Genomic DNA, 60,948 nt, shown 5'->3' with positions numbered 1-60,948 from the left:
CAAGGAATGCGTTGAGCCAAACACTTAGTATTCTCAACAGTCTTACAAAAGAAAGAAGATGAGTGTCATGAAAAGTACCATGGTATTTTATGTTACTGTTTGTTTTCTTCAGGTAAGAGCAAAAGTGTTATGCTCAACGTTGTATCTTTAAAGGTGGAACAGATGACTGACCCAGTACGTTCTTTGGGAAGAAGTTACCAACCAGTCAGTAGTGATACTATAATTCATCTTGAAAGAAAGTTTTTAGGATGTTTTTGCATTTGAGGCTATATTGCAACATTCGTGACATTTCAGTGCTGGATGTACACCGTGAGCTGTTCACTATAATCCTCTTAACCAACAACTGAATGGACAGGTAGATGAAAGCTACAGTATAGACTCCGTACACCAGTCCGTGTCGAGAGGAGTTGAGGTCTATCAGCAAAGGACTAAGTATGCAAAATACCTCTACTTCTGTATTTTCTTCTTGCGATTTAAATAGTTGTCTCTATTGGTGTTAACCTAGCAGATACTCTAACGACCTTAAAAATGAAGTAGTCCTAAGTGCTATGACTTAAAACATTTTACCAATATGCGGATGAATCATGATTTCTTAAAAACAAGTGTATTTTATTGATGTAACGAAAACAAACTGTACACATTTTAAAAATATTTATTAATATTACCATGTTAAAATACATAAGAGCTATTGCAAGAGTGCAAATCCTTCACCCGTTAGCACTTTGTTGCTCCATATATCAAACTGCTGTCACACCGAAGACAGTGAATTCCATTGCTAGGATTGTATGATCCTGGGCTGCATACAACTATGGACAAAAAAACAAAGGAAAAAATATGGAATTTAAGTGATATTAATAAAAAAATATTTACATTTGAAATGTTTAGAATGCATCTTTGTTTGGAAAAAGATCAGATTTTTTCCAGCATTCTGCTAGTTGACGATGAAAAAATTGGGTATATTTTATACGTCATCTATTTGTTACACCATATTTTTCTCTTCATCACTTTTCACTCCATCTACTTATAGGGGATATGTCCATCATTTAACATTTTAATATGGCCTATATCCAATAATGTTTTAAATAAACTGGTATAGCTGCTTGTATAAGTAATACAAGACAAAGTAAAGCTGAAATCTAAGCTCTAATAATTATTAAGTAGTGCAAAAATATTACATCAAACCAGAAGTCTGTGTATGATGCAGAACAAGTGTTCTGAATGAAACATTTTTTTCCTGTTGCATCATGATATGCCATTTGATGAAGTCTGTACAGTCATCTGCAGAATGACTTCATCACAAAAGACTAACAGCATTGTGCTCTTGGCGGAAGAAAGCAGAATTTGAGGTATTTGGTTATGACTATCCTGTATCATACTTCAGTTTGGCAATGGTAGCCTTTCTTTAGGATAGATCTTTAATTAACAGCATTAGTATTCAGTATGCAAAGGTAATTAAGACCTTCCTTCCTTTTGCAGAGTCGGCACTTACCTGGTTATTGGGTTTTGCCTGGCTTAATAATGACTTCTTAGTCACTACTGCACAAACCTTCAGCAGGATTTTCAGTATTTGGTTTGGTTTATCTTCGTTTGTTGAGGCTGGCAGGATTCACTTGATCCCCAGTGGCTGTTATTAGCTTGCCTAGCATTTTTTGCCACTGCTATTGACTGAAGAAGGTTTTAGAGGTCTTATGAAATGTAAGAGAGAAGGAGTCCTCTGCAGATGATGTCAAAACCTTGCCTTTTTTGTACATTAGTACAGGCAGACTAAGATGGCTTTATGGGAAAGAGAAAGCTTTACAAATACATGTAACTAAAGGCATTTCCAGCCTTTCTGTCTGGAAAATCAATCATCTTGTGTACCAGAGGAATAATTCTACTCTTTTTATTGAAGATTATAGGCACACTTCTAGCAAATCCTTCAAAAAATTCAGTTTATTTAATTGGAGCAAGGTAGACTTCTCTGACAGTGGGATGAAAAGTTTCTCAGAAGCATCATCTGTTTGCTATCTAGCAGAAAGCATGAAAAAGAGAAAGGAATCTGAAGCAGGGACCTGTAGCTTGTTTAGCCAGCTGCTGGAAGGTGTCTTTAACTGGTAAACTTAACTTGTTCCAATCTTGTCAGTAAGGGAAAACTCCTATTGGTATACCTTCACTTTGAAAGTATAAACATCTTAGCAAAATATTCTGTCTTTACAGCGTATTTTATATACTTGCCACTTCATACCTCACAAACTGAAATCTACACATCTTAATTTGTTCTTGTATCCTATAAGCTAACTAGTATTTTGCATTCTCTTCTGATTTTTAGGACTATTTCAATATTCTCTTGAATAATGTATTTCCTTTTGAACTTCCAAGTTACTATGTTTCAGTAATATAAATAATCACCATACTGTGAGAAAGAACTGAAGAAAACCAAATTAGAACTGACTATTCAGTATCTAGTCTACTAAAAATACCACAGAAATCAAGCTCTGCAGAACAGTAATACAGGACAAAAAATATTTCATAAAGCTAGTACAGGGTATGATGTCAAATTGTCTCTCCAGAGAAGCCCTAAGAAACATATGACATTTTGTACTGTATTAATCTCACAGCTGCATCTGATTTAAAAAAAACTCACAACAACCTAAAACAAACAAACAAAAGATTTATAAAGCAGAAAAATTATATTTAGAAATTCTGATGATGTGAAAGTGACTCAATTGCCTATGTTAAGTAAAATTTAATGGTGGATCATACCTCATGTAGCTTTCACCAAAATATTTAATTAACTTATCCTGGAATAATGTGCTTTATTTAACATAAACCAGGGCTTTAAAGGCAGAAAAACATTAAAATTAAATCATATGAAAATTTCTAAGATGTTTGTACTCATCAATTCTGTTTATTCAAGACTGCTTTACAGAGGCAGAAGACTAAATTGAATTATTAATCAGCAGTAACTCCAGGTCTTTAAGTCATCGCCTCTACAAAATCACTCAGTAAAAGGTTCTGCCTGAGGCTTATCTGGTACCTGATGAACAAAATTTTGATATGTTTTACCACCAGTGTTTTCTGCCAAAAAGATTTCTCTAAAGATGATAGATACATCACACAGTGACTAATCAGGTTAACATGTTTAATTGACTAATTCAGAAAGAGATTTAGACTAGAAAACGGGAGTAGAAGGTGAGACAATAGCTCAATATTTAATGCCATTTTAATATAAAAGCAGAGGGGGGAAAAATGAGGGTATAGTATGATATAAAAGAACATGAGACTGAAGCATGGGGAAGAAAATAAATGCAAGTTCTAATACAGGAGATTTAGATTGGTAGATGATGCAGTAAGTGAAAGGGTTATGCTTAGTGCACAAATTAGTGTGAAATAAATGATGCATTGTTCACAGAGCACTGCACAAGAGCATGGAGGAACCAGAACTACTAGAACACTACATGAAACTAGATATTCTAAAAATAATAGAGGAAGGAGAACAGGTGTAACTGAACATCCAGCTATTTTGCTGTACGAGAAGTAAAAATAGAGTAGGTTTGCTTATGAAACCTGCAGAGGATATGCATAGGTTTTTTTTATTTCTCCATGTTCTTGGGCCTACTCCATAACCTCTTCCATTCTGTCATATCCTTATCAAGACCCGGAGACTAGAAACAGTTGCACCATTCAAAGTTTAATGTACTTAAATTAGAAAGTCTGAGTAACATCTGTTTCCATGTTCCAAAATAGAATTGGCCCATGAAAGGGTAACACAGATGATAATCTGAGGTTTGCAATGTATCTGCGGTGATACCCTATGACTGGTGCTAACCTATGACTGGTAAGAAATAATGTATTATAAATTTTTCAGAAAAGGAAAAAAGAATCCAAGAAACCACAGAACAGCTGAACAGACTTCTACACTATGTAAAGATTTCATGAATGAATGCTGAAACATGCAGGTAAGTGGAAAGTAATACAATTTGATATTGTTTTACAATGAAAATAAACACGTAAGTAATTTGAAAGTACCTGATATGGCAGCACTTTTACAAATGTAATGAACTACAGAAGACTACGATTAGAATGAAATTTAAAAAAGAATGATGCTTAAAAGGGAAGTTGGAGAGAAATTGCTAAAGGGATTACTCACGAGCTTGCTCTTAGACAGACTTTACTAAATATTTCCACTAACAAGATTATCAGAAAAAGTCCCAACGAAGTATGCTGACCACAAAACTGGGAGAAGCTGTGAATAAGGACAAGATTTAAATAGGCAGGAAGAAATAAAAGAATGAGAAAGGCCTGTATATTTGTTTGATTAAAGAGGACCGTGAGCATGAGCAGTCACAATGAAAAGGGCAAACATGGTACTGTTACATCATTTGAGAGAGAGGTTCTTAGGACCGGAAGAAAAGCACTAATGATGTAAAAGGCACTGGTAAGAGCTCATCTGAAATACCACGTTAAATTCTAGTCACCCCCGTGCAAGAATATTGAACTCAAAAAGGACATGTGAGATATAGGTTTGCTGATTGCAAACTCTTACAAAAGCAGATAGAAGGTAGTTGACTTGTTCTGACTATAAAATAGGAGACAAAAAAAATCTACTTAAGATAAAGGGCATTCTCTCCATCAGGGCAAATGAGTATGAACTTCCCATGAATTAATTTAGATTGAAAGCTTGATCTTCTAACTACAAAACAAGAGTACCTAAAGAGACCAAAACTCCCAAATAGTTCTAAAAAGGACCTTAAAAGTGTTTTAACTGGATTACAGGACCTGGTTCCTGCAACTACAAGGGAAACTACTGGACAACCCAAGAAACTGAACTGTGCTGTACTTCCATGGAAATGTGTTTATCAAAATGTTTCCAGGAGTAAGTGCATGTTTCAGAAAAAGCCCCTCCACTAACAAAGATATAGGGAAAAAATTTTACTTTCTATTTAAGTAACAGATCTAGGGATTTTAGCAAATCACAACTAATTCTCCCATGTTAGCATGGTCTCCTGAGAACTACTGCACAAAGTTTGAGGCAGTGAAAACAAATGTAGAGAACCTACAGTGGACAGTAATCAAGCTGAATAGAGGTCTTTCAAACACAACTAAAAAGACTGAACTTAAGGTGGTTTAGTTCAATGAAGACAATATCAGAAAAAGAAAATGGTCAGAGCCTTCTACGAATTACAAAAGCTATTTCAAAGACAAAGTTAGCAGAATCGTTTCCAGATTTCCTGAGACAGAACAAGAAGTAACAGGTATAAACTACATCACGGGAAATTACACACGTATCTTAGAAAAAAGCTGTCCAATGGTGAGGATGTGCAGTACTGAGTTATATTTCCTTGGGAGTCTATGTAGTCTTCTGAGGTTTTAAAGATTATGTGGGATACATCTGTCAGGAATAACTGAAGCTCATATCTTGCCTTAAGGTAGAATGATAAGTAGAGGATCCTTTGAATTTTACTACGTATGATACGGTGGTTTGGATTCTGAGAAAGGAAATTACTAATTTTACCAAGAGGTCAACTAAGGAAAAGAGTGTATGTTTGAGCATGCTGACAGAATGACATCCTCAACTATGGGAAGCAGTAATCAGTCAAGTTTCAGGGCTGACTTTCAGATTCTTGGATACCTCAGACGTGAAAGTTTGCCCCTGGATCTGCCAAAGAGGTGTCTGTTACGATCCCAGCTGAACAGGGATCAGCTTCTTGGGTTGACACTGGTGTAGGGCTATGTAGTGTTTCTGTCTAGTGCAGGAGGTAAAGGAGCATGGCAGCTAAGAAAACAGTAGTATTTTTTACTGCTTATGTTAAACAGCCACCAGAGCTAAGATGAAAGTTGTGTTTTGAAGGAAAAAAGAATACAAATTAGTTTAGAATGGAGTAAGATATTCTGGGGAAAAGCCCAGAACAAAACTGCAGTCCGTACAAAACAAATCATCCTAAAGAAGACGTGCTTTTCCTTGAAATCATGTGCAACGATATTCTGTATTACAATAAATGTAATAAATTTGATATTTATATATATCCCTTCCAGATATTTGTCACTTTTTGCTGGAAGACATGGACCAAAAAATTTAAGCTCCTTCTGATGAAGACAAAAAATTAGGAAAAACGATCACATATGGAAACATTTTGCATGTCCTGCAATTTTAGAGTTGTCTCTGTTTTCTTCCATATTTTTGTTATTTCTTTTCAAAGTGTATTGCATTCTGTAAACTGTAATTCAATATGTAATTCAGTGTTTTCTTTCACCATTTCTAGGTCTGTAGGGAATCATCTCTGTCAAAAGCTTGACTACAGATTTATTCTCTATGTGTCTTGTCTTCCATTATTCCCTTTAGACTTCAGGCTCAATATTTGGGAATCATATGAATAACCTTTTATTGGGCAAAATGCAGTCTGGCAAAGCCACTCTTTAAAACACCGATCCACTCCTTAGCATCTAAGGAGAGTAATATCACTCGTCTGAATATGAGGATTGACAAAAATAAAATTACCAGAATTCATTCTCCCCATTTCCTTATTCTTCCAAATGGGTCACAAATATTTACAAATTCAACTTTATTTTACAAAGCTACACAGAGTGATTATTTTATCTATTATTCTTACTTTACTCAGATCTGGAATATAGCATTTAAGTTTGTAATTAGATGAAAGCATTGCATTATTATGCCCCCTTTTATAAATTTAAGAACAAAAATAATTGTCTTGTTTGTCTTACCTTAAAACAGCACTTGAAACATACCTTGTCAGATTACAGATTTTCTATGCTAATTGCAAAAAAACCCACTGCTCTCTAGAGGTCTGAACTTAATCTGATTGATTTTAATTTAAATCAGTCCATAGAAATTGTGGGTCTGGCTTAAAATCTACAAGGTCTTACGAAAGTTCTACCCAAGTACTAACCTGATCTAGTACTGGTTACCTTGACAGACTTGACAGCCCAAAAGCCCAAATCACAGCCCAAAACAGTATGGCATAACAATTTTATAAAGTTAAATAGCAAAGTACTGAGTTCAATCAGAGCAAAAAACATTGTAACAGTATTTAATACTTTGTACGATAAATGAATTTGTCACTTACCACAACACTTTGGACAGTCTGGATGTAGTAGAGCATTCATTCCGTACCCTGGATAGCAGCGATCAACCCATACCATTTGCAGAGTACCTTCAATGTAGTATATTTCAGGCAACGGTTCAGAACTTTTCCTGCTAACTTCCACTTGTTGCTTAAAAAATCTCTCTATAAGGTGTTTTGCCTAAATTGAAACAAATAATATTTTTTCAGAATCTTTGATGGAAAGAGATCAGACTACAAGAAAAGACAAAAGAATGTGAGTATGAGTTAGGATTAAGATTTAAAGGATGTACCACTAAATCTTTTGATTGTAGCTGAATGGAAACAGGAGGACAACCTGATATTCTTGGATATGTTGGTTTTAATTTAGATAATTATGCAATGTCTTTGAAAGTGTTCACGATTATACAAATAGAACTTAAAAAGCTAATCCATGGCAATTTTGCCTACATAAGACATCTGTAGCCCAACATCAATAGACTTGCAGCTTTCCCATCTACATAGGTACTATTATTTAGGCCCACTTGTATTTCAGACATACTTTCCATCTTAATTAGCTATTTCTGTTCAATAAAAAGAAAACGCCAAAGCTCTCCTGAAACCAAGTTAAATAAGGGGATTGTTATTATTATTATTATATGAATCAAATATAATCATGGAAGACTAATTCCCTTACTCAAAAAGATTTGCACAAATACAATCCTAGATAGAAAAAACATTCCTTTCAATCAGTGCAGAACCAGCAGCACAGAATCACAGAAATGTTAGGATACAAGGGAGCTCTATTCCATCTCATCTACTCCATCTCCCTAGCCAAAGAAGAGAGATATTTTTTTTTTTTAAAATCCTTTGTTTTCTCTGGAATTTTGGACCATTTTTTATGAAGTGTCTTCCACTGGAATATTAAAGATTTTAAGTCATAGTAGTTAAAATTTAAAATGTGACTTCTAACTGGCTAAAATATATAAAATATGTAACAAAAAATAGACCCATCAGCAATCTGACAAAGTCTAACAGTAAAAAGTATGAATGCTTCATATCCAGACAGTGCTTCATTTGTATATAGGGATTACTTATATATATATATAAAGCTAAAAAGAAAAAGCAAAAAAAATCCTTTAATAGTCTTGCAAGGTTCAGTACACACACAGATTGGCAAAACCAAATTTATTCATGCTCTCTTAATTTGATCCTCTTGTCTGTATGAAAAAGATGAACTTCGATCATGAGCTTTCCCTACAAATTTAGGATTTTTTTCAGTGGACAGGATGGAAGCTGCTTAATGAGTACAATGTTATTTTAGACTCCCTCACCCTTCCGCTGGAAACCCAAAGCACGATTTGCATACCTGCTATTTCTTGGTATTCCTCCTATACTTCCCTTCCCCTTTCTCCTTTCCCCTTTAAGAACCTCTGAATTAACAGTTAACCTAGTAAGCAAGACTCTGGCTTCTAGTTCGCTACTGTAAAAGCCAATCACCTTCAAGCAGCTAAAATTCTGCCAGATCAATAATAAAATCACTTTGAAGTGATGGAAAGGCACTGTTATATGCAATATTACAAGACTGTAATATGCAATATGCATTGATATTTATAAGATAGCACATGTTCAAAGTTTCCCAATTGTCTTCCCACTTTTCATACTCTTAATATACTCTCTTTAATATAGACTGATAGTGTGATCTGCCTTATCCATAATGGCAATAGAATATTAGCAATTTTAACTGATACAAATTTTATATCCACTAAAACTTTTATATTGATTTATTAATTTACTAAACCAAGTATGTTTCATTTTTTATGTTGTTATACTTTATTGTGAGCTTATTATGTTAGTTGCCTTTTTATTCTTCCATCTACTGTACCTTGTTTAGTCTATGAAATGCATCACAAGCACTTTGCTGACATAGTCTGTTGTGGTTTTCTCTGTCTAAGGAAGCAACTGTAACAAAACACAATCTGTTTATAGAAGAACAAAGTCAATGAAATCAATATTATTTTTTTTATTTACTGGTTTAAGATTCTAGTCAGTTCTGATGCAAGTATTTAGGACTTTTTTTACCATATTTCAGATGTCTAACTTGCAATGTTTTAAAGAAATCACAGAGCTTGTCTTCTTATAGGTATTACACGTCTATGCCTAATTTTCAGTATACTTAAATAATTTATGGGAACTGTCTTTTATTTGTAAATTCTAATGGCAAGGAAATATATAATTCTGGACTCTTCCCAGATTTATAAATATCTGAATCCTTTCAAAAGAAATAAGCTACTCCCTCTCTAATTACCTGCCTGCCGTTGTGGTTTTATGAAGACTCAGGTTTTAAAACAGTCGTCCAGGAACCCTAACAGTGCAAGCTTCTGACTGTTTCTGCAGTGGACTCAAGTTTTCTCTCAAGAACAATCAATCAATCAGGGCAATATCTAGTGCTTTTAAAGACTTTTCCCTGCTCCCCACCCTGCACAAACACATCAGTTTCTGAGCCTCACCCACTCAACCCTTTAGATTCTCATAGGAATGCCTATGACACATAGAACCAAAGGAAGACTTCAAGTACAGACTGAAGAAAAAGAAGTGTAGTTACATTTTAGTAATCCGTTTGCATGGGTCCACATTCCTTATCAACTGACTAGTAGTAATGAGTTTTGGTGAAGGCCTGGGAAATAGTAACTAAACTGCTGGACTGCTCTCCAGAACTGACATTAGAGTAAGCTACCATATTAACAACAAAATTATCTGTTAACATGTGAATTTAATTCCCTATATTGTAAGCTTTACCTCCCTCTGTCATGGAAGTAATTCTGAAACACCAAATGCTACTTAGAAATCAAAAAGTACTTTCTAGACTTCAAGCTACTTAAGAACGTGTGGTTTACCACTGGGTCCTATCGAAGTTTACATCCACCTAAATCTCTAACTGGAGAATTTCTCCTCCTAATGCTCAAATATTCTATAAAGCCTGCACATTGGCTAAATCTCATTTTTGTAGTCTCAATAACCTTAGAATTAACCTTAACTAACTATACTATCAGTAATGAGACTCTTCAGATACGTCAGTGCTATCAACTACAAATACAGTTTTCAGAGAAACACAACTGACTAATAGTTTAATTGTTTTTATAAGCAACTATATTTAATTTCCAAGAAAATTAAAATTGGAAAGTGGAAAATGAAGCATAACAGGTATACTTAGGAAGGAATATTCTGAGAACAAGTCTCAAGAAAAGAAAATCTCCTTTGGATTGACATGACACTGAGATTTCCACAGTTAATGCCTTTAGTGAAAAGCTGGTAATGGAAACATTTTATGAAAACAAATTCATGTTAAAGTGAAAATGTATTTTTAATAACTAAACTTTATCAAAGGAGGATAACTAAGAGACTGTGAGATCTTCATTTATGTATAAACATAAACTCATTTATGTATAAACACCCCCAAATATCAGATATAAGGTTTTATAATTATTACAATACATAATCACACTCAGTAAGAATCCTTACATATCCCCTAATTTGGTGACATCTTCCCAAGCCACCTAATGGTTTGCTTTAAATCAAGCTAGCTCAATATTTCTGGCAACTCAGTTTTAGCCAGGTCTTCTTTAGGCTCCTTTTGTTTTAAAGAAATGGAAAATTATGAGATCTCCCTCTTTTATTGTTGCCACTTAAAGAAGGAAAAGTACTGGGGTTCATCTCATTTAACTTTAGTTCTTGAAAATTAGACATCCAGCCTTAGTTTGTCATTTGGAAGCTGTTTATAAAGACCAAGGCACATCCATGGAGTGATTTATACACCTGTTCTAGGTGGCTAGATGAAGGTAAACTGGGGAGTTACAGAATGCACTGTATCACTTTCCTTCCTATGTTAGTGTGCAACAAGGGACATGATAATGTTTTATGATTCAAAATTAAAAACATATTGATCTATCCACAGCTATAAAATGTTCTAAAGCTCTTCTGAAATAATGTAAAACATGCACTTTTGAGTAGATCAACTATCTTTTTGCTATTGACATGAATTTCACATGCAATACTTTGAAGCATTTTTCCAGTCAAGAAACCTTATTATTAAACCCTTACAATACTTTCTGCATATAAGCACTAAATACATTCCATTAACTACAAAAATTCTAACCATTCTTTAAAAGCAAGGCAGATTTTTACCTGAAAATGTAAAGAAGATTTCATTCTGTAGACCTCCTCTCTGCATTTTTACATGATGGCATTCTGACTTAATTAATGTAACCTCACAAGAAAGTTCACCAACGAGTTTGTTTAGTATCTGAAACAATGTTTTCTCAAAAGAAGTGTTATGAGAACTGTTGCAGGGAGCTGTGTGATACCGGGCTGTGAACTCATAGTAATTTTTAGGATCAGAATAAGCTGCAGGAAAAATGTGGAAGATGATGAGGAACATATATGAAGTAAAAATAAGAAAAGTAATTCGTGTATTTGAAAATAAAATTGTGAATTTAAATCCTTAATTTATAAACAAAACCTATTTTGTACCCCCAGAGAATTTTTAATGATAAAATAGTGTATGCTGGGCCAGTTGGAAACACTTAAGAGATTTTTACAAGTCAACATTCTTATTTATCTCCATAGGTAAGTCTTACTCTTTATTATTGTAATTTTTTAATTTTTAAACCAACAGGAGATTACAGTAAAGGGATCAGGAATATGAACGCTAAGGTTAAGAAGCATACAAAATACCCTTTAATATGTGGCACAGTATTTCATCTCACACATTATGGCAAGTTATAGTAGTATGTTACATATTTTTTAGTCAACTATCACAGAAGTATTTTAAAGCACTTAAAAACTGAATCCTCTTCCCCAGAGATCAATAGAAGATTAACTAATATGATGAACAGGAATTCCTCCTCTGTGAGCAGGAGTAACTGAAAAATCTTCCATATAGGTATGAAATTTACTTTTATGGATGGATCAGCTATTTCACCTTTACTGCGAAGCTAAATGCATACCTGGGCATCTTTTACAAATAAGCCAATGTACCATAAAATGTGTGTTTCCAGTTATTTCATGATAACCACTCTACCTACCCAAAGCTGAAGACCAACAGAGCACAATGTTAAATAGAAAACAGGAGTAAAAGAATGAAGAACAGGGGTCATGGTGTGGGTATAATCACAGAAATGAGAAGGGGGTGGCGGGAAAGAAAGAACGAAGGAATAGAAACCAAACCAGCTGAAAGTAGCAGCAGAACATCCAAAATACGGTACCCAATTAAGATAGCTCATTAGATCCTCTACCTTGCTTTTGCCTCCTCCATTTCCTTTCCCTTGCTGCTGCATATTCAGATTTTTTTGTATATATGTATGAAACTTGAATTTTGTATGCTAACATTCAGATTTGATCCTTACTGAAGGATGTAAGTCTGCATTACTGATGACTTTTTAACTTTTTCCATCAAAACTGTCTCAAAGAAACTTTTTCCTTTCCAGTTCTGTCAAGCAAGCTAGCTGCTAAAGGTCATGGTTATTCTGTATGAAGGCTACTGTGCCAAAGTAAAATTAATTTACATCAAAGGTTAATTTAGGTTATTGTGCTCTACCATGTTTCTAAATGAGCACTGGTACGCATTTTAAATTCAAGATCAGACATAGTTCCTGCTGAAGGCAATAGGAGCTCTTGCCTACATCTCCACAAGAATAAAATATCCTTTAAAGAAGAAAAAGAGAGCTAGTAATGAATAAATGATGTTGCCTTTACAATCTTTTACTTTATCAAAGACTTTTTACCTGCTGACAGAAGGAAATGTAATCAGAACAGGAAAGAATAAGCTACAAATATTACATCATTAAATGATATGTACTTAAAAAACACAATCAGGTAATAATTAAGGCATTAACGTGTGAAATAAATCCGTATGGCTGTGCTAAAATTAATCTCATAAAGAATAATTCAGTTTAAAATTATACTATTTTAATGTTATTAAGGATTACTGCCTATTCAATTTGTTACATTTCATTACGTTTTATGTTTCTTTTTTAAAAAGAACTGTATTCATAAGTTTCTCAGTCAGCCACTGAGCTTCATTTAAGGCTCTGTGAATGACATTAAATGAACTGCCTGGTAGTAACTAATATTAAAAACAATTTCCCAGAGAAACAGAATGTCTTTATCTCTGCAAATTAAATTCTAAATAAGCCTACTTATTTAAAAATAGCAACACATATTTTAAAAAATAAAACTTTTTCAAGGCAACAACACACTTACCTGGATTGATAACTTACCATAAATAAGATATTTTATTACAAGGTTTTTATCAGGTTGCATTGCTGTTAGCTTATAAACAATGGAACAAGTGTAAACTCCACTCAGGTTGAAGTGTTTCAATATTAAAGTTCCTGTTGGTGATATTTGCACACTGCTATTTTCTAGTAAACACAATAATGAAATAAATTTAGTTGTCATCATGAGAAAATGCAGAAAGTAAGGGTCCAAATGGTTATTTACTGTTAAGCTGTGCACAAAATAATAATATTATGGATTCAGCTGAAGGCACAGGACTCAGAAACTGAAGATGATAGGGTGTCACTCAGTTCAGCGTTACACAAGTACGCCTTATTGCTGCTGTGTTTTTAAGAATTGGTTGACAAAGCAGTCCTAGAAACCTGTTTTTATTTGATCTCAGACATCTATTCTCTCCAATAACCACTTCCAATAGCAAAAAACTCCCAGAAAAAAAGGACAAAGTGGGAAAATAATCTCTTTTTATACCTCTGTATAGTCAGACTACTAACCTTCCAGTCTTCAGGAATTGCCTCATGAATTAACTGCTGGTGGTGTTTAACATGCAGTAAACTTCAAAGTAGGCAAGACAGGAAGTTCAAGTTAAGCAAGTACTGTATAACAGACCTTCCAAAAAAATTATATGTATATGCCAAAATGAGAATCATGTATGTTTAAGACTGTAAAATAATCCTTCTGTATGGAAAGATATGCATTGTTATGGTGGCCAAAGTCTTAACACAACTCCTTAGTTCAAGGCAGAGAGGAAGTAGGATCTTACTTCAAAGGACAAATCATGAGCATGGCTCTTTAACTAGGCTTTTAAAGAGAAAGGAAAGCACTGCTTAAGGTCAGATTTGGGCACTGATAATGAGCCATACACTTGTCCCATGTAGCCTGCATGTGGGTTACATGATGACAGTTGATGAGTCCTTTCCTGACTTGAAAAGTCCTCAGGCAGTAACAATATAGATACGGGTTTCTCAAATAGTAATATGCAGCCCATCTTGCTGTCAAAGAAGACCTTGGGAACCACGAGATTAGAGTCGACTATAATACATTTCAAGGTAAAATACTCACTTTGATAAGATATTTTGAGAATGGATTTTTGTTTCCATTTTCAGATGCCAAAAAAAAAAAAAAAACTTTTTAACATCCTAAATAATTTAGACCTTTTATGTAGATGAGGGAAGCTTAGACAATTAGTGTGGTGTGAAAGCAGCATATTTTTAGACTGAAAAAATCAATGCTAAGGACTTGAGATCTATACTACACACATCTTAGGGCTTTTACTTCAGACCAGTCCTAATCTGGTTTTACAAATTGAGCACGCATTATTTCTCAAAGCAAACCTTTCCAGTTAGCTTCATCCAAAATGAATCCAGTTTGTGCACTCAAAGACCAGACCACGATCCAAGCAAAATGTGGTAAGTGGGTACAATCAAGCAATTCACTTCAAAGCTACACTCCTATTCAAACTAACATGTTACTGTAGATGCACACTGATTTTCCTGGTATGCAATTTTAAGAAAGATATTGGGGAAAAATAGCCTGATTGAAGTGCATCTTTTGCCATACTTGGCAGGAGGGTGTAGGACAACTTTGTTCCTCAAGAAGCCATGTAAGCTTTTAATTAACTTGATTTTGTCATATATATCACTGTGTTTAAAAAAAATTCAAGTGCTGGTAAAAAAGAGTACTATTAAAAAGACTGAAAGTGCAAATTCTTTGACAAGAATGGTTTGGGATTCCATATGAGCCTAGGCTCTCACATTAATGGCACACTGTCTTTCATTTTTGCATGATGAAGAGGTTTTTAATCTAATGATGAACTACTCAGGATGCTAAGTCTATAAACTAGGATGTCATTTGCTACTGTATGCTGGAATAGCTATCAGATTAATATTGTCAGAAAAACAGCACAGATTTAAGAACTATAGTTCTGATCTTTGACATATGCAACTGCCCTGTGTGGGCCAAAAGCAACACCGTTAGCTGACTGGATAGCTGGAGCACCTTTAAGATATATCACAGACAGCTTTGCTATACTTATAAAATGCATTACTGAACTGCAAAGATGACAAGAAGTCTGCAAAAGACAAAGCTTGGAAATCCAGTGAAGAGATCTGGTGACAAATATTTTTTGAAAGTACATTAGCAGAAATGGAAAAGTGAAGTAAATTCTGATGGATTGAGTCACTGACTTTTTATTATAGAATTTTATCCTACCTTGAACAATGAATGCTTCATATACCAGAAAAGATCAGAATTTTTACGTAGTCACCATTAATTATTTTAATGGTATGTCTGTGTGTAAAGAATCTCCTTTTGGATCATGAAATCAAGAGCCTGTTGTGTTGTTGTTTGTTTCGTTTTTTTCCCTAGTGTTATAAAAGAAAACATACTTAAAATGCCTTGCTCCTTGGGATTATCTGGATGAATACTGCCTACTCAGATGAGTTTGGGTTCACAAAATAGACTGTTAGCTTTAAAACAAAATTTTAGAAGTGATTAAGCTATCCACCCTTTTCTTAAACCTAATATTTTTTCCATGTTATTCCTCTGCAGCAGGTTCAGTAACACAGGTGAGTACGATTTCACATCACATTTTGTGCTGTGAATTACATCATATGATTTAATATGCCTCTGTTACATAGGAGGCATTTCACACGTATGATGGACAAAAAGCAATGTGATCAAGTTCAGTGGTTCCCTGGAGTCAGTGAAAACTGGCATGATTTAAAACAGAAGAGAAGTTCTTTTTTAACTCATGCTAAGAGAGGAAGCTAGACCATTTTCCAGGATCCTCAGGAATTAGAAGGATGCAAAACAGAGCTATTCCTGTGAGAATTATGTTACGGACACTAAATCCCTTAACTTTCCATACCCTTGTATAATTATATTTAAAACTAAGTGTTCCTATATTTTAGTTTCTCTGTTTACTAAACTTAAAGCCAACAGATTGATTCTCCTTCCAGTTCTTTCAGTGCAAAAAATAAAGTTACTCCCCATTTAGCTGTTCAGAACACCATAAAAAATGCTGGTTTATGCAGTAAAACTTTAAGATCCAGAACATAAGAAGCAATTATTTTGAAGGTTTTTTTTCCTCCACTTAAAGTATATTTTTAAAACCTCTTATTCTCAACCAGCCCAACAGCTGTTTAAAAACTTCAAAGTACAATTTCCAGATCTTAGTACAAGAGAGTCACTATGCTAAGGGAAGAAAAATGACTTGCTAATTTTAAAGTTGTAATGATTTTAAATTACATTTTGTGCAGTATTTAATTTTTCATTACTCTTTCAACTGCACATAAGTGGACTGGAACTATCTGTGAACAAAGCTGCTTCTTCAGAAAACAGAACTGTTTTTTAATGGCTACAGAAAGAAAAGTGCTTACCGCTCTTTGTGAGCTTTTACTGTAGTCATGATGTTTGATGTATATAGCTAGATAAACTTTTGGGGCACAAAACACCTTCTTAGGGTGTGTGTCAAGGGCTGGTGTGCCTGAAAGAGAATCTGATTTTTCTAACTATATCAGATAGTACAATGAAAGGCCCTCTTCCTACAGATTTTATGCTTAAATAATTGCATTTATTCTGAAGCATTCCAAGCAACAGTATTTTGTTAGTCTTTCCTAAAACTCAATTCACAATTCTACATTTCAACTGAAAGGATTCTTTTCTTTCCTACAACCACACTGAAAAAGTATGAAATAATGTATCAAGCAAGGTTTATGAATCCTAATTTCCCACTGTTATGGAGATTTGCTATGATAGATATTAGAAGACTAACTAGTCACACCAAAACCCAGATAATTTTTACCACTTAGAGAGGATTACGCCCATTCTAAAAGGAGGCCAAGTGATCAAATTCTTTTACACAGCAAACATTTCATGAGCTAGAAACTTTAAATAGCTTTTTGTCTGTTTATACTTTCTGTCAGTCAAAAAAAAGAAAAAGAATGTGACAACAGCCCTAGGAAACTAAGAAGTATCTTTGTGGTATTTACCCAAAATTGTGGTGGCTGAAGCTGAAGTCCTCTCATTACTGCTTTTTAAAAATAATTTTTCTAAAACCTCTCTCATCTCTGTAGAAAGTCATGTCAGGAAAACACAAGTTTTCTTCTCTTACTGAAATGTTTTTTGCCTGCCTGCTGCTGATTCTAGTACACCTGAAGTTGCCACAGAGCCAAGGACCCCTGCCACCATAGCTTTTTTGCTAGTGAACCAAGGTTGGCATAGCAACTTGGGATACTACTGAAGCACTCTGCCTGAAGAGATTTAAACCCATCAACTGGAAGAAGTCTGAGGTCTCCATGGTTTTCTGTTCTACACCGTTGAAACTGCAGTTTGAGTAAACAGAAGCCAGAGAAGTGAAACGGGCAATTTTTGTTAATTGTGAATCAGGAGGTTGTCTTCTGTCTGATCAGATTAAGCTCAGTACTTAAACACATGACAATATACCCGATACTGTGTCTGTCATGCATCACAGACTGGGCATCAAAATGTATCAGTTACAATGCAGGACACTCAGCTAACCAGAATATACCCATTCCAAGGGAGATCAGCAGTTTCACGTAAAATGACATAGCCCACAGGCTTAAGTACAAGCAAAACCACCTATACCACTGAGGCAAAGAACGCTAAAAATTCTGAGGGCGAAGTCTGTTACCAGATTCAGAGCAAAAACACAGGGTAGTGTTAGATATCATATAAATGTGAAATGCTCTACTATGAAGGTTGGTGTGTAGAGGATTAAGAATGAAGGATCACTGTAGTGTAAATGGTTATTTCAGATTGTGTAACAGGAAAATATAAGACCAAGGACAGAGTTCTGATAGACGCTAGTATAGACTAAGAGGAGAGGAAATAGGATGTGGAAACACTGCCATTGTAAAAGGATGAATGGTTCATAACCTAAATTGTAAACTAAAATAAGAGATTAAACAGGTTTATAAATTCATCACAATGCTTAATGTTCTTTTTAAAAATGAAATTACACTAAAGGGTAAATGAGACATATATGGAAGGAAACAAAAAATAGAACTCGGGTTCCCTGCTCAGACTTGGAAAGATATTGCTGATGAGCCAGTCATGATCTCTAAGCAATCCTTACGATATGAGAAAAATAACATATGTACAAGTAGCCCAACATACTCCATGAAGAAACAATGATTTGGGGTTTTCATGCCATACTAGCAGATTAGGACAATGATTTCATTAGAGGCATCTTTCTGAAAAAGAATGTGTTGTGGTTTAACCCCAGCCAGCCACTAAGCACCATGCAGCTGCTTCCCCCTCCCCCCTCCTAGTGGGGTGGGGAGGAGGAGAAAAAAAAAAAGTAAAACTCGTGGGTTGAGATAAGAACAGTTTAATAACTAAAGTAAAATAAAATACTCTAATAATAATAATAATTGTAATGAAAAGGAATATAACAAAAAAAAAAAGAAAAACCAAGAAAAGACAAGTGATGCACAATGCAATTGTTCACCACCCGCTGACCGATGCCAGAGCCGTGATCCGCCCCTCCTGGCCAACTCCCCCCTGTTTATATACTGGGCATGATGTTCTATGGTATGGAATATCCCTTTGGCTAGTTTGGGTCAGCTGCCCCGGCTCTGCTCCCTCCCAGCTTCTTGCACACCTGCTTGCTGGCAGAGCACGGGAAACTGAAAAGTCCTTGGCTTAAGATAAGCGCTACTTAGCAACAACTAAAACATCAGCGTGTTATCAACATTATTCTCACCCTAAATCCAAAACACAGCACTGTATCAGCTACTAAGAAGAAAATTAACTCTATCCCAGCCGAAACCAGGACAGAATGTTTAAATTCTCCATGAGCAGACTAACCAGAAGTTGAAACTGGCAAGGGATGTGAAGGGCCAACAGAAACACATGCAATTGAGGAAGGGCAATAGAAATGTTGGCCCCAGGCTGAATGGGGCTGAATGAGCTAGTGACAAATGACATGGAAAACTCTGAGGTACGCAGTGCCGCGTTTGTTTCACTCATTCCTAGCAAGGGCTGCTTTCCAGCCCTGTCCCAGGCTCTACCAGAGTTTAGGGGAGATGCTACATGGAGAGAGAAGTGTGGTGTTAGGGCCTTACTTAAGTGAGCTGCACTTACATAAGTTCATAGACCAGAATGAGATATAGCTGAGGATGCTGAGTGAGCTAATTAATGACTGTTGTCTATTTTTATGGTGATGAGGTCCCCAATGACCAGAAAGACCCAAAAAATACATCCATCATAAAAATAGGCCAGGAAGAAGACCCAGGAAATCACAGTTCATCCATCCTCACCTCAGGCCCTGCAAAGATGCCAGAACTGCTGGAAGTCATTTCCAGATGCTTGAATGACAAGACAGTGATTGAGATCAGGCAGCATCAATTTGCCATTGGCAAATCATGGCTGACCAGCCTGAGTGTCTTCTGGAATTAAATGACTGCCTCTGAGGATGAAGAGAAAGCAGCAGATGTCATATACACTGTAAGCCTTTAGCAAGGATTTCAATATGGTCCTCCGTCACATCCTTGTAGCCCAACTATGGACATACGGACTAGATGAGTGGAATACAAGATGGATGAAAAACTGTCTGCATCATCATTTTGAAGATTGGTCTACCTAGCAGCCAGTTACGAAGGCCTTTCCTCAGGGCTGATAAAAGCACCAGAACTGCTTAACGTCTTTACCGGTGACCTACACCACAGGACTGAATGCCTTCTTGTCCAGTATGCAAAAGACATCAAATTGGTGGGAGGGGTGATACACTACAGGACGTTGCTGCCATTCAGTGGGACCTTGCACGACTAGAGAGGTAGTCTGCCAGAAACCTCATGAAGCTCAACAGTGACAAATGCAAAGTCCTGCACCTGGGACAGAATAAGAGCCGCAACGTATGCTGCTGGGGACCAGATGACTTGGGAGCAGTCCTGAAAAAAAGTACCTGGGAGTCCTTGTGGATTTTAAACTGAATATGAACCAGAAGCACACTTTTGCAGCAGTGAAGGCTAACTGTATACTGGGCTGCATTAGCAACAGTATATCCAGCAGGTCAAACAAAGTGATTATTCTCTCCCTACCCGGCACTCATTTGGGCACTCTGGAACACCGTGCCCAGTTTTGACTCCTCAGTACAAGACAGATACTAACAAACTGGAACAAGTCAACAAGAAGGTTTCTGAGATGATTAGGGAGTTGGAGCATAAGACAAGAGGCAAAGAAAACTTGGATTTTTACCCTAGAAAAGTCTAAGGAGGGAACTGCAGTCCTTCACTACCTAAGGGGAGATACAGGGAAGAATAACCCATACTTTTTAAGAGGTGCACCACAAAAGAACAAGCAGCAACGATGACAAGTTGCAATAAGGGAAATTATAATTGAAAATAAGAAAAAAAGAGGAACAGGTTGCAGAGAAAAGACAGAAAATCTCCAAGGACAGAGATTCCCCAAACTCAAGTGGTCAAGGCCCTGAACAACTTCATATCTGAAGGTAGCCTGGCACTGAGTAGGCAGTTGGGCTAGATCACATCACCCATCATCCTATTATTCTGTCCTTGCAGAATGCTCCCAGCTGTGTCTCAGTGCCGCAAAGAATGTCATCCTCAGCCTCTGTTGCATCCAACACGCCGTGTTCCATCTAGCACTCTTCAGAGATGGCACCGTTCTCTACAGAGACTTGCAAATGTGTTTTAGTTTGGTTATCCCACCCCTTCCTTTCTGAAAAGTGAAAGTTAATTTACATGATATACATACAAACACTCACAATGTATCCTCAGTTACTTCTCCATTTACATTCCCACCTTTATAACCTTCATGCTTCCTTGGGGGGGAGCAGGGGAGAAGGGGAGAGGGTGCGGGGGGACATGTAAGAAAATAAATCCTTACCTGAAGAAAGACCACCACCTGGTCCACTCCACTGGAATATTGGATCAATCAGTTCTAAGTTTCGCAGATGATTTGTCAGACATAAAATACGTGGACTGTTGTGATTCAGCTTGACATAAACTTTGACTGAAAAAAAATTATCATTAGCATCAAGTATTTATCAATAGTATCCTAACAGTGAGCTATTTAAATTTCAAGACAGTGGTTCAACAATGATCACGAATGGAGTTCTAATTTTGGGACTGGTTCTGTTATCTCTACCATCAAAATAAAATACCAAATAGACAGCAGGTTTGTTTTCTCCAGAAAATAAAATTAAGATAATTCTTTCTAGTTCTAGGCTTATCTGGTTGTGTAAACAAGAACCACAGTGCACTGTAACATCCTCCTGAATGGATTATGTCACTTAGTAGGTTCTCACAAGCACGGGCTTCTGCAGCGTTCTGTCTCAATTGATGTCCAACACACACATGGAGGAGTGAAGTTGCATTATGTTGGTCCAGGATACTCAGATTTGAAAGCTTGCTGTTTCCATTCTATTAGCAATTGCCTTTTACCAGTGCACTATGTATTTGCTTAAAAAGGGTTTAGTGTTGTAGCTCACTAAATGGTGAGCTGCCTCTTGTTTAATTCAGAAATAATGAGATAGGAAGCAAACTGAGTAAGGTAAGGATTTACTTAGTCTTTTCCCACAGTAAAGCAGGTGTGCATTTCTTGTATGTGATTTGTAGCATATAGGTGCTTCTACATCTTCAATTGTTTCTAAAAACTACAATTGGTGTAGTCATAATCACTTTCATAATATGTAGGATTTCAGTGTGTACAATTTGTTTTATTTTCCTTCCCACTGACATTCTGCAAAGCATTTGTCCTCTTCAGAAGTATGAGATGCTAGATATTTACGCTCTAGTGACGTCTAAACTTGAATATACCATGCTCTGTATCGGGCTACCCTAATGCCACTGAAAAGCTACAACCAGTATAAAACATTACAGCTACTACAACATTTGTGATTTGGAGAATCTGACTAATAATGAAAACTAAATCAAATAAGCAAATTACCACAATGTTATCTTACCATTGACTATTTCAGATTCCCTGCAAGTGGAAAAAAATTTAAGTATTTGTTGCAGGAAAGGATTAATGCTCAGAAAAAGTTTTCACTTTTCCATTACAGCAACTGGCAGTAATGCCACCACAGTTTTCTCTCCTCTCCAAGTATGATTGTTTGCTTTCATTAAAAAATGAAAAGCCACTTACATTCAGATTACAGTATTAAGTTGTTTAAACAGAATAAAGACTTAGATATAACATTTAATACATGAGAATAATTTCAGAATTTTGATAGTCTTAAGATCAGTAGGTATGTCCCACCCAGCTAATAATCAGTTTTTTACAGTAGCTTATCCTACAGAAAACAGCAAAGTATGTATTTTCAATTGTACAGTAGTATATCATGGAAATAAATGTCATTTACAGGTGGTGTTTCAGTTTTTAACCCTGAAGCATGAAAATTAATATGAATTCTACATGTTAATGCAATTGCCAATATGATTAGTCTTCTTCCATTGCAAATCCTTAATACTTTTTCTCAAAATTTACTAACTAACTGGCTTTAGAGTAGTCTATTGGGGCAAAATTGTGTACATTGCATATCTCTCCCACTTCACATTTTGTTTTTTATTTCCTCAAGGTCGCTTTTTTCTGTCTTATAGCAATATGAAAAAAAATTACATATCCATAATAAAAAGTAACAAAATGACGGTGTCTTTATTATCATAACCTGCCAAGATGGTAAATTCTGTCCCACTACTGTAAATTTCCATGACAGTTTTGTAAGCATGTATCTGTCAGAAGGGCATCTGACAGACAATAATGGCTGACAAAATATCTATCAGGTATAACCTTATTCTTCTTGCTTTCAAAATAAAGTCTTACTCTTTTAATTAAAGTTGTTTGCTGTTTTTCTTATTTGTTCATATTCTCTCCATTACAAAAATATTTACCGTAGTGATCCAAAAAAGAACATTTATGTCAGGTATTTTAAAACAGCAGGATTTTAAAAGCGCAGGATTGTATTTAACCAAATTTTGGTGAAAAAAAACCTCAAAATAGAGATGTTGCCCAGCATCTCAAAAGAACACTGGAGTCAAATCTAGTATACTCACAATGGTCTGTCCCAGAGAAGGTGGAAACATTCTTTATTAATACTAAATTGTTTAGAAACAGAGTTGGGATAAAACATTTTAATCATGCCTTCTAACTTTCAAATTACCCCGTGCCATTCAAGTAGTAGCCATGTTTACAGACATGAGTCAGAATCAGAAGAGAGAAAAAGTACACTAATAGGATGAACCTTCAGGCCACTGAGAGCCGTCATTTAACATTAAATAATATTATAAGATAAACTACTAAGAGAAATCTTTAAAAACAAATTATTTCCCAGAATTGTTTCACCTCTGGACAAAAATTGGTATGTCTAAGAATTTGTACCAAAAAAAGGTCAAAAAATGTTGTCTTTTAGCTTTCCCCCAAACAACAGAAGTATCACTTCTAGATATGCTACTAGTAAAGCTGTTACTAGAAAACACACATGGAGAAAACTATGGGGAAGAGTATTACCAAAACCAAGCCGGCAATGTGCATTTAGAGAAAAAGCAACACGAGTAAATATATGGCAATGAGGAACAGCCTAGTCTTTAATTTAATTTTCAGATTTTCCAATAATTGTTTTGTTTAATGAGAAACAAAAGTGATAATATTATATTCTGGAGTTAGATGGATTTAACTTAGAAAGCAATTAATTCTTAACTCTTCTTAATTTTTGTTGTAGAATATAACATAAACTTCAAGCTTCAGGTTGTGTGTACATAACAAGTAAGATGAAGTCAGAATACCTACAGTGGAAGAAAGCAGTATTTTGGAGCAAGAGTCCTACAGCCAGGTGTAAGAATACACAGAACGTTGTTATTGTTATAACAATTACAGAAAATAATTATCTCGGTTTCATAAAAATTATGAGTAAGAATAAAAAAAACTATAAAAAATAAATTCCAATGAGAGAAATACATTCTGTGTGATGGCCTATTAAGTATACACAAGTCAGTACAGAACTGTAATTAATTAAACCACATAAAACCATTTAAAACAATTCAACAACAAGGGATATGATAAAGAAGGGCCTTTTCTTGGTAAAACCAATATTTTCACTAAAATTTGTACATTATGTTTAAAGAAAAATACCTGGAAATATGACAGATCCCACTATTTTTAAGCTATTGTGTCTTGGCCCTGCACTTCTTAAAAATCTCTTTGAGGGTTGAACTGTTAAAAGATAAAACAATGACATTAATACAACTATTTAATTTATCTGAAAAAGCAAGCAGCATACTTTAGGTTAATCTACACCCTTTAATAGACTTGTTCTTCAATGGATATTAAGTTAACATCTGCCTAATGTCTTACACAATGCATGACTCATTAAGGCAAGAAAAACAATGGCAAAGGCCTGCTACCAGAAAAACCATCCTCATTTTGAACAGCACTTAAGTTTACATTTAGTTTTAAATATATTCATGTTTTACAAAAGAACTGTCACATTTTAAATTAAGATTGTCCATAATGGGGAAAATGGGGATAGGCACTGTCCAAAATGAGGATAAAATTAGCTGCATTGTTATGATACCCTCAGTCGGGATGTCAATCAATGTGTACACTGACCGTTAATGAAGTAATGAACTTGAGTTCTGTCAGGATTGTGATTTTCTTAATTTCCACATGAAATGAAATATAAGGTTTTTTATGGCTATTTTAATGTGCATTTCTTCTATTTTAAATAGAAATTAAAAACATGTTCATAAAGATTGCAAAGCTTTGCAAGACATACAAGGCTTCTGAAAGAAAACTGAAGCTTCTTTTACAGAGTTTCCAGAGATACAGCACTGAAGCCAGCAGAAGGATAACAATGGCTATTAGACCTCTCAGCATTTTGTGTTCTTTGTCTCCACCTCCTGCTTTGAAAGAACATGGGTTACTGGGATGCTTGTGATTTCTAATTCTTTTGGGGAATCTGGGGAAGAAAGTAAATAACAAACGAATAGAAAGTCCTGAATACAAAAGACAGCAATAAAATACTGAACATATCATCAGTAGCAATTATTTTATGAAGATGGGCTAAATAATTATGTGGCACCAGATCAGTACTTGTTGCTAACTTAGGTTCAATGTTCAAAAACTAAAAGCAACAATAAATACTCTGGTAAACTGGTTATACGTTAAGACATTTGTTGGGGGCAATGAGAGAGATGGGGTCGAGTCCCAGTTTTGTTTTGTTTTATCTTGATTTAAGCAATAACAGGAAATCATCAATTCACCCCATCTATATACAAATGGTAATTGTACTTCTCTACAGTGTTGTTATGGAAAACAGAAGCAAGGCAGATTCTCCAGCTATCAGGAAAAGATAATCAAGGTAAGTTAAACGAACTGCCTGTACCTGTCACTTCAGAATGTAAGCAGAATACGCCATTGAAAATACCTAGAAAGTAGGAAGAAATAAAACCTTGCTTGAGGAAAAAAAAAACAACTGAGAGAAGATAAGAGTAGTCTTGTATATGATGGATTTCTGTGATTAACAATTTAATTTACTTCACAATATTTCCTGACTATGTACCACTTCCACCACTTTGTTTGAGGAGCAAAATTTTTCAAATAACTTCATTTTCCCCAAAGACCTCCTAGAAGGATTGGAGGGTTTTTATTGAAAAACAAAATGGATTAAAATTTTCTCACTGGAATATTTATGTTAAGTCTTTTAGAATTCTGCTGCACTGGCAGAAACAAAACTAATTTTTCACTAAAATTCAGCTCCCAAAAGAACATGATCATATTCTCCATCGACAAAAATCAGCATATGCTTTGATTTTAATAAAAGCATACTAACTTATAGCAAATTATAAATCCTACCTGACAAACAGCCTGTTTTAAAATTCCTTCTGTCACTATTATCTGTCCACATGGTCCATAAGTATTTTATGAACTGTCAAGTTGATTTAGGTATCATAATTGGAAAGGAAAAACATAATCCACCAAAACCAAATAAATTAATGAGAGAAAAACAGAAAACAACAATCATCTTATACAGAAAGTATTCAAAGTTTATCAAAAGGCAACGGAACAAATGCATCTAGGAAAGGTAAGCACTACAAACTGACAAGGTATGAGAAGATATACATATCTTTATAGGATGTTTAGGCACTACTTAATCAATGCAAAAGGAGAGTAATATTTTTTTTAAATAATAACTTAAACCCGAAGATGGAGCTCTTGAACTGTGTATTTAAAAAGAACTAGAAAAAGTGGAAGCAATATAGTTACTGAAGGAAAATAATGTAAAACTCCTGGAATTACTTTTTTGGTATCTTCAATGACATTGCATGCTAGATTTTGAGAAAGTCAGCTTAAATGCTCTTTCATGTGTATACACATTTCACTTGCATAGCAGCCATTTCAGTCAGTAAATGTTTCTGTCTGCATATGAATCCCAACTCTCACACACTCTTTCCCACACTTTCTACACTGCCTTTTAAATTTTTTTTAAACCTTTTTTCAGGTTTCCTACTTGAATTCCTTTGCTCTCCTCCTAATCACCTGGAATTTAAATGGCACTTCCTGCAGCAGCCTCTAGCACAAATGATCTTCCCATTCTCACTCTCTATTTTAAGAGTGCATGTGATCAGGTTAAAAAGACGCTTTTCATAGAAAAAAAAAGTATCAAGAGGTCTTTAAGTCCCACAGAAAGAGCAACAAAAAACAATAAAGGACAAGGGAACTGCTTAAACTGCATTTTAAAGTCATTAAAATATTATTGTATCCCTTCAATCTGAACCTGCACTTAAGCAGCGGGAAAAACTGTTGCACTCATTTTTGAGAAAAATAAATGAGATTTCTGAGTTAATTCCCCAAATTAAGTTTTTAAGCAGCCCAATGCACTAGAAATATATAGGGTCTGATTCCTCATTCACTTGTACTTCTTACAGGCATAATACAAGGTGTGAGCACCAGTTCCTTTTTCAGAAGAACACAGATGAAGAAAAATAGTTTTACATCACTATCAGACATATGGAAGTTTGGGGTAATTCACCCCCAAGTCCAGGGTGATTGAAACTTCCCAGCTGCCTGAAGAGCCATTCCCGAAGACTGGAATTCAAGTGTACATTTGGTATGTAAAGTATCTATGTTACTTGAGCATTCATCGGGTGACTTTAAAATCTGATAGAGTTAAATTCAACAGCTTTACTAATTTATGCCACCGAAACAGGCCAAAGATCCTGCAGTAAGTTAAATTTAAGTGTAAAATGCTAACACCCTGTTTGATGCATTTAAAATCTACTTGGCAGATGTATAAATTCTACCCAAACACAGAGAAATTGAGTTCACATATTTCTAAGGGGTTCTGCCTATAGGGGGAAGAGTCTCAGCTGGAGATCAGAAGTAGCAGGTGGACTGTACCTGCACAGACAAACAACCCCTCCTGCTCCTCCCTGGTCGGAGGGAGTTACAACAGTGCCAGGTAAAGAGGGGTCCCTTCCCACTTGCTACCCAAAGGAGGAATCCGGGTAGGTTAGTACTGACCGAATAAGGATTCGTTCCTATGCCCATTGAGTTGAAAGGGAATGCTATTCACCCACTTAAAGTTTCACATCAAGTATATTCTACTATTTTATAAAATATTTTATTCCAAATCGTTTCATCTTAAAATGAGCATTACAGTTGCAAAATTAATCATCTTCACAATAATTCATCAGAAAATTAAATTTGGGCTGAAAATTGCAGTGGCAGGAAACAGAGTTTAAAATGAGCCTTAAATAATTAAACAATCAATTTATTAATTAATAAAATACTGTATTACTAGAATGTTCAATTGGCATAGTTTCAATTCATTTATTTAGAAATGAAAATTCTATGAAGTGATAGGAAAAGACTTATTTAAGTTATGGTAATTGCTAAAAGTTTTTTCAAAGTAATTATGTTTTGAGATAATTTTTGTAGAGAGATTTCTGCACCAAAAGAGTATATAAATAGCAACGCTACTTAAGTTATTTTTGCTCAATCATGCTAATAGTCAAGTGTTTTTCTATATCCAAGTATTTTAATTACAGCTGGCATTTCTAAGCTGCCTACTGATGGTAAGTGTTGTGCAGAAATATTACCATTTCTATTACTAGTCATATGAAAGTCATATAGGAGAAAGCGAACTTCAGTTTCTAATGTCTCAGTTTAAGTTTAACCCTTTTGACAAAAAGCCTGCAAGATATGAACAATATTATGTTTTTCAAGTAGGCCTTCACATTTCCTTTCTGATAATTACACCACTAACACATTTCATAAGTTAAAAAGGAGACTTTTTTCCCTTATCATATAGCAAGCTAAAGTTAAAAATGTATCTTTTCAGTAAGATGGAAACTTCCTTCAGGTGGCTCAGAAAGGTCAAATGTAATTAAGACATTTTAAGAAACATGTTCCACGTTGTCCTCAAAAAGTTTAATTGTTCACTTAAGGAAAAAACACATAAGCCAAAACTGTCAGCATTAGTAAACAAAAAACAAAACGAAAAATCCTTAGAGAAAAAGGTTCATATTCTTTACATCAGTCTGAACTCAGACTATATTGATAAACACCCCAGTGCAATAAAATTGAGGTTAAGTGTCTTTTTGGAGTTGATGATGTCTACTATGCCTACTAAAACCAAAGACAGAAGAAATACTATGACATTTCAGTGAATATATACTGAAATACTGCACATGATTTTCCCTTTTTTGTCAGAGTAGAAGAACTTTGAACTTCACCTCTGATCTTGCTCCTGGAAAAGGCCTTGACTTTCTAAAGGAATTAGTAAAACTCAATCATAACCAGATCATGGAATAAGAAGATCTGGTACGTATGCACACTAATGTACAAATTAAATAATCTAATTTAATACTATCAAAAAGCCTAAGTGATTTACTACATTCAAATTTCAAAACCTCACTAGGAAGCAGAGACTGTCATTTCAGGCCATTCCCAGTCTTGGAGTTGAGAGGCCGTACAACTGAATGTCCCAATCAGTGACAGCTGACAGCTGCAATTATGCGCACAGTGGGTACACCAGAAATGTACAGTCTTGGTATCCTACCACATAACTATTTCTGTACCTCAAAGCCTTCAACAACATGATGCAGCTCTTTTAGCTGAGTACCAACATTACCAGCTACTCACTGCCCATGCAACTCGCCTGTGGTGTTACAATCCCTCAGGCATGCAGCTTCGTTGGTACATAGGAAGGAGAAACACCCCTCTGCCCAGCACTCACTGTTCATTTTTGAGGAAAAAAAAGATTTCTTAGATAATCCTTTAGCTTTCCTGCATTCATCTCCACCTCCACATGTGGAAAGGAAGTTTAATCCCACTGGTGGATATGGTGGGTGAAGACAGGAAAAGTGCTAGCAGGTGTAAAACAAAACCAAGAGGGGAAAGCTGGATGTTAAAGGGCACAGTTCCTGTATTATGGAACAGCATGCCCCAGACAGCAACACAAACTTAAAACTACCAGGCTGCAAAGAGGGTCACATACATAGCGACACATGCACCTGCTTTGGTAGAACAGTGTAAATAAATGCACGAGGGCAAGGACAAAGGCATAGGCAGGGAATGAACTCAGGAAAACCTGTAAAATTCACACCCGATGCTCCAGGCAGGGCAGGGACGGGAGACAGCGAGGTTTCGGAGCTGCCACCACCGCCTTCCCCGAGCTGCGTGTCCAGGCCCTGCCGGGAAGGGGCAGCCCGTGACTCGACCCCGCCGTCCCGGGACCTGCCCGAGGCCCCGGGTGTCGCCGGCCTGAGGCGAGAGGCATCCCGGTGACTGCCGCCGGGCGGCGCCACCCCACCGCCCGGGACGGTACCTGCGGGGGGTGCCTGCAGCAGGACGAGCAGCAGGAGGAGGAGGAGGCGGCGGGCCGGGAGGCCGCCGGTGGCGGCCGTTGCCCGGCGGCAGCCCCGCGCCCTGCCATGCGCCGCACGCCACATCGCCAAAGCCCCCAGCGCCTCTTCCCGACCGCTCGGGCGCGCGGCAGCCGTTAGCCGCTCCAAACGGCCGCCTGGCGAGGCGCGCGGGGCAGGCGCGGCCGGGCGCGGTGAGGCGAGTCCTGGGGGTGGAGGTGGCTTCGCCGCCTCCGGCCTTCCCTGCCGTGACCTGCCCGGGGGGGAAGTCAGCGGCGGGGCTTTCCCAGCCGCAGCGCCAAGCCCTGCGCTTGCATCTCTGGCGAAGGAGGGGAGGGGGGGGAGGCTTTCACATCCTCAAACCCTAGGGAAGCATCTGCAGCTCCATCCTTAATCGTCCAGCCGCCGGGTTATACATAATTAATCCCAATCCATTCACGCACCAGTACGCCCGCACCTCCGCTCCAAGGGCAGCTCCTTTGAAACAGCCAGGCCTGCGGTGGTGCAGAGTTCACCTGGGGGTGGCCAAAGGTACAGTGAACTGGCTTCGTGCTCAGTGCAGTCGTTCCTAAAAAATAGAGAGCAAGGAAGATTCCACTGCAAAACCAAAGAACTGTGCTGATCTAGTCACTGTCATGAGCATTTACAGCTGTGCTGCTCAGTCTTTATTGCGCTGCTACAAAAAGGCAATTAAGAAAGTGTCTGGAATCCCTGGACATTTGCATGTTCCTGTGGCGTAAGAGTATTTAATTTGTAGTAGGGTAGAGAAAGGATTTTTTGAAAGAAGGGGGGGGGGGGGGGGGGGTGGTGAGTTATCTGGGAAGCAAATAGAGTCCCGCAGGAAAATTTCACTGTATTGGAAGATTTGGTATGTTGTTACTGTACCAGAGAAGAAAAATAGCTGTTTACATCAAAGAATCAAAAAGACTGCTCCACGGGAATCCTGAAGCAAAGTAAAAGGCAGACATCTGGTAAAGAGGACTGGCTTAGACATATGACCAGCTCATCCATGTTCTTCTTTAAAGCACAGATCACTTCTGAAAATTGACAGCAGAAATAATTCAGCCTTACTTGGCAAATTTACTTCCCAGTATAATCTGAACAGAATCCCTGTCAACAAAATCCAAGATAAAGCTTTAATTGCATTTCACTCTGCAAAATGAATGCAACAAAACGTGAGTCATCCTTGCAATGTCTTCCATCCTGTGCCTTGCCTGGGTCCCATGTCTTTGCCTCTCCTGCCATCTCTTTCTAAAGCTTTCCAGGAGAAGGTAAGCAGTGGGGGAAAAGGTCGGTCTGCAACACTGGATGTTATTTCTACTGTAAAACTGATTATATCTGGTATGGAGATTACTGAGTGTCAGTAAATATAGACACCAGTATGGCATTTTAAAGGCTTGTTACTGGCAGAAGTCAAATTTTGGAAGTATCTTTTCACTAACTTGAATGTACGAGTGTGATAGGAAGTGGACACAAGATGTGTCAGACAAAAGAGTTCTGTATTTTCATGGTGTTGTCTTAGCCTTACAATGCCGCTACTGCATATACAATGTTCTCAACTGTCACTTTTTACCCATTTTAGTTCTTGTGACCTATATATGAAAGCTGTCTTAATAAAGAGGGAAGCTTTATTTATTTTTTTTTCTGCTCCATCAGCAAACTACTCCAAAAAACCCCCACCATGATTCTGCATTATGGAACACAACTTTTTATTACTATAAACCTGTACAGTAATAAATGTTAGGTCCATCTCTGATTTCGTGTTAATCAAGAGCAAGTTAGGAATTGAGGGAAGTTACATCTGTGTGAGACGACTAACATAAATGAATGATCAGACTCAGTGCCCTAATTTTTCTGACAACGCCACAAAATAAAAGTCCCCATAGTGTGAGTTGAGCTGTCCGAATAAATGTAGTTTGATTTTTCTGAAGTGCCAGACCTTTGCAGATGGCACTGAATTCATGCAGAGAGGACCTCTGTAAATCAGACTGCTTTTGTGTTGATTGCTAAATGAATACCATTGAGCTTGGGATTAGGAAATGAGTGCTGCATACTCTGAGCTGAGACATTAATGGATTTGTCAACCTGATAGAACAAATGGCAAAACTCTGGAGGTAATTAAGCTGAATGGAGAACTCTGATGTCAATGTGATTTACTTATTCCAAGTAATAATTGTAAGTTTTCTGGATTTGCATTTATCTGTGGTTGTGTTTGATAAATTTTGTTTGTGTTGAATCTGGGTTTCAATTTAATTCATATTTGTGATCTAGATACCAACAGAATAGCTTATTTTAAAATACTTCAATGAAAATACTGTATAATTCTTAGTAAGATTGAAAACTCCTTAATTTTGTCTCTACTAGATGAATAAGTAATTTGTAGTGCCATTTCAAATTGCTATGTGTGTCCTCTTGAAGGACTAGATTACTGTGGTATGCATGAACCATGCTTCACACCAGGAGACATTTCATTGTGAGGTGGTTTCCATCGTTACCAAGCAACAAAAAAACTCTCTACTTATTCAATGGCTCTGTTCTTTTTGTACTATATTTGATAAATCTCTTTTCAGGAAAGAATTCACTACTTAAACCACTGCCTTGCTCTTCATGGTTTCTATGCACTGATCTTCTGGAGGATGACCTCTGGTTTTACTGTGGTTTGTTGGCTAGGACTTCAGAAACTTGGAGAAACAGGAGCAAGTGGAGTCTTCTAAGTTTACTGCCACAAAAGGACGATAGGAGAGAATGATTGTGGTTTCCCATGGAGCTGAAAGGCAAGTGCCTTTAAAAAGTCCACCTTGTCAGTTGAACCAGTTCACAAGATGAATCGCCAACAGTATCGAAGTCTGTTAAAGAAGATGTGCATGCCTGTTGTGAGAGGTCCTGAGAACAGACATAGCTTTTCCAGCTTTGAAGAGAAAAACAGTAATTCTTTCCTTAAATTCAATCCATTCACCCCTCCAGTAGGGCCAAATTACCCTTTATTCCCACACTGGGATAATGTGCCTTTAGTAGATCCCTGCTCAGGTTTTGTGAGTCCAGGAGCAGATGCTGACTGCAGCCCAATGTTGGAAGAGCTATTGAATCTCTGGTAGACTACAGTGATGTGAAACCTCACCAGCGGGTCCCTATCACAGGAAAGAGAGGCCAGCCTGCCCACAGGAGGCAGATGATCCTCCTGGAGGAAACCAGCTAGGACAGAAGGTGGAACTCCAGGGCTGTGTCAGCTGCTTCTGTAAGGGCACAACTCAAAGGTAAAGCAAACTACTATTTTTATTTCTTAATCACCAAAGAAATTGGTCATGCTTAACAATAAATAAAATTAGTTTCTGAAGTCCATCCCCCAAGGTCCTGAAAGAACAACCTTATAAAATATATTTGCACTTGGTATTTGAACTGAATATAACAACTGCAGTAGAGTGTTTGTATGATTCGTTGTCCCTGCTGTAGCAAAGAGGTACCAGTCAGCAAATTCTAATGAGCATTCTAATACTAAAACAAAAATAAAAATCTTTTAAGGTAAATAATGTTTTAAAAAATCTATTTATGTAAATTGTGAAGTTATATACAATAGTTCTAATGAGCACTGGTTTTAATGTAACTCAAAATAACAAATCACTCCAGAGTCGGGAAATCCCCTGGATATTTCTGTGTCTTTTAGTATTTCCTGACAAGTTGCAGTGCAGCGCATTTAAAGACCTATTCCAGTGTCTAGTTGATCAGAGAACAGAAGTTCTTTAGGACTGCCATCACATGTTGGTCAAAGTACATATTACCCTCTTACTTTATATCAGTGTGTTACACATGAAGTTGGGTCTGATCATTTTGTATTGATTACAGCATCAAAATGGAAATTCACTCTTTTGAACATGAAGCAAAATTGGGTTGGTGGTTACTATTCAGAATTTTCTGATGAAAATTCTGGAAAGCAGAAGTATCTACCCAGGGCTTCTGAAGGCAGACATAATTAGCAGTAAGCAATATGGTTGAATTGTTATAAAGGTTAAGCCAATTCCAACGGTTTTCATAGAGAAATGCTCCTTACAGCTAGAACAAAATTTCTGTGAACTCAGGCAACGTGCACGTAGATGAGGGGAGGCATTTCTTAGAACATTGTAAAGAAATGTAAATAAGCTCCTTGTTCCATTTTACTATACAGAGATAACACTCTTACTTCACGGTTAGCTATACTTTGTCCGTGTTACTGTCACCATAAAGTCTCTACGTGCTATAAATTCAGGCAGTGTTTTTGGTTCCTTGTTTCTGTCCTCGAACTTTGCATTTTAAATCACTTTAAGCTTACTGCAGTCATATAACAGAACCCAAAAGACCCCAAGCAACCACAAGGGATAAAAAAATAGACTCCATAACTTTCCTTTTTTTTCTTGCTCACCCCATATAATTTTCACTCTGATTTCTCAGTTACTGTGTTCTCCATTTACATATGAAATTAGACCTCAGACATCAATCAGAACTGATCAGCTGTTTTTTTCTGCAAGCCTCTGGAAAAGTGAAGGGGAAGGAAGATTTGAGATATGCAATTCTATTTGACCATTAATTTTTCCAACGCAGAGAAAAGCAGACAGAGACAGAGACAGAGATACTCTGGCAGATAGAGACACACCTGAAATGAACACAGACAAAATCTGAAACTGAATGTCATCAAGTCAGTAACCCAGGTTACAGTCAAGAAAGTGGTCTGAAATGGAGAGTAGTTCCAGAAAGCAGATAGAAACTGGTGGCTTTCTGGTGATTTTTCGTTGGGTAAAGTTCACTATTAGAGTGAAATACTGACTCCACTGAAGCTGTCAGTAAAAGTAAAACTTAACTCAGGGACAAACCTTGAAACAGATATAGTCCAGCATAAATTTCTTAAGGAAAGCTGTGCAAATGTTCTTCCAAACCTAGTATTCATTTACAAGTTTTCCTGTGATGCTGAGGTATTAACTACAAATATGTAAATATAGATATAAAAAGTAGTTGAGTTTTAAGCTACTATTTTTAATGAGACTGCATAAACAAATTCCAGATTTCAGCTATATGATTCAGAGCCCAACTACCAACCCCCGGGCACATGATGTGATGAAAGTTGCTAATCTTTCTAGATATCAGTCTGAAGACATTCCACAGCTAAGTTGTTTGGGGAAGTTGTGCTTGAAAGAGAGATCAGTCAGGCATTTTGCAAGCAAATTCTACAGTCACTTTCTCCACTGTGTCAGGGATGAATGGAAAAAAAACAGACAGAAGCAGCCTTTGAGACAGATGAGCTGAGGTATATAAAACATCTGCAGTAGACAGGAGGTTCTCTGTTGTGAGATGTAGTGCTATGGCTTTGGCAGTCAACAGTGTTGCTTTGAACTTCCCCAGCAGTCTTTTGCATCTACTGAGCAAAGCAAGTTTATTGAACAGTGGGGCTCTGTGATAGCAAAGCAAAGGTGAGAAGCTGACAAAGAAGTTTGTTCTACGACTGGAGAATCAGAGCCTGCCAGAGAAGAGAGACAGCTGAAGAGCTATTCTTCATGTATTCTTGCTTGGTATAGGGAAGGTGCTCAGTGCTAGAAGACAAGGTTTTTAGGAAGTTGACAGTGTTTGCTTGTAGAGTCCCCTTCTCTCACTCATATGACAACAGAATTTTGTAACCTTTTCTCAGTGGTCTCAAGTTTCTTTGCACTGTTTAGGAGGACCTCAGAATTTGACCGTGCAGGTATATTTGTACCTGGAAACCTGGTGACGAAGCCCTCATATCCAGTTTGTAATTATTATTCTATTTTGCATGTCTTAAGACAGAGACGGGCATGGGGATTGCAGAAGGAACCAGGGTATTTGATAAGTCTGATAAGAAGCAGAGATGACTTCTTTCCCCTACTGGAAGCTGACACATCTGTAGGCACAGTTTTCTTCAAAAGCTGGGAAATGGGAAACACTGTAGAGTTTACCTATAGACTTGATAGTAACCCTTTTCTGTAAGAAATAAGCACTTAACTCATGCCACTACTAGAGTGGCCGTATTTGGATTTGTCCAAAAGCCCAGCTAGCCCAGTATTCCATCCAAGACTGTGGATAATTAACAAAGAATGTCATCATACTTCCTCTGCATATTTTCCTATCATGTGATGATCTGTTGACCAGGGATTCGTGACCAGGAGATGGTGTTTGTAGTTAGTAGTCATAGATTCATAGATTTGCCTTCATGAATATATCCATTTGCTTTTTGAACCCATCACTTAACTTCCAACCCTCTATTTCGAGGTAATTTGTGAATATTAAGCAACAAAGTCCTAAGCCCAGATAGGTTACCTCCAGGTCTCTCTACCAGTGATCTCCATCCACCTGGAAAATTGATCATTTACCCCTTCCCTCCTTCTCTCATCTTCTAATCAATTATTTATCCATGTGAAGATCTTACCTTTATTCCATTGTTACTTTAAGAGGCTCTGGTGAAAAATTTTATGCAGAACTTGTTGAAATACTTGTGGTCGCATTATACTAATTTCCCAATGGCCTTTGTATAGGAAGAGTTCCCTTCCCAGTGCTTCCTCTCCTGAAGCAAGAAGCATTTTCTCCAGAGTAATCATTACTCTGGAGAAGTAATCATCCAGCAGTAATCCAGGATTAAGCAGCATGTTGAGTGTGAGGCATATCAAGGTAGGATTCCAGCCTCTCCTACCTTTCAAATAATGATAGAAAATGACTGTAGGCAATGCTGGTGCAGCCCCAGTTTGTAACATAGGTACTTAGTGGAGATAAAACCTTTTACCTGCCTGCAGAAAGAGAAAGAAGAAAGGTTAGTCAGAGGCAACAACATGTAAAGCAAAGAGCAAAAAAATGTGCAACTTGAAAAACATCAAATTAACAATTCAAGGACACTCATAAATAACATGCATAGCTCGTAACTATTGCAGCATATAAACAAAGTCAACTAAGAATGAAAAATGGCCTACAGTAGGCTCAAGACTATCATCTGTGCTATTAAATAATTACCCATAACACAATGAATTGTGTGATAGCATACTGCCTAATAAGCTAGTAGGTCATCTGGAAATAATGCATAAAAAGTCAGAGGGCTGAGTGCCATTGAATAAACCAACTGTGGTTTCACTAAGGATTTGATTATTTATCATCCCTACAGTTATGTATTTCACTGTGCATTTGTTTTTCACTTGCCCAGTAGCAGAGTGATGCTTTGTTTATTCAACGACTTCGTTCTTTCTCTGTTGCTTCTTTTGTTGTGCATGTCTTTCCAATATAAACTGATGGTTTTTATGCTTATTTGTAATTAGTTTTCGGGGGGTGATTTGTAGCCTTTTCTTTCAAAGGAGTAAAAGAGAGAGAAGAAGTAATATTAATGGGTTATATTTATTTTCCATATATAAAGAGAAGTAGAATAATTACCCAAAGAACTAAGCAAAAGAATCTGGAAGAGTTGCCTGTAAACCTTTCATTTGGCATTGTTATCTCTTGCTGGGCCTACTGAAGCCAATACTCCTACTGATTTTAAAATATAAGAAGTCAAAAACAGTGCACAGTTTTCGAATGACAGGGAGGTGCAGTGAAGCTTGTGAGACTGCTGGTTTTGTGAAACCTCTCTGCATATTTCTTTATGTGGTGACATAAGAATCTCACTTTTTCCTTTAAAAACAAAACAAAAAGATGTTCTGGCTTTCATGGTTTCTGGGAAACAGCTTAGAAATATGAATGAGTACATCTTCAGTTTCTGACTCGGAATCCAAACCAGAAATTCCCTAAATTCGTTATCCGTCACTGAATCCTGCTTTGTCAGATTAGGAGACTAGTTTAAGTAATAAATTGAAACTGACAGTATCATTAAACTTGTCATTAGTTAAAAGTGACAAAGTCAAGACACTGAGTTCCCAACTTGGACAAGAACAGATCATGCCATTTCCAATCCTGTGGACTGAGCAAATCATTAGCAGCATTGAAACCTCCAGGAAGTTGACTTAAAGAAAAAACTATTGCAGTTTTTATGCTAGATCTTTCCACTGAAAGAAAAAGGAGAAGTGAATATTAGAAGATTAATTATCTCAGCAGTAGGACAGTAGTGTCAAGATGGCAAATTACAGTATACAGTGCAAGAGCAGAGGTCTCTAGAAATTCGTATGTACAATTATCAAAGCAAATGTAAAATTATATACATGTCCTCCTAAGGACATTGTAGCTGACATGAGTGTTTTACACATACAACACAAGGAATAACAGTTGCAACATTTAGCTCTTTAATCAATGAACCAGAGGAAGACTATTTTTATGGAACTACTAGGGCGTATGGATGGATATATTTGAGCCATCTACCTCTTTACTGTAGAGGGCACTAGTACATGCATACCTATTAAGTAATTACAACATTTCAGACATAAAACTTAATGGAAACATTCCCATATGAGTACAAGTAGTATATTTGCAGATAGCGTGTAAAGTTTACACAAAGCTGAGGCAATGAAGATGCAGCCACGATCTTTACTGCAAGAACGTTACCTGTTTAAGAGACACTTTCCAAAATAATTGTTTTAATTGGAGAGTGATTCCATTTGAAAGCTCTTCACGGCACAAAGATCCACAAATTCTGTCAAGCTTTTCAAAAGCAGCAACTTAAAGTTATAGCACACTGTGCAAAAAGCTCTTTTAAAAATCAGGCCATGTTAGTTCAGTGTCTACATATAGCATTAGGATACTAAACTTAATCTCTTTTACTGAAAGCTGTGATTTTCTTTTAAACTTCGTCAGAGTGATTAGTTCTGCAAGAACTACTTTTGCATTCTGCACAGTGGTTTCTAACTTTTAGTGTTTGAACTATTTTCTCCAAAGTATACCTAAAATTTCTACAAATAAGTAGGAAAAGTAACTCTATTATGAATTAGCCTAAATTTGCTTCATAAAGGCCTTCATATGCATTGGAGGTTTTTAGGGGTCTGGAAGTAACAAGCAGGTTGAAAACTACTTAAGTAGTACATTCTTGATACTAAATAATAGTATCCAGTGTTCATAGAGTGGTGTGAAGGCTGTATGGCTGCCTACCCCTTTTACTATAATATAACAAAGTATATTTAGAAATACACCTTTTCCAAAGTCACCAAAAGCATTATGCTAGTTAATGGCACAGCAGTTTGGATGATAGTCTCATACATATCCCTTACCTTATTTATGGGATTATTTTGTGGGTTTTATCCTGATTCCCTAAGGAGACAGGTTGTTTCCGTTCGTCTTGTTTATTTATCTATTGGTTCTCCCCTAATAACTTTTAACCCCATTGGCCAATTTCTGCCAAATTTGACAGAGATGTAAACATCTCAAGGATAATTGCATCCCTGCAAGATTTTTGAAGATTGAAGTCTGGGGAGAGGAAAGACATAAATAAGTGTTCCTCTTGAGGGAGCTGAAACTCGGGCATTATAACATCTTTCTATTTCGCAACAGCTCACTTGGTTATCAGCATGTGTGTACTAGCTCACCAATCAGCACATATGTGACTCTACAGTAACTGCAGGATATGGCCTCTTGGTGGGTAAGCCTGATGTACAGGACTTGGTCAGGGAGAGCTCAAATTATTGACATATGAAGTTGGGAGGATGAAGGAAAGAGAGAAATATCTTTAGGAAATCGGTCACTTACTGCTCATGGAATAGATTGTTTATTGCTTTCAGGGTTGACAAAAATTATGTAACTGTAGAAATGCAATATGTAGTTACTAGTTTGGGTTGCATTAGCAAGCTTTTATTATTACGTTAGATAATTTGGATACTTTCCTTTATAGTTAGTACTGTACATGACAATATGTGAAGTAGGCCAAACCATAGCAATGTATGTTGTGAGATTATTTATCACTTACTTTCATCTTCCATGTAATTTAATGTATTTCTGTGGAAATTTGTAATTCAGAGTGTAATTCAGGTAACTGAACATTGGTGCATCGATTTTTATGGGAAGCCATGAATTGTTTTCATCCAGTTTAAAACAATAAGGATTGCTGCAAATTGATTAACACAATAGGAAGCTCTTTCTTTCAGGTTGGAGAACTCCAGTGAAAGTTGCTCCTGTTCTACCTGACCAAAACAATATTTTTGCTTTTTGTATGGATCCTGATCTAAAGGCAAGTGTCTGGTGCTCTCCTTGTAATGACAGAAAACATATTTAAATCACTTTTTGTTTCTAGTCTGCTTTCCATTCAACATACTTTGGCAGTGATCACAGTAGTGTAGTGACTTTTTCATTTCTTCATCTATTTATATTGAAATAAGCACTATATTTCAGGTAGCTGTATGTTAGCATGACCAGATTTTAATGGTGGCTATTTCTCCAATAATTTTCGGTTTTTGTACTGTTACTCTGGTTAAGGCATTTAGACTGTAATGTGAGACTGATAGTACCAATGTCAGTTATGTGTAACTGGAGACAGAGTTAGAGCAAAAATACCAGAATGTACAAAAGATACTAAAACTTCATGCTTGGTATAAATACTCATATATTTAATACTTAGGCACTGCCTTATTTGGTGCAAGTCACAAACAAATAAGTAAATTAAAAAAATCAATGATTCCATAGTGCAAGTCTAATTAAGTCTTTCCCATACTGAAAATTAATGGCATCCTTCATCCTTTTACACTGACGAGACTATTCATAGTCCTTAAAGTGTTGCACATGCTTAAATAGTTCCTTAAGTTGGACCCCTTTTGTAGCAATGAACATCATAGAAACACATCAGGCATATGTGAGGGACTGCAAAGTGCACTTGCTCTGCCATTTTATAAATAATACAACAAATGGAAAGCTACATTCTTGAGGAGTAGAGAGGCAAGGACATTCTATTAGTTTTTAAATTTGTATTCACTGTATTACATTTTCCTTCCTAAGTAAAACTCCTCAGAAATGGATCCATTCTTGATCTTAAGTGCTGGCTGGTGAAGTATGTGAAATTGCATGTTTCACGTTCTGATGCAAACAAAGAGAGTAAACTAGGAAAATGCAGATACATACAGTTCACTCTTTACAGAAGCGATCATAGTATCTTATTTGGTGATAACATTGCTTTCTGCCATGGATTTGTTTTCTCTTAGGAGTCAAGTGATCCTTCTGCAAGGTGAAGAGAAGAAAAAGCAAGGGACTATTTCTACAAGTCAAATACTGAAAGTGAGACACCATTTCTTTTAAAAACAGTTTTTGCTTGTGCTTTGCTTCATTTTTTCATCTTCTGTTTGCTACTATGCACCTTTAGGTAGCAGGACATATAAGACTACAAACAATTTTTCTATTACTCAGAACTTCTGGTGTTTTAACAGCATTTAGCATAGGATTAATCTCATGAACTCTAGTTACCTAAAAACTTGCATCCAGTCTGTGCCTTTCATCTCCACTTCCTCTATAGGCAGTGAAGAGAAACTGGAGTTTCCAAAAGGGCATTCTGTACATCTGTCTTCAACGCCCGTCACCGTGATATGACTGGTGTCTAATTTCTGTTTATGTCTCGTCTCACTTAACTGATTATTCAAATTTAGACAAAATAAATCCCATCATCACTGTAAGATTATTGGAAGATAAACTCTTTCAATTAGTGAGACAGTTTTAAAGAAGATAAGCCTGTGAAACTGTACCATAACTACTTGTTCCCCAACAAGCAACATATAATTCCAGGCTTTTCATTTCCTTTTAAACTAGAAATGTACACCTTTGTTATTTTCTACATCCTTCTTTGTCACATAATTCCTTACTATCTAGCTACCGACATCATTCACTAATTATTACATGGGAACTTTTTTCTCTTCTTTTTTATTGTTGATCTAGAGCTTATGAAGAAGTTGCTTGGGATAATATGTTACCTTCCAAAATCCAGCCTCCAGAATCAACAGTGGAAATGTCGGCTGATCCTGTTTCCCAGTGTTTCACAAAAAAGAGATACAATCCTGAACCTGAAATAAGCCAAGTCAGTGAATAATTTCTTGCCAACTGGTTTTAGGATTTGCTAATGAAACGTAGCCTAAATTTTGCGTAGGTCATACATATAAACCCACAGCAATGTTTTCAAATAAAAAGAATCCCAAGTGAGCATTTAAGGTCATCAGCACACTCCAGTAATTGCCTCAAGTGATTTCGTATTTTTTCCCTCCCCTGTAAATTGGTACAGAAGATATGCATGCACAGTACCAAAGGAGAGGACAAGGATGTTGATGAAAAATTGGTTGATAGGAATGATGCTGTACCATAACAAATCTCATGTTAAGTTAGTTTACTTGTGATTATTAACTGTAATAATTATTATTTTTACTAAACTAAAATTCAGTCCTGCAATTGGTTCTGATTGCTGCATGAAAATCTATTAAGCCAAATTAATTAGGTAATTTTGCCTTACAAGAAGCGTCTAATTATGATCTTAGGTTGTTGGAGGCTTCTGGGACAGATTTCAAACAAGATCTTTTATCTCTCCACAGAGACCTGTTGATTTGTAAATTTCATTTTTTTGTGAATATCATGGTCATCTGAACACTTCCTTTATGAAGTCTGCGTACAGTTAATTATTTCAGAAGACTAAATTCAGCAGCATTCTATAACTAGAGAAGTTAAGATATTCAATCAATAACTAGACCAAAGTATACTCTAACATGCTTCTGTGAGAGAGTTAAATATAAAAAGCAGAACAGAAGAAATCTGTAAAGTGAATGATTGTCATGACTTCATACATCTAATGTTTTCATTAAGACATGACACTTATGAAAACACCACGGTAATCATACACATGTACAAACTCAAGGTTTTATCTACTGTCTGTAGAATCCAAAACAATCACCTGTGCGTCAGTGTCTTTTCTTCACTCTGTATTTCACCTATTCTGTTCTATCTCAGAGCAGAGCATTTTAGATGAGCCCCGTAAAGGGTGACAGGAGGTTCAGAAGGGCTCAGATAAGAGCCAGGTAGAGATGGGGAAGGAAGGGTTGGTCAAAGCAAGATGTGAAAACTAGAACTTGCCTCCTTTCCAGGCCATGAGCCAGCAGGTTTGCTCAGGCAAACTCAATGGACAGGTGTGCTACTGGGCACAGTCAGGCATACAATGGGAGAGACAGGTACCTCTGCAGGGTGGAAGGGAGATAGAAAACGCTATCATCATGGTTTCTTGAATGTTGCTCTTTCAAAGGAATATAGATGTGGACAGTGAGAGCAGCTTGCAGGGACAGACCAAGAGAGAAATTCAGACCTGATGTTAAATATTCCCATGTTCTCAAGAATTGAATGAGAAGTGTTACAAGTAGAGAAGCAGTTCATTTTTAAAGAAAACTTGCTTACACTATCCTAGGAAATTGACTGAAGTCCCAGTACCTGCGGATGAAGATTAAAAGACAAGATTCTGCCTGCTGAACTGGGTCACGTAGCATATATGCCAACCTAGTCATTTACCATGGTCTTTTACCAAATTCAAATGAGCATCGCATCATTCCAAGAGCAAAACTTTGACTTGTCACCACCTCTCTTTTGGGACTTCATAAATATTCTATCAGAATATTCTGTCTGGCGAAAAAAAGGTGATTGATCTATGTTGTCTTTAACAGTGTAAGCTGAAGCTCTTGAACCTGTCGTACCCCTTGGTATACGTAAGTACAATGTCCCTGGGTTGTTTCTACTTTCTACATTTTTGATTAAGCCCAAGCAATCCATCTCTCATTTTCTGAAGCAAGAGTTGTAGATGGACTATGTTATCTAATCTTAAGGTGTTTTCTGGTGCCAAGGGAGGGCATGTGCTGAGTCTCCTCTGCTTGTGGGTAACTCCAGCCTTTTACCTGTAAACTAGAAATCAGGATCCATTATGTCCTCTTTGGAAGAATATACCAGTCTGATCATGGGCATAGCCAAAAGGACAGGAGGTGACACATTTCTATCTTATTTCCATTCTTCCGAAGCCTCCTCTTTGCACACATGTACTAGAGCTGTCATTTGTTATGTGCTGCAAGTTCAGCAGATGATTGCTTTCATCTTGGGACATGCCAAGCACACAGGGCAGTTCATCTCCATGTTTTTTCTTGTGGACCGTTTTAATAAATAACTAGAATTTTGGAGCATGCAGTATATGGTTCAGCTGCCTCCACCAGCTGTCTTATGAATAATGTACATATCTTTGATTTCCTTTCTATCCCAACAGTGGCTGTGGTGCAGTAAATTTTGAAGACATTGACAATGCCAATGTAGACTTAATCCCACTTAACCACGTGCAAACTTCAAAGCCTCACTACACAAGCACTGCACAGTATGTTTCTCTTATTAGCATGATTTTGATACTGCCTCTTGAGTTCTTGTTACTTGGGAAAGGGGAAAAAACAGTTAAAGGTCTGGTCTTGGGCCAAAAGAATGAAAAAATTGAGGGGAACGCTCCTTATTCTTTTTAATAACTTGAATGAGGTCTGTTAACAGAGGAAGCACAGTGAGCTTTCAGATTCAAGGTTGAACTTGAACTTGAAGGTCCTTTTTAATAACTGAGTCAGTAGTAAATGGCCTACAGTGGTAACTGCCTACAGTGGTCAGTGTAGGTCTATGTAAATCTAAGAGATCATTCAGCCTAGATACACAAAATTAATCAAGGAAGCTGATACAAAATGAGCGGAGAGATGTCTACTGAGATGATGGTATAACAGATTTTATCCATCTACTTGTGTTATGGTAAGCTTAAATGCAACCTGTTTTGACTAAGAATGAATTTGTCATAGAAGGCCTGATTCTTTATTGTATCACATTAGTGTTATAGTTTCAGGGAAATTATGCTCCTAACACCATGCATCATGCTTTTCAACCAGAAAAGTTGATTAGGTTTTTTTTCCATCCAGGAGTTGCTCTGTGGCCCAAGTGACGCAGCCATCCATCTGGTACAGAGTGGTCATAATGGACTGACAGTAATTGACTGTTGGACCAAAAGCTACCCTTAGTGTGCCCATCCTGGGAAGTAAAGGCTGCCTGTGGTAACACCAATGCAGTATACTGTCTTGATATAATGAACTCTTCACGATCAGCAGGCTCTGACCTAGGCTGGGATGGAAGTCAGAGTGTACTCTCCCTCCTGCTGTTAACCTTGCTAGAATAATTGCACAACCAAGTTTTAAGAACTCGGCAGGCACCTTTCCGTTTTTTTCAATTGAGAAAGGTTGCATGTGAAGCTAGTCTGAGCACATCTACTAGATCACACCCGGAAACACCTGACTCGTGGTTCCTAATGATGCTGAGACTACCTAACACAGGCATTCCTGTAAATGCCCAGCAGCAGGAAATAGATTTGTGTTACATTCAAGGCTCAAGTGGGGAGGACATGGAAGAGAAGGTTCTGAGCTTAGCATGCACCAGGAATTTCTGCTGATGCCATTCTGAATAGAGTCCTTACTTCCAAAAAAACTATGTTTATTTTCAAACTATGCCATACTTTCATACTTCAAATGCTTCCAGTTCTTTAATATTAATGAACAGGTCTGTTGGGTAGAAGTGCATGTGCCATTGTTTGATGGGTGGTATGACTTGAATATTGCCATGTTAAAAATGGGTGATTTTTAACTTCAGTCACTAGATGGCCTTTGATTTTGCAAAAGCTCCCTGAATGCCATTAGGAACACCTTACTTTTAGCTAGATCACAAACTTTGAAATTCAAAGGTTTTCACTTTAAGCCTTTCCTAAAGTTGTCTTTAGTAGCTTGAGCTGGTATTAAGCATTTATTTGCAAACTTTTGAGAAAGTAAAATGGTAAAAGTAACAACTTAATGGGAAGAACTAAAAATGATAAAAGAGGAAAGAGACTGTTCTGTTTACTTAATCAGATTTTCTCTTTGCATAGGCCCTTCCTTTCTGTCCTTTCAGTGGTTTTGCACATTCCACATTTGTGAGGAAACTACAGAGGGGATACTTCACTGGGGGAAGCAGAGGGAGAGAAGCTGTAAAAATATTGCCCTCTCTGTTCTGAAGAAAAGGCATAATGCTGGGCCTTACTCACATATGGCAGAGTATGTGCTACACATTCCTAGTTGCTGGGAGCTGCCTTGGAAGTAGCTGGAATTTCTGAGCTCCACCTTAGGTCTCTTCATTACTTACATTAGTTTCAGGGAGAATGCATATCCTTTTGCAATGCATCACATGCTGTCACACATGTGTGGGGAACAGCACATCATTCTTCACACAGCCTTACTCATTACAGCAGTAGGTTCACAGGCAAAGTAAGGTGCTAAGCATTGTAAGATGGTAAAATTTGGCCCATATTACTGCAACCAAACATATTAATACCAAGCTTTTATGTACATAATGCACGATTCTGATTGTTTTATCTCACCTCCTGCACAAGTAATCTGATTTCTCACAGCCTTCATCTAACTTTTAACGTCTGCTTGAATTAGAACATAAGATAGTATAAAATGTTTATTGAGAAATGTGCTTTAAAAATACAGAATGCGTAGCATACAACATAGTGCTGAATAGAGATTTCTGAGTTTGTAGGGAAGTTAGCAGAGCTATTAACCCTTAGTTCTGCCATGTCATACTGCTTTTGCTGTAGAGCTTTGAAGAATAGAAGCTGATGTGTACACTGTGCTGCAAACAGACAGACATCTTGTATGGAGCTATTTGCAGCATATGGTATCATGGTGGATTTATAAGTTTGAGCAACAGGTTCTGTATTACCTTCTCTGGTATTCTCCATGTAACTTTCCTGGTTTTTAGTGAGTGAGGTTATAGGTTTCATTGATTGCTGGCAACCAGGAGACCAAGATCTCTGAGACCTAAAAGATTCTGACATCTCAAAGCTGTGAAAAACTCAATTCCACCTGAAAAAATTCTATTAAGTTTTTCATATTTATTCTCTGTCTATGATTGTCAGACATCAAGATTGCCATGATTTTAAGCAGAAGAAAGAAGAAAGTCAGAAAGAAGACATAAAAGTGATCCCTATAATTTTTTTTTTTTTTTTTTTTTTTTTTTTTTTTTTTGCTTTGTGTGTTTGCCAGTAGTTCTGGAAAGACGTGTAAAGGTATTAAGGCTGCTAGACTCCCACCAAAATCCTTGAGAAGTTAGATATATGCTTTGGATTTAGAAGCCTAGATATGCTTTGTAAGTCTGTAAAATGTAAAAATCTCTTTGTAGATAGTCACTTTCACTCTGTCATGGACTAGCAGTTGCACTTCCTGCCTCTAGCGCTTGGGCAACAGCATCGGCGCTCGGGCATTACTCCGGAGTGAGACACTATTCTTCCCCAGACCATGCAAGAAAGTGGTTGCCATTCAAATTATTAGCAAAGCTGAAACTAGCTAAGAGTCCTCTGTCATGTAATTTTGCAGAGACAAACAGGAAGAGTGGTGAACCTGGGCATGTTTTGTATGTTACCCTTGCGCCCACCCTCTCTTCCTTTTGGCAGAACAGGAAACCATCTTCTGTTTTTCTTCTTTTTTCTTAAGGAATTAGAAAAAAGATAAAAGTCATGACTTATGCTGCAGTTGAGCCTAAAAGCCCCTAGTATAAGATCAGTGTTGTGAAAAGCTGCTGTGCATATACCCAGCACTCTAGATAATACTCTGAAGTCCTTACTGTGCAATTTGGAAGTTTTACAGATGGGAATCCAGGTGCAGTGTGATTACGTGGTTTGCCAAATCCCATTGGGAATCTGTAGCACAGTTAGGAATGAAACTTCATGTATCCTGAGCCCTAGCCTGTGCCTTTTTTTTAACCAAACTCTGAGTTTTAAGCTGTTGAAATGGTGCTTTGCTGAAACCTGGTTTTAAAAAATAATAGCACAAAATGATGGCCATAGTTCTTAAAAGTTAGGCTGAGACACAAGTGAAGACTTAGGAATCTAAGTAATTTTTTATCCTATTTTTCTCTGTGGTTCAGACATGGAATAGCTGTGGGAGCCTTCACCACATGTAAAAAGCCATGTCATAAGTGTTGTGATTCATTTAGAAGTGCTAACTTTATGAATCTGAACTTACCAATCAGAACTATGTTTGTGATCTGGTGGCAGTCTAGGATGATCAGTGGGCATTTCCGTAAGGGAGCTGCGGAAGTACTTTCCTAAGGTCAGGCTCTTCATCTTCGCACTTGACCAAAGATCCTGGATGGTAATTCAGTTCCTCTCATTCTCTTCCAGGCTTTCATTAAAGCCTGTCTTGGGGGAAAGGGATCAATTACATCATCTCTTGAGGTCTGTTCCAGCCCTGGAATGTAACATCATTCTTAATATCCTTGGTTTGTGTATGCACTCCTGAATTTGCTTCAGGATGAGCTTGTGTTGTGGTTTAACCCCAGCCGGCAACTAAGCACCATGCAGCCGCTCGCTCACTCCCCCCACCCAGTGGGATGGGGAAGAGAATAAAAAAAAAAAAAAACCTCATGGGTTGAGATAGAGACAGTTTAATAGGACAGAAAGGAAAGAAAATAATGATGATGATGATAATAATAATAATAAAAGAATTAGAATATACAAAACAAGCGATGCAAAATGTAATTGCTCACCACTCGCTAACCGATTCCCAGTTAGTTCCCAAGCAGTGATCCATGCCTCCCAGCCAACTCCCCCCAGTTTATATACTGAGCATGACATCATATGGTATGGAATATTCCTTTGGCCAGTTTGGGTCAGCTGTCCTGGCTGTGCCCCCTCTCAACTTCTTGTGCCCCTCCAGCCTTCTTGCTGGCTGGGCATGAGAAGCTGAAAAATCCTTGACTTAGTATAAACACTACTTAGCAACTACTAAAAACATCAGCGTGTTATATCAACATTATTCTCATACTAAATCCAAAACACAGCACTATACCAGCTACTAGGAAGAAAACTAACTCTATCCCAACTGAAACCAGAACAACTTGTTCTTCTCTTTCATCCTCAGTTATGTTGCAATGTATGCCTAAAAGCTGGAATCTTCTATCATTTCTTTGCCAAGGGCAACATAGAAATCTTTAAAAAAAAAAGAGCCAGTCAGAAAATTAGGAAGTTGTTGTGAAAGACCACTCTGAAAATGTCTTTCTAATGCAGTCCTTTTTCACCAACAGATCTCCAAAAATTTTTTATAAAACTTATCATGATCTCGTTTTACAGCTCAGAGTTTTGAACTCTGACTTGATTATGTCTGTTTTCCGTGGTTATTTTTTCTTTGTTTCTTACTGATTTGATTATTAATTATTTGCTCATAATATTTATTTATTTGTGGAAGATGAATACTGCATTTGGTTTTATATGTCACATAGCTAACCGTATATTAGGTAGGGAAGCAACTGAGAGCTAAAGAGTATGTTTTGTGCAGCCAGCCAGGCTTTCAAAAATAGCTCAGCAACCACACATGAAAACCAGAATTCTGAAAGAGCTCACATTCTGGGTGCACGTTGATTGCTAAGCTCCTGTGAAAATCTGGCCACAAACACCACAATGAAACTTTTAGGTGCTGAGCACTTTTAAAAATCTGATCCCCTGTGTGTAACTGCTGCTCCAACCCAAATGCATATCAAGGAAGAGGAGGACAGTCTGAATTCCAAGGAAACACTGTATTTTCAGCTCCCTTGGGCAAGTTACACAGGGGAGGAAACTTCGCAGCACAGCTACAGTGACTTCCAGGAAGGCTCAGACTGCTAAATTCTCTGGGCACTTTTGAGAGGCTCCATGTTATTAATAAGTGAAAATAAGTAATGACCCAATTCATTATTTCTTGTTATTAACAACTACTTTGAAAAAATCTCTTTCTTATTCAGAAGTGCATTTTGAACCTAATAATTTTGAAAACCATAGAGAAACTGGTTTTACTGCATCATATGGATTCCCAACATAATCATCTGCTGTTCTCTTTTTCTTAAACAACATCTTTATAGATATGTAATTTTGTATAATTCTCCTCCACCCCTAGTCACCAGCTTTTTCCTTTGTTGACCTCTTCCCCAATCAGCTGCTGAAAGAAGGTTATGCTCTATGTGGTATTTTAGTTCTGCAGGTGTTTTAAGGGTCAATGGAAAAAAAGCCTCCCACGCTGGTGATGGGGATTTCCTCTGTAGCATTCATGGGCAGGGCTCTGGTAAATGCTCAGTCTGACAGACACAAATAACTGTCCTCCTTGGCATTGTTAGAACTCCCTTGCACCCTCAGTGAGTTAGCAGTACTTCCTGTAGTAATAGTGTAGCACACTTAGTGCATTCCAGCGTACACAGCAACAGTTCATATCAATCGAGTGTTATATCTGACTCGTGCTTTTCTCTTTTGTGTGTCTTTTGTATTATAGCACAGCAACTTCCTGATTTTCACTGTGGTAGTTATTGGAACCTACCTCTTGAAATTTGACAAAAGCAGTTAGGACAGAGATTATGTTTTCTTGTTCCACATTAAAAGCCTCTGCCTCCAGAATTAAGTACAAATCTGGCAGTCATTAGCATTTTAAAACTTGCTACTCATAATTCATCAGCTCTCATAATACTCAGTAGAGGGCAGTGTTTACACAATACATGTGCATTCTAACAAAGTGTTACTTAGCAGCACTTTTGAAGCATCAGCTAATTCATTGCCATAACACTGGTAAAGTAGATTATAGTATTAGTTTTTGAAAGACTGAGGAGGCTGAAGTGACTTGTCCAAGGCCACAGAGGTTGTCTGTCAGAGAGAGGACAGGATCTGACCAAAATCCATTTCTGGAAGCAGTTGATTGAAATGGGAACTTAATACATACAGTTTCTAGGAAGACAAAGTCCTAAGTGTTTCAAGTCCTGCAGTTCTTGCACAAAGCTATTCTCTGAAACTACCCTTTATTCTTGGTTTCTCAAGCATATTGGGCAAAATGCTACTATCACATCAGTATATCTGTAGTGACTTCAGTCATATTTCTTCAGTGTAGTCAGCTTCCAACTGACGGTCTGCATGCATCCCTTATCATTTCAAGTTACCACAGAAACCTCACAGGCCACAATTAGCTGGGGACAGGACCCTCTGCTGCCTTGCACCTTGCATAGTCATTTTCATGGGCTGCCTAAGAGCTTTCCCACAATGTATCTTTTCTTCAGAAACTGACAGCTTGTCCACCATGTATGCCTTTTTAGTGATTTTCCAGTTTGAGTCATTCGTGGGGTTGAGGGTGGGGGATGCTGAAATATCCTACTTTGACCTTTTCCAAATGAGATTTTATTGCTGACTTGAAATGCTTTCTTGTTTCTGAAAAATATTACCCCGTACTAAAAAGGGGATTTTAAAAAAGTTGAAAGCGGCATAAAACTTTGAAATTGTAGAAACAAAATGTTCCAGTTCAACATGATTCAGAATATTTCTGGTGAATTACCATTTTGATGGTTTTATCCTTTTAGAAATGCCATATCCATTTGTAAATACCCATTCCCTATCCTGCTTTGATGGCTGAGGGAGAAGGGTATGAAATGCAACCCAGAATGCTCTGTTCAAAAATTCTGTCAGTCCCATTCTTCGCTCTGCATGGAGCACCTTGTTTTGGCTTCATAAGTTCTCTCAGGTATATTCTTTCCCAACACAAGAGACTGTATGCATTGAGTTTCCTGACATAGGATCATGTCTGAAGCATTTTTACCACAAGTTATTCTGCTTGGCAAATAGGATCATGGAGTAAAGGAAGGGCCACAAATGTGTGACATGTCTTCCTGGAAGGGAATTTGAGGTGGAAGCCTGTTGCGAGTCTTATGTACCCGTGAGAAGTGAGACCCGAGAGGCCTATTTTATAATTGCAGTAATCAGAAGAGCTAGTTAATGACTTAATCTGGTGATCTAGTTCTATGAGATTTATACAAGTGTTTCTAAGAAAGAGTAAGATGTTAGGAACTCTTTGCTCTTAAGTGCAAGGTAAGAATCTACCAGATTGCTTTCACTAGACAGAATTTTTGCACAAAGAACTTGGATACCCCAGTCGCTCAAGCTGAAGTGCTAGATCCAAGGTTTTCAAGAATTACAAATTATTTGGGGGAATCTTGATTTTGCTCCCATAAAAACAGCTGACATGGAATCTACGTGGCAAACCTGGGCATCCAATGACCTGGAGACACCCTAGACCATCACTTCCAGCTGCTGCTTCAGAACAGTATGGATCTCCTGCAGGTTCTGTGCTATAGGGGGTTATCTCAGATACCTTAAGGCATCTCAAATAGCTCTAAATGTCAGCATGGGTGGCCAACTAAATTAAGTCCATGCTGTTTTTCCTGAACACTACCAGGAAATAAAAATCTTCAAAGACATCCCGAGATGGACATACGAAACAGAGGCACACTAAAGCAGAGGCACTCAGAATCACTACATTCCACTTGAAAAATCTTAGAGCCTGCACAGATTCAACTGTCAATACTGTGTGTTTCTTACTGTTGGGACTAAGAGCTGCTGGCATGATAACAAGGAAGTGTATGAACAAGAGAGATGTCATGGTTACAGAAAGAAAGCTTGATGACGACAGCGTAACCACAGAGGAGTTTTGTATGTTGCCCAGTGGTAGCCTGGTACTTAGTTGTTTTCTTTAGCAGCAGCAATCTGGTTTAGCAGCTCATCAGAGAAAACACACAAGAGCTAGACAGCATGATCCAAAAACAAAAAACCAAAGGGGTATTTTTTTAACCTCAGTTTCTTCTGCTTTATCACATACATAACCGCAGCACATTTTTGCATCTTCTTTGCAGGTTCCCAGGAGAGCAGCTGCTTTACTGTAGTGTAAGCTTTCGTACTATCCTGGTACTTTTAGCTTCTCTCTGCCCATCTCTCTTCTCTTTCAGAGCTACATCCTTCCCACATGTTATGAATATACCAAGTTCTGTCAGTCCTTTCTAACAGACAGTCTAGAACAAGTCTTCATCTTGGGTCATCTCTCAGGCTTGATTTTTGGGTCACGTTTGGCCATTTATGATGCTTTTCTCTTTTCTTCTAGTTTTGCAAGTTTTAAAGGTCAGACAATTGTATCAATCAATCAGATGCTTCACAGTGCATAATGTATTCTAATAGCTCCACAGTTGTATAGTTATTATGTGAGTTAACTCCAAATAGGCTTATAAAATGTTGCAAGTTAATATGGGGCTTCTTGTTGTGATCTCCTTCTCTGTGACGCTCATATAATTTCAAGGAAGTCAATGGAATTTCTTTATTACATGTGAGAGATGTATCTTGGTATGTGGCACATCACCAGGATAATAAAACTCTGTTCACATTCTGGCTGATTCCTTCAAAGTGATATCACATTTTCAGGTTTGGATGAATGCATACGCTTATACTCACACACCCAATGTCCATTGTGTCCCTCAGTGGGATCTCTGCATATGCAGATGAAATTTTCTACAGAAGTACCTAATCTGCATGTAACCTAACAATTGTCTACTTTGACATGAAAAAGCAAATTTGTCTGCAAGCCGTTTTGGCCAATTCTGAAAATATGTTCAACTGCTGTACTAGATTTTCAGGCCTACTTGTTACCCCTGCATGGCTGCTGTCAAGACAGAGAGCAGATTTCTTACTTGCTCAGCCAACTACTTAGCAATTCCCTGCAGGTAACAGCTTCCCAAGTGCTAAAAAACTGCTGTACTGATTCTACAAAGTCATCTTCTCTAGAGGGTCATGTACTGGAGCATGGCCCAGGGAGTATAGCTGTGTATGAATGTATGGGTGAGTGCAAGGCTACTCCAAAATAAGACAAAGAACTAGATGGTCTTTCTGCTAACTATGGGTACAAAGACTACAACATATACCACCAACGCTCCTGTGGCAAGTATAGTTCACCCACAGTCCTTTGTTATAACTGTGGTAGGTAGATACAGCATTTTGTCATTACCTCTGCTATTCTGGTGAGGAATTTCAGAGCCAAGTTTCCTAGTACACAAGTCAAAGAATTTTCTGATAAACCACGACTCGCACATATGTTCAGTTTTGCATCCTGTGCTGAAGTTAGTTGCAGAGAAGTAGCTGATCAGCTGTACTGAAACTAATAGCTCTATGCACTTTATAACTAAAGGAACTCTTTATTTTTACCCAGAGTACAGGGGAACCAAAAAAATACCTCAGAGATTATTTTAAAGGAGGCACTGTTATCATTCATGCAATCTGAAGACCCACAAAGGACTAATGGAGGCAAGGTTTACAATCCCAAGTATTTAGTTGATTCAGTGGATGAAACAGCTTGTCATGAACTCTTATCTCCATGTGTATGGGCAGTCTGGATATATGTATAATTCAGCAGTGTCCTCTTTTGAGCTGTCAATATAGAACAGTACTGATACTCTCTGAATAACTTTGTGCTGCAAAAAAAGCTGTCATACTGGGGGTTTAGATTGTTTTATTTTTAATCTTCATGGATTATCTCTCTGAATTTATATTAGTACCTTCGGGTTTTTTTTCTTTAATTTCGTCCATCTCTGCTTCATCTTGCAGCAATTGCTATCAAACTTTTCTGTTGTGCTACCTCAGATAAGTAGAATTCTTTCCTCTGTCTCTTTAAGGAACTTTCTTTTTGAATTTCACATTAAAACTTAGCATCAGTATTAACAAAAGGCTTTAGTTTTCCAAGGTGTGGCACATACTGTCTCAGTCCACTGGTGTACTCGAGCTAGAATTTAAGTTGATGTGTCTAAGTGTTAATGATATTATATATACATGTAAATACATTCTAAATAAATTCTAGGGGAAATTTAGAGAACTTTAGAATCATTTGGGAAATCGCTTGTGTTTTGGGCCGTGAGAAATGACAGCTGTTGGCCTAAAGCGTGCTACCTAAATTCCATATTTGAAGCAGGAACCTAAATATGAGCTAAATCTGTATCATGTTTTTAAAGAATATTTCCTTGCTTTTTGTGCTCTATGCAAACCCCATGGCCCCATTTTTTCTTTGAGATTAAATGTTGCTTGTGATCATGAATATCATACAGATATTCAACCTAAACAACGGGGGGGGGGGGGGGGGGAAAGGAAAAGTCACTAAAGAACTCACTTTTGCCATGTCTAACCAAAGATTTTGGGTCATCTCATCAGCTAGATCATCATAAAGTTGTTTCACTGATCTTAAAGAAGCTATGCCAGTTCATACATTCTAAGGACTACTCATTATATTATGAAGAGGTTTTACCCCATCCATCTTTGATAAACACTAGCTATTTTAGAACTGATCTGTAAGTCATATTTCAAGCCTATAGTCATTTAATTTAGCCTTTCTCCACCCTCCATCCCTCCTTTAACTTTTTCCTTTAGCACTCCAAATATCCGTGGATACACTGGCAAGGTTCATTGGTCAGTAACTCACCCGGCAAATTCTAATCTTCCATCAACAGCCCCATCAATAAATAATTGCACGAATGCATAGGTAGGTATGAGGTATATTTCTCAGCTTGTTCAGAAAGATTACAGGGAAGATCCTAATTGCATTTATTTAGTTAAAGAACAATTAAATGTTAAGCATGACATTCCATTGGCTTAAAAAATACAGAACAGTTGGGGTTGAATCCCACCACATTATTGTCATGCTAATCTGAAATCCTTTTGAGGTTTTAGAATTTTTCTGGAACGTTGTAAGGTATGTACTGGAAAGGTACCTTAACACTGAGGTAAATCATGATTTCTAAATGTGGATTATTTCTACACTGGGAAATTTTTTCTTTAGCTACAGTCGCTAAGTCATGGTTTAAGTGACTTTTTTTTTTTTTGATTGATCTGTGTGTGTTTTGAAAGAGGCCCATGAATGTCAAAGTTAAAAATTCCCAAAAGAAAATTGTGTGGTGGTGTGTTTCCAAATTGGTATTGGCAGACTTATGAAATGAGTATTTGCTGTACAAAAATAGTTGTTAAAAATGGGTGGGTTTACTTAGAATGCAGTGAGAGGGAAAATTGTGCCATGCCCCCACACCGATGCAGCCCAGGACCCTGTGACTATGAAATCATCATAGCCCCACATCACTATTGTGGCTACCTCATGAAATGAATTAGTAATCTTTATTCTCTCTTGCTCTGCCATACAAGGCTTGTTAAAACTGTGGGCTAGTGTAAGTATTTAGGTGTCTAACTCTTGTTGGTTTCAAAAGAGCTGGACACTTCAGAACAGCTGAAAAACCCTTTTCCTTTTGTTAGCACAAAGAGCTTCTGACATTGGCAAAGGGCCAACCTAGCCTTTCTCCCAGTAGCTTCAGAATAGCTTAATAACTATTTGTTTCCTCTCTCTCCTTTATGATTTTGTGTTTTAGATTCTGATTTCTTGTTATCCATAATGATCTAGGACATGGTGACACTATCCCAAGTTTCCACATTTTCCTGAGAAATTTATTTTCCATTAAACTGTTTAATTGGCCTTAGGATTCTGGTCACAACACATCACACTTCTTTTTCAGCACTGCCAGTGAAAAGTATCCAGAAAAGACTTGAGGAGCTTTAGGGAGCTGCCTAGCTTTTAAAGAATTCACCTTGTCAAGTGTTTCATCATTGTGCAAAACGCACTGACTTCCATTTCTGCTGCCCTCCATCCATTCACCTCTGCTCTTTTTCTCTTGTGGTTATACTTAGAAAATAGACAGTCACCTGTAGTCACAGTTTGCTGTTGACAGGGAAGGAAAAGATGCAACAGAGTCCTGAGTCTCTATAGGCTAATAAAGCTGAACTCGGAGCAGCCTGATACAAGACTAACTTGCTTGTAAATGTCACAGACAAATAAAAAGGCAAATGCATCTTAGCAAAGATCATTGACAGACTTCAGACAGATACCAGATTTCAAGAGCAGAAAGACAGGCGCCACTGTGATCTAAGAAAGGAAAACACATCTGTTACTTCCTTTTACTTTATACAGGTGTTACTGTGGGTGTAGTTCATAGTGGATGAATTTTCTTGGTTTTTAGTGGATAGCAAGAACAGGGTTGTCATTCTGTGCTACTGGATACTTTCGAGAACCAGGACAGAATCCCCTGACTTTTTTGAAGAAAGATGTGTAGGAAACAGCAAGCATAATCATACCCAGACATTGTAGACCAGGTTTTACCACCCTTTTTCTGAGCTGAGTGGTGCAATCCCCTGAGGGTAGTACCCCTGGTTGCAAAATTGTAACAGTCCTATTTTACTTTCTCTGGGCCTACTTGTGGAGTAAGATAGTGTTCACTGACTTAAGATGGAGGATCGTTGCCCTCTATGAAACTGCTATGTAAAACTATTAGGGATGCTGGGAATCTCCCTCCAACATTAGTTAGTGATGCCCATAAAAGAGAGATGTTTAACATTTGATTCCTTCCCTTTGTAAAATAAATGATAAAAAGTCCTGCTGATTTCAGTGGTCACAGGTCAAGCTAGACTGTAGCGGAGAGGTGAAGAGAAGAGAGGTTATTCCTGGAATTTGGGGTCAAACTACCCCAATTCACCTCCACATGCTTTCCATGTAGGACATGATCTCATTCTTACTGTTTTTAAAATGGTGAGCCCTTTTTTTCTGTCTTTGATCATTCTCAAGCCATGACTGTAATAATTTCTCAGAAAGTAGCAAGTGATTGCATGTGGTGGATGTTTTTATAGCTGCTTTATTTGACATGTCTACAATATACAGTCAGTCTCCTGAAGACAATTATGGGTATCAGAGGGAGTCTCTTATCTACTGCTAACATGGTCTAATAAATGTTCCTGTCAAAAGTATCAGCAATATCAGATAGACCAGACAGCATGCAACCACTTCTGTACTGTATTTTTATTGCATGGAGCTTCCACAGTATGTGGGGCAAAATCCTTTATACCTGTTTTAAGTATTCTGAACTCAACAGGATTGTATAGGATATAGAACAGAAGAAATAAGGTTTCTTCATCTTCGAATATGAATAGTATTCTTATATGTCAAGCTTTATTGATGTATTTTTATTGTATTTGTATTTCCAGGTTATCCCAAGGTGAAGTCAGAAAATTAGGTTTCAAAGAAGTCCTTTAGTGCAATTAAATTCTGGCAGCATTGTTTAGCTTTTGCATAGGAAGGAACGTTTTATGTGGGTTTTTGTGTTTTGTTTTGTGTTTAAATTAACTGTCCATTGCTACCCAGAAAACACAAATCCATTTGCACCACGAGTTGTATGAAAATTCATTGGCCTCACTGTAGTTAATATAAGATAGTGCTAGATTTAGTTTGATTTTTCAAGAGAAGGGTTGCACCCTTTCATCAAGTTGCTTTGGAGATTTCAAAAGGGATCTTTAGGTTTGGAGAGTGAGTGAACATAAGACTCTCTGGTCAGTTCTGTGTCAGCCCTGCTTTTGATTGGGTGTTTTGCAGCAGAGGGGCTACACTAACTTAGGTTGTAGGTATAAGATTATTTATAGTGCCTCTTCCTGTAAAAAGATTAGAAGAGTATCAGAAGTCTAGCATAAATTGTTCCCTCCCAGACTGTCCCCAGCATATTTTCTAATGCCCATCCCAGTATTCTGTACCACGAGGACTGGGCATCTAAAGCAGGCATGCCATGGTGCCAGCGAAGTGTTTTTCTAGGCTTGAAAGCCAAACCTCCAGCATCACCTCCAGGCACCACAGGGCCTTACGTGCTTGAATGCATTCAGCATGCTCATGGCAGTTCTCCACAGATAGTGTGCAGGTTAGTTGTGAAGCAACGGTGTGTGTCCAAGAAAGGCTGAAAAGAGGCAAGAGGCAGAACATACCTCTCTTACAGCTGCTGTAGGGGTCTGTCTTTCAGCATGTTACATATATCCAGAAAGATTTAAAATAAGATTTAAAACTCTTAGGAAGATTTGCCACCATTGTTCTTAAGGGGGCTGATTCTAATACTATGGAATATTGCAAAATGTTAATATTCTCTAAGGCCAATGAGCGTAACTGTTTATGAAGAAAGCAGTGAGAGGGAAGAAGAGGGAATGTTTAGCAATATGAGAACATGTTTTAAAAGTCTTTTTTTCTGTGTCTTTGTGTGACTGCAGATACATAGCAAAACATGGAAGCTTGTCTTAGTATAATCACCAGGGACCTTTTTCTCAAGTGGTGACTCCAGTTAGTCCTCAGAATTCTTTCAACAAGATAGAATGAGAAACTATTACAGTTTAGAAAGTGTCAATCCTTTTTACCTGCATAACGGAGAGCCTCAGTGTCTGACAGTGAGGAGGAAGGAAATGCGTGAAGGTGTGTGGATACTTTAAATACGGAACAAAAATAAAATAACATAGAAGTGGGTGTTTGTGGTAGTCCTTATTACATTATTCTCATATTTATGACTTACTAGCGTTGACAGTTGAAACCGTATTAAAAACAAGAGGAGTCGTAAGTCAAAGGCTTGAAACTTGTTCTCTGTACTGGATTGCCATGTTAACTAAGGTTGAAAATGATGCTGTAGCTGTTCCATCCATTGACATAAAGATTTTGTGTGTATATATATATACACATGCACATGTAGACACACATATGTAAATGTATTATTAACTAAGAAATCATTACAGAGCAGCAGCCCTTCTCACCAGCTGTCCTAAGTGTGCCTTGCAAAGATGGTTAAATGTCACAGAGTGAGATTTTAATCTTTGCCAGTAGTGGCTCTGTGTGTAGTAGTGAATAAAAGGAGCCAGGTTATGTTGTCTGGTCTGGAGGCTAATTAAGACTGTGTGGCTTGCATCCATGCTTAGATTCTTCCATGCTTAAACTGAAAACAGTTAAATAGGGAAGATGGAGGGCCAGTACTTAAGCCTTTGTCGTGGCACAGTTTTATTTTCTGATGTTAGTGTAGACAACATGAGGAAGTTGCATCCCTGAGAAAGAGAAGACCAAATGTGAATTTGTAGGTCAGGGAGTTCTACTGTGCTCCAGGGGCCAAAATAGTCCAAATAGTTTATTCTAATTTGGACAGCCTGGCAGCTTGCTCAGAAGTTTCTGTCCTGAGGCCTCCGGTATTATCCAAATCATCTATATTCCTGCTCTGTTACCTCTCCTGCTTGCTCTTCTCCAGTACTGGCCTTCTCCAGGCTTTTGAGGTACATATGTGTGTAACATGTTTGTAAGAAATAGCTTTCTCATAGCCACTTAAGGGCTTTCTGTGAAGGATTATAAAATGCACCAATGGCGAAAGGCCTTTTCAAGAGCAGACTGAAGACTCATTGGAAATACTGAAAGGTAGGGAACATAAACCACAGAGCCAGAAGACAGCAAATCCGCAGAAAGAACTAACATCCCTTAACAAAGGGGTTAGATCCCCAGCAAAAATAATGGGAACTGAGCATCCAAATCCCTGACATTGCTGTGCAAATCTCAGTCATAGAGGATATACAAGCCCTAGGGAATGTGAGATGACAGCTAAGCAAGACAAGCACTGATGCTAAGGTATACCATTTCTCCTAGTAAGACCGTAGCAGATTGTTTATCCTAAAGTGGAGCGGAAAGATTCCAGTTCTTGAAACGTCTGACCTAACACAGCAACTACATCACTTCCAGCTTTCTGTATTGTCATCGTGCACAAATCACTGATACCAGATTTTTTAAAAGAGATGCTCTCATCTAATCAGTTTCACCGTATACATTAAATTAGAACTTAGGTGTACAAGTGCAAAATTAAAGCATATATACAGGTAGGAAGGATGCAACCTGCCTTTGCCTTTTGTGCTTGTCCATTTTGGAGCTACACATGTATACAAGTCAGTGAATATTTTAGATGAAAACATAGTATCTTTTGCAAATTTGGCTTATTATGTCCTGTTGAATTATTATGTACCATAGAAAAGTATTTGCAAGTTTGTTACTGGTTACAAAGGCTATGTTGTTATATTCTTGATATGTTTTGCAAATTTGGCTTATTATGTCCTATTGAATTATTATGTACCATATAAAAATATTTGCAAGTTTGTTACTGGTTAC

The 60,948-nt window shown here is 37.4% G+C and overlaps 2 protein-coding genes across 2 annotated transcripts; one reads left to right on the top strand and one right to left on the bottom strand.

The window, feature by feature from the left end:
* Nucleotides 1-714: 714 nt before the first annotated feature.
* Nucleotides 715-30,268, bottom strand: ZPBP (zona pellucida binding protein). Its single transcript, XM_050890879.1, has 8 exons — nt 30,145-30,268; nt 24,447-24,527; nt 21,204-21,329; nt 13,319-13,462; nt 11,226-11,444; nt 8,926-9,002; nt 7,065-7,242; nt 715-806 (listed from the first exon to the last, which is right to left on the bottom strand). Exons 1-8 carry the CDS (start codon nt 30,266-30,268, stop codon nt 715-717), a joined length of 1,041 nt encoding a protein of 346 aa, XP_050746836.1.
* A 2,658-nt stretch (nt 30,269-32,926) lies between these two features.
* On the top strand, nt 32,927-59,139 carry SPATA48 (spermatogenesis associated 48). The gene is given in 12 exon segments (XM_050890878.1): nt 32,927-32,968; nt 32,971-33,232; nt 33,235-33,435; nt 40,204-40,286; nt 41,251-41,323; nt 41,977-42,113; nt 42,565-42,632; nt 43,732-43,773; nt 44,319-44,423; nt 55,344-55,434; nt 55,436-55,455; nt 59,034-59,139. Coding segments are annotated over 12 exon segments (1,230 nt in total).
* The last annotated feature ends 1,809 nt before the right edge of the window (nt 59,140-60,948 follow it).

Source organism: Gymnogyps californianus, chromosome 2 (genome assembly GCF_018139145.2).
Source record: "Gymnogyps californianus isolate 813 chromosome 2, ASM1813914v2, whole genome shotgun sequence".
NCBI classification, from domain to species: Eukaryota; Metazoa; Chordata; class Aves; order Accipitriformes; family Cathartidae; genus Gymnogyps; species Gymnogyps californianus.
The sequence above is the reverse complement of the archived record's forward strand: the minus strand, read 5'-3'. Positions and strand labels throughout refer to the sequence as shown.

Coding starts and splice junctions, on each gene's coding strand:
- ZPBP (XM_050890879.1), bottom strand. CDS start 30,268: ATGTGGCGTGCGGCGCATGGCAGGGCGCGGGGCTGCCGCCGGGCAACG. Junction 24,528..30,144: donor GCTGCAGGCACCCCCCGCAG/GTACCGTCCCGG, acceptor ATCTTTTAACAG/TTCAACCCTCAAAGAGATTT. Junction 7,243..8,925: donor CATTTCATAGACTAAACAAG/GTACAGTAGATG, acceptor GTTTCAATTTAG/GCAAAACACCTTATAGAGAG.